Source organism: Alligator mississippiensis, chromosome 1 (genome assembly GCF_030867095.1).
Source record: "Alligator mississippiensis isolate rAllMis1 chromosome 1, rAllMis1, whole genome shotgun sequence".
NCBI classification, from domain to species: Eukaryota; Metazoa; Chordata; order Crocodylia; family Alligatoridae; genus Alligator; species Alligator mississippiensis.
Window position 1 is genome coordinate 18,490,146 of NC_081824.1, and position 72,089 is coordinate 18,562,234.

Sequence of the window (72,089 nt, forward strand, 5' to 3'; positions counted from 1 at the left end):
AAGAAGACAGAAAGGGAGATCAACTCTGTTTTACCCAAGACCCCAGTGGTTAGGACACTTATCTGGGAGGACAGAGATCCATTTTCAAATCCCTGCTCTATCTGATTTGCAGCAGATAGCTGAACCATGGTCTTCCTATACTGTAGCTTTCTGGGAAATTTATACAGCTTCATATGCTTTACTCTGAAAGTTATGTGCTCATCAGTGAAATCAGCCCCAAGCAGTGACTTTTCTCAAAAGTACCTTATCTGATGGCGTTTTAGTGACATGCATGATCATTACTCAGCAGTGGACTCAGCAGTGGCTTCTCATTATGTGTTCTAGTAGCTTGTGATCAGACAGCACATCCACCTTGTGGCCAGAAGTGAACTGGGGAAATCACTGCTCCAAAGAGCACAGCTAGTAGCTCCCTCTCTACCTGAACATATAACCTTTATCTGTCAGAGCTTTCCTAACAAATGTTATTGGTTTCTGGCATTGCATCAGTGATGCTCCTAGGCCTCCTTCTGAGGCCTCATGCTGTAGCTGTAGCTGCTCTGTAGAGTGATAATACTCTTGGCATGGGGTCTCAATTATGATTTTCTTTGCTGGTTGAAACATGTGTTCTATAGTCTCTGACCATTCCCTTGCTGTATTATTTTGTGTTAACTTCTAGAAGGAGTGCATGATGCACAGAATCTGGAAAAATAGTTCAGCAGCCCCCAGAATGCCGTGCTTTCTTCAAATCCTTTGCCTTGGGCATTTCCTTAATCTCTCTCATTTTCTTAGGGTCAGGTATGAGACCTCAGAGGTCAACATGCCTCAAATGTGGAGGACTTCTGACATCTTGATACTTCCCTTCTGTTCACTTCTACTAAAAATTATGCTCCCACCCCCATAACCCCATGGTTGCTGCAAGTGGCATACCAGACTTAATATATGTCACTATACTTTATTTTTACTTAAAATAATAGAAAAATATGGTTAGAAGGGACCTCAGGACCTACGTAAGGCAGGATTATCCCTATCAAAAACATCCTAGAAAAATTTGTTTAGCCTGTTCTTAAAAACTTCAGGGACAACCTTTATGCATAACTATGAGGCATAATGCTCCAAACATCCAAAATAACATTTAACTTCATAGATTCATAGATTCATAGATGTTAGGGTCGGAAGGGACCTCAATAGATCATCGAGTCCGACCCCCTGCATAAGCAGGAAAGAGTGCTGGGTCTAGATGACCCCAGCCAGATACCCGTCCAACCCCCTCTTGAAGACCCCCAGGGTAGGGGAGAGCACCACCTCCCTTGGGAGCCCGTTCCAGACCCTGGCCACTCGAACCGTGAAGAAGTTCTTCCTTATGTCCAGTCTAAATCTGCTCTCTGCTAGCTTGTGGCCATTCTTTCTTGTAACCCCCAGGGGCGCCTTGGTGAATAAATCCCCACCAATTCCCTTCTGTGCCCCCGTGATGAACTTATAGGCAGCTACAAGGTCGCCTCTCAACCTTCTCTTGCGGAGGCTGAAAAGGTCCAGTTTCTCTAGTCTCTCCTCGTAGGGCTTGGTCTGCAGGCCCTTGACCATACGAGTTGCCCTTCGCTGTACCCTCTCCAGGTTATCCGCATCCTTCTTGGAGTGTGGCGCCCAGAATTGCACGCAGTACTCCAACTGCAGTCTGACCAACGCCTGATAGAGGGGAAGTATCACCTCCCTGGACCTATTTGTCATGCATCTGCTGATGTACGATAAAGTGCCATTGGCTTTTCTGATGGCTTCGTCACACTGCCAGCTCATGTTCATCTTGAAGTCCACTAGGACTCCAAGATCCCTTTCCACCTCTGTGCCACCCAGCAGGTCATTCCCTAGGCTGTAGGTGTGCTGGACATTTTTCCTCCCTAGGTGCAGCACTTTGCATTTCTCCTTGTTGAACTGCATCCTGTTGTTTTCTGCCCACTTGTGCAACCTATCTAGGTCTGCCTGCAGCTGTTCCCTGCCCTCCGGCATGTCCACTTCTCCCCATAGCTTTGTGTCATCTGCAAACTTGGACAGAGTACATTTCACTCCCACGTCCAAGTCGCCGATGAAGACATTAAAGAGTATCGGTCCAAGGACCGAGCCCTGCGGGACCCCACTGCCCACACCCTTCCAGGTTGAGACCGACCCATCTACCACGACTCTTTGGGTGCGACCCTCCAGCCAATTCACCACCCACCGGACTGTGCAGTCATCCACATCACAGCCTCTTAATTTGTTCACCAGTATGGGGTGGGATACCGTATCGAAGGCCTTCCTGAAGTCTAAGTATACGACATCCACCCCTCCTCCTGTGTCCAGGCGTTTCGTAACCTGGTCATAGAAAGAGACTAGGTTGGTCAGGCACGATCTGCCCGCCACAAACCCATGCTGGTTTCCCCTCAGCATAATTTGTCCTGCCGGGCTCTCACAAATGTGAGCCTTGATAATTTTTTCAAACACTTTACCAAGGATGGAGGTGAGACTGACCGGCCTATAGTTGCCCGGGTCCTCCTTCCTCCCCTTTTTGAAAATGGGGACCACGTTAGCCCTTTTCCAGTCCTCCGGGACTTGGCCCGTGCGCCACGAGCATTCGAATATTCCCGCCAGTGGCTCTGCAATGACGTCGGCCAGTGCCTTCAGCACCCTTGGATGGAGCCCATCCGGGCCTGCCGACTTAAAGGCATCCAGTTCTTCCAAGTGACTCTGCACCACCTCAGGATCTACGCATGGAAGTCTGGCGCCTTGCTGCTGCCTCTCTACAACCCCAGTGAGAGACTTGTCGTGCCCCTCGCTTAGGAACACTGAGGCAAAGAACTCGTTGAGGAGTTCAGCCTTGTCCCCCCTATCTGTCACCAATTGTTTCTGCCCATTTAGCAGTGGTCCTATTCCTCCCTGGGCCTTCCTTTTACTCCCAATATATCTAAAAAACAATTTCTTGTTGTCCTTTACTTGGGTTGCCATCCTCAGCTCCATGGTAGGTTTGGCCCGCCTAACTGCCTCCCTACAAGCACGAGCAGAGGAGGTATATTCATCTTTAGTGATCTCACCCTGTTTCCACTTTTTATGTGCTCCCCTTTTGGCCCTTAGGCTGCCCTGGATTTCTCTGGTCAGCCATGGAAGCCTCCTGGCCCCTTTCCCTCTTTTGCCTCGCTCGGAGATCGTCTTGCCCCAGGTAAAGCAGAGAGACAAGAGCACTGTTAATGTCATACCACCACAAGGACAGGAAGTACTTCATTAAAAAATGCTCAATAAATTCAAGGAAAATGGTCATAACCTCTATACAGGGGAATGTAACAACCCCCCTGCTCCTCCCCCCTACCCCCCACAGTCCATATTTGTGACACATCGGCCAAACAGGTTGTCCCTTGTGGGACCAAATGATGTCTTGAGGTCCCCATAGGCCAGGGGGTGTAAAACTCACCTGCACGCCTGAGCTGGATCTTGAGTGTGGGACTCCTCACAGGCTGCATCTTGCCTGGAAGGAGATTCCTGGACCAGATCAAGACCTGATGGCATGTGTGGGGTTTAAACAGCAGTATTGGCAGAGTGGGGGTTAACACAGTCTTCACTCATCCCCCATGACTGCTGACATATCTGACCATCGGGGTTCCATCCTCTCCCCACCCATGAATTGTGACCTCTCAGAGCCACGCAGGCTGGGTGTAATGGCCTGTGACCCAGATTTTTGACACTGGCCTTAGATTTAAGTCTTAGATTTCTATAATCTCTAAAGGGAAAATGCTGAAAATCTGAGTTACTTGGGACATTCCCAACATAAGTCACCTGAGTCGCAGATACATCCAAAGGTGCATGTTAATTATAGAGAATGCTTTTTCCAGACAATTTCTCTAGATACGTGTCTTCATGTCCCTCACTGTATGTGGGACTCAAGGTTTATGAGCTGGGTGCAGCCAGTCCTGGTTCCCATTGCATTCCTTCTGACATGGTTCACTGATGGGAGAGGATCACTTCAGTGCTAGATCTACTGCTAAAGTCACTGGCTAATTGGATTACTGCTCAGCTTTTAGTTTTGAGGGATTTGCTTTAATCAGAAACCAAAAAAATTGTGACAAAAATGAAGAAGTCCAATTATAACATCAAATTTCCAGCATTTAGGCTCCTTCTAAAGAGAAAAGTGCAATTCTGCTGCACCTGTGTAGGTGCCTGGTTTTGGTGAGGAGGGTTATGGAAGATAAAGAACTCATTTCTGTAGCAGTTCTTTCCATATGAACTTTGAGGTGACAAGTAGATATTGTAGAAGTGGTAATAGTATCAAAAGTTTGAAAAAAAATGAGAAGGGAAGAACTAGCTGTCAAAGAATTTTTAGAAGTTTAGCATTCTATTTAAAATATTTTTGACAAAAAGTAATTCACATTTAACGCACCTGGGTTTCTGTTATAATTTTTAAATGCTGATTCCCCCCCCCCCCCAAAAGCATTTGTCGCAAGATACATTTTAAAACAATAGATTTAAAATTAATTTCAAGATGGTAGCTCTTTTATAAGTGTGTGGGTGACGTGGGCATTAGCAACACTGTAAGGCTGTTATAGCAACTTGCTTCATAGAAAGGCTTTAGGAGTGGATTGGAGTGACATCAAAATGGCATCAGTCAGTGGTTTCTGTCATGAGTTTGGTTTGAAGAGGAAAGGAGTGTTTTTGTTTGCATGAATATGTGATCATTTGTTGTCTAAAGCTCCTGAATACGTGCACAGTGCTGTATTCCTAACTGTTCCATTGCTGAGGCTGTTATAGCGTTATTTTGTTAGTCACAGCTTAGCCTTTCATCCTAGTCATTGTCTCTGTCAAGCAGTAAATTGAAACAAAATTGATAGTTCGGATTGTGACACCAAATTTCCATCATTCAGCTACCAGGCAAAGGAATCTATGTAGTCATGCTATATGTGAGTGGGAGGCGACATGAGGTGAGCAGGGAAAAGGAAGGAGTATGAAAGAGGTGTTCATTCTCCTCCCAATGAAAAGTTCACCTTTTAATTTCTGTATCAGGAATGTGTATGCTTATGTGCAGGTGATGTGTGGAGCAGTATAAATTACCCTAAAACAAACTTGATGGAGAAAGCCATATGCTTTCTAATGGAAGGGGATACTGATTCTGTTCCCTCTCTGAAATGGGAGAAGTGGAGCAGCTGCTACTCTTCACACTTTCCTTAGAGTGGTATTACCCCGGTCTGGAGAAGGTATAAAGAGAAGTTGGAGAAGGGTTGCTGCAGACTGAATGTCTGTACTAATCCTTCTCCCAGAAGGATTTCTAGTGGTGGACATTTTCTACTGCTAGAAATGAACATCTATACACAGTCCCCGTTATCCTAGAAATTATATTGTTATTTCAGAGGCACAGGCCCTGTTCAGTTAGTTACATCCAAGTCCCAGCTTCCCTCATCAATGGTGTGAGCAGGATATTGGATGCCCCATCTTGTTTTACAATATCAACCACAATGTCTATATGGTGTTTAAGATTGTACAGATACTGATGTCCCTCAACTTTCAGATCCTATATATCAGCTTTTTTTCAGAGTGTGTGTACGTGGGTGGGTGAGAAAGGGAGAACCTTCATAAATGTTAGCTTTAGGTGATAAAAGAAAAACCTTTTAAAATGCATTACAATCTGAGAAATCATGTTTTTAACGGTGAAATATTCTCAATCTTTCTGAAAGAAAAGCCTCTTTTTTATAGAGATTTAACTCATATCTGATAAACTTAGCTTTTCTGTTGACTTTTTTTTCCTGACACTTGGTGAGAGAGTTTTCAAAAAAATGTATTGCAAGCAAGACGCACGTTAGCCTAGGCAGCTCATGGTTAACTTCAAGATGATGGCACATCTCTAAATTCTTGTGGGACATATGGACTTTAGTAACAGTGTTGGGTTGGATAGCATAGGCAACATATGATGACTTCATGAGGACAGCAGAATGACATCAGAATGGCAGTTTGGGAGCAGCTACATCTGTTTGAGAATGTGGTATACTGAGATGACATTTTTTTGGGTGACAGAAATTGGCACTGAAGTCTATTTTCTGACATTTCTCCAGCTCGTTCCTTATTTGTCTGGCTATCCTGCTGGCTAAGAAACAGGAATTGTAACTTGAGGGTGAGGTGAGAGGGAATTCCTAGTCATAACTTCATCTGTTAAACTGGCAACTTTCCTAGTAAATCTCTCATGTTACTAAGGCAAGAGTTTTGACATAGGCAAAATAACAGTTGTAGATAATGGTGACATGGGATCATTAGGACATGATGTTTTTGCCTTGTACTCTCTTGTTGATGAGTGTTGCTCTCAGTCTCAGGAGGGAACAAGTAGAGTTGACATCTTTTAAGGTTTTAAGGGTTTTTTTGTTCAACATTGGAACTAAATCAAAACCTTCTACATACTTTTGTCAAAGCATAATTGGGTTGCACTGCGTGTTTGCGGGTGCAACAGCCTGGTAACCTGTCCTGTGAGAGACCCCAGCTCATATACCTATGCTACCTCATTGCAATACAGAGATTTCCCCCCTGTGTAACTCCAATTGAATGGATTAAGTCCTGGAACCTACTACTTACAGCATATGTATCTGGCATCTGGCATCCAAGCAGCTGGCTGTGGGCCTCTTTGACCTCAAACTGTTCCAAGTAAAAGTGTTATGGACAACTGTGCTTCTATGAAATATTTCATTGAAACACCAAGTTTCACCTAAAAGGTCTAAGTAACTCCAGGAAAAAACAGTGGTATTTTCAAAAATTCCCCCAATGCCAAGTGGGAAGTAGTAGTATTCTAAGAGGAAGCAATTCATGCCTTTGCCTGTGGGGTCTGTACCATATTTCATCTATTTTTGTAAAATACAGGGTGAATGGACTAGGAATGGGAATATACCCTACTCAAGATGATATGACAGGGGCTAGATCACACTACCCCATTCCTTATACTCACCCTGTAAATTAATGTAAATTAACAATAATGTGCCACTGTCGGAGACAGGATGCTGCACTAGATGGAGCTTTGATCTGATCCACTATGTCCATTTTATGTTCTTAAGGGAAGAAGTGTGGACTAGGAAGGAAAAAGTATAATGACGCCATTCACATCTCATCTTGCAGAGGAAGAGTCTGTACAAAAGGAAATTCAGGGGTGAGGGAAAGAAATGATCAGACCCCTTAACCTACCCCACAGAAAAGAAGGGTCTCTCCCCTGAGTTCTGACAATTGCCTGGCAAGTGTCTGGCATTTTCATAAAATACCCTTTCATAAAATGTCCATCAGTGTAGTTCTAATGGATACGAGCAGTGTTGGGATGAGTGAACCTCTGGGATGGTTCAGAATGAGACAAGATGTTTCAAAACCATAAAATTTAAACCCCAACACATTTATTCACTAAATTTGCTCTTCTATCCTGCCCCCCCCCCCCAAATGTCATTATGAAAGTCCTCTTAGAGCCAGAAAATAGCTATGGCACAAAGTAACAGCTCCAAGAAACCTCAGAAGAACAGATGATATAACAGCATAGACCTTTGAAACACTGGGTAATTAGGAATTGCAAGAGATACTTTCAAATTCAGGAGTTAGTGCAGTGAAAAATGTAAACATTCACAAAGTAGAATTGATGGCCCAATATAAAACATTACTTCTTTTTTCCCAAAAAAATGTTGCTTAGTAGGATGAAGATCTATAAGTGATAAATAGGAATCCCCCATTCTCTCTGTGCTTTTTCCTTGGCATCATCTAGTTCACAAAGTGTCACATTCATGCTATATATATTGGTAGGATTTTTAGAAGTCCAAGCCATGGTACAGATTCTAAAATTTGGAGCCTAATTTTCTTAAAATGTGGACTGGAAAATTGTCATAATTAGAGGAAGAAATGATTTTCCCAGCCACAGATTAGGTCACATGAAAACACACAAAAAAACCCCACACCACACCAGAATGTTGGAGCATATTTACAGACTGTGAAAAGATGAGGTAAACAGGAGTAAAGCAAGATATGCCAGTGGCAACAACAGTTTACCTAAGCAAATTCATAAATAGCAGAATGGTGCAGCCCAGTTATAACATATTTTTATTCTATTTCTCTCCCAAACGTCATTCTGTAGCTCCCTCGATAGGCTTCAGTGTGGAAGGATATAAGTAATGTGTTTGAAACACCACCTATTTCCCAATTCATTTCATATGTGCTATCTCTGAAAATGTCACCACCACACTGTGTCTACTAATAGGATTATTAGCTCATCCAATCGGGGCTCAGATTCTAAAACTGAGAAATGGGGCATACTCACAAAATACTGCTGAAAATAAATAATTAGTTGGAAAGTGACATGGTCTGTGCTCCAAGAAAGGTCAAACTAAAAGATAGACTCACTTGCTAGAATACTGAGACCCAAGGATACTCTTTTAAAATAGCAAACAGGTATGAGATTTGAAATCCACAGCCTATAGCCAGTTCAAATCCAAACTCATATGCAGTAGAAAAGCAGAATGTTGGGAAACAGTTAGTGAGCATGATTAGGGCTTTTTCTCCAAAAAAGAATATTGTGTAGTGTAACATACCTAAAGAAGGACTTCTGATTGTCCTTGACTCCCTTGGCTAACTTTAACTCAGTTGCCGCCTTAGCTTTCCTAATCATTCCTACAAGTGTGGACCACTGTTGCACAGTCCTCCTTCAAGACTATCCCTAGCTTCCACTGAGTGTACGCCTCTTTTTCTCTTTTTCAAGAGGACCACAGTGTCCCTATTCAGCCAGGAGGGCTTGTCAGCCCTTCTGCTACCTTTCCCCTTCATGGGAAAGGTTTTCTTTTGTGCTTCAAGGATCCTGTCCTTAAGGAATGACCACTCTTCGTGCACCACATTTGCCTTCCATCCCTGGTCCCACATTTCCTCCCCTACTAATGCCCTCAGCCTGTTGAAATAGGCATTTTTGAAGTCCAGGACTTCAATCCTGCTGCTTGATTTGTCAACCTTGTGGCAGACAGTGAACCTGATGAGCTTATGGTCACTGTTGCCTGGGCTACCCTTAATGTTCAAGCCACACACCAGATCATCTCCTTTGGCCAAGACCAAGTCTAGGAGAGCAGTACTTCTGGTTCGCCCTTGTACTTCCTGGGTCGGAAAGAGCACCTCAATTACATTTAAGAAGCTACATGACATAGCCAAGTGTTCCTCACAATCTATGTCCAGGTAATTGAACTCACCCATGACAACAAAGTCCCTTGCATGCACGGCCTCTGTCAGTTCTTGAAAGAACTCCAGATTAAGTTCCTCCCCTTGGTTTGGTGGCATGTAGTTAGGTCTCTCTCACCTTGCCCCCTACACCCCCCCCCCCCCAAAGCTTGATCCAGAGGGTTTCAAGCTGCTTATATTTGGAGCCAGTATCAGTCTCCAGAGAGGTATACTGCTCCCTCACACCTTTTCTCCCTGCTCAGTCCCTTTTGTGCAGGGTGTAGCTCTCTATGGCTATGCTCCAATCATACGAGGAGTCCCACCAGGTCTCCATGATCCCTACCAGGTCATATTGCCCACTGGTGAGCAGAAGGGCTAGCTCCTCATACTTTTTCCCCATGCTCCTGGCATTGGTGTGCAGGCAGCTGAGGACCACAACTGACACCCTTGATTTCCTGAGATGCTGTGGGAGAACCATCCCATGAGCATTTTCAAAAACAGTTATTTTAGTGTCCTCCACATGGGAGCTTTCCTGTGTGCCAGTCCCCAGGCATGCTCCACTTGGAGTTTTCCCATCCCCCAGCAAAGTCAGTTTAAAGCCCTATCTGGTAAATCAGCTATCCTGGCTGAGAACAGGGACTTACCTCTCCACATGAGGTAGATGCCATCTAGTCCCAGGAGTCCTCTCTCCCTGAAGACCTTGCAGTAACACCACTGTCAGAGGCCTCTGTTTACTTCTTCCATGTAACCTTCCCTCTTGGGTCCATGGCCTGCAACAGAAAGCACAGAAATAAAAACAACTTGAGCCCTGAGTCCCTTGATCCCAGCCCCCAGAGCCCAGTAGTTACTCAGGACCCAGTTCAGATTACTCCTGGCCATGTCGTTCATGCCCACATGGATGAGGAGCATGAGGTAGTAGTTTAGAGGGATGGACAAGCCTGGGGATCTTCACCGCAGCGTTTCATATTTGGGCCCCAGGAAGGCAGCAGCCCTCTCAGGCCAAAGGTTCCAGTGGCAGATAGGTCCCACTGGGCCCCTCAGGAGGAAGTTCCCGCCCCCTCCCCCACCACCCGGCGTCTCCTCGTAGGGGTGGGAGTACTTACCGCCTGAGTACTTACCTCCTCTTCTGGTGTCTCTGTAGGAGTCTCCTCATGCATGATGAGGGGAGCGTGTCTGTTATGCAGCATCAGGGAAGGAGTAGTCCTAGCTCTGCATGCTCTGGATCTGGAGACTACTGTCTTCCACGTTGCTCTGGGAGGGTCTTTGTGGCCAGTCTTCTTCATGGCCAACTTCTTCTCCACCTTCTTCTTCTCTACTTTTTTTTTTTCCTGGAGTAGGGCCTGGCAGTAGCTGTTGATATAATCTTTGTGGGCCCTGATGGTGCACAGCTGACATACCTCCCCCTCGAGCTCCCACACCCAGCCCTCCAGAGACTCCACCAGGGAGTATACCTCACAAGTGGAAGTGCCCCTATGTGCAGTTGCCAGCAACTATGCCAAGCAGCCCCCACAGTACAGGGCCATGGGCTCCATCTGGGTGGAGGTCTCAGCAATTCCAGGGTTTCTGCGGGAACAACAAGTTGACACCATGCCTGAGAGTGATCGTGTGAACATGAAAGATTTAGTTGGGGATGGTCCTGCTTTGAGCAGGGGGTTGGACTAGATGACCTGAAGTTTCTTCCAACCTTAATCTTCTATGATTCTAAGCACCTTTGAAACACTGAATAGATGGGAATAAGAGAAGACATTTAAATCCTGTAATCTGTCATATTGATACATTTCGATGACATTTCTTATTACTTTTTAAACAAAAATATCCAGGAGGAGATTCCTTCATAATGACTAGATGCATGAAAGGGGCTTTTGTGTGTTTGTTTGTCTTAATGAAACACCACTTTTTCAAAAAACCTTTATCATCTGTACTATTCCCAGAACGTAACTCCATGCCAAGTGCACCTCTTGGATCCTTCACTGTTCAAATCACAGTAAAAAAATAAAAAATAGCAACTGACTTTCCTCATAAAATAAATGCAGGAAAAATTGGGCTGATTGGGTGTATTAAATGAGTTCTTCTCCAACCCTAAAACTCAGTCAAATCAAAACAGCCTCAGTTAAATCAAAACAAGTATGAAAACACATGTCAAAAGGTAGAGGCCTAGTCTATACAAGTTGGGAAATTAGAATAGTTAAAAAATGAGCAAGGAGCTTCTAACCGCTAAGAAAGTTTAGCTCCGCTGTCTTACATTTTAGCATAACTGGCAAAATAATACATTGCTGAAACAGAGATAATCTTCTTCCCATAATCTTCTTCCCATAGCAAAAAACAGCTAGCCACAACAACAAGAATTAGCCATCCTACAATATTTTTTCCAAAGACTGTATTTGTATAGCTCCTATTTGGAGTTATAGCTCCTATTCAGAGTTGAAACACAAAAATCATCCAAGGAGGCAGCGCTGTCTCTTCTCCCACCATTGCTGTCACAGTCCATTACCAAGGGCTTCAAGCTGGTGTTTCAAGCTACTGCTACCATGCTCAGTTTCAATTCTCAGTTGGGCTTGGTTCAACTAAGGATATGATATATCCCACGAATTATGAGTAAGGTATATACAATGGAGAGGCTGCTGCTGAAACCCTGGAAACCTTAACTGAAGAAACAGGAAAGAATAATGAGAAGTCAAAGCAGAAAACAGCTAAAGCTCACTTATCTGAGCCCGATAATGAAAGATTGAAAGAAGCTCCACTCTACCAGGTTTTTCACAAACCAAGCATGGCTGTGCAGCCTTTGCAAATAGCTGCACAGGGCTGTGTGCATCCCTGCACACTTTCTCAGTTACGTGAAGAAATGAGAAGAGACAAGATCATTGTGGGTATAAAAGGGACAGAAAGTGCCAGAATCCTTCCAATTCAATCCCACACTGACATTAGCAAAAAGCAGCAAACACAAGTAGACAGTATAACAACCAGTTTATGATTACACCTCTGTTACAGCAGCTGGCAACACAGGCACTGCAGTTAGTAGGGAAGTTGGAAAAAAGCCAAGGACTGAAAGAGACACACGCACAGTCCTCAAAGGCTGTCACACAACAGGAAAACCACTGGTAGAGACAAAAACAAGCTGCAAGTAAAAGGTGAAATCTGCAGGGATATGGAGGACAAGAGCGTTACCTCACCAATAGAAGTAGTCGTGGATAGGTTTGGTGGGCTGGTAGCAGTCACCAAGGCAAGGGCAATACCCGCACAAATGTGACTAGCATTCTCCTGAATAAAAAGTGGATTTAAGATGGCATAGTGCACAGTGGAAAATGTAGCTTAATAATATCAAAGTGATTCCACTAGAGATCATTGTGATTACTCATTACATTAAACATGCATGGGACAAAATGCATAAATGGCCCTGTGAGCAGAGACCAGAGCCAAGGGTGCTTGTACACATAATGAAGGTTTAGTCCTCAGGGTTTTATTCTATGCCCCTAAATTGAAACGGCAGGTTTTTAACTGAAATACACTGTTTCAATTTTTCCATCACATTATGGTAAGGGGCCTGATCCCTTTTTTTTTATTTTTTGGCAGAGCCAGACCCTGCCTGTGGCCAGGGGGCAAGCTGCTGGCAGGCCAAGCAGCCCCTGAGCTGTGGTGGGGGCCAGTCCTTCCCTCCATGGTGGTGGTGCCCTCCCAGAGCTGCCTGGAGGTGCTGCTAGAGGGCCTGGTCCTGCCCCAGTTTGAAGGCAGCACCTGACCCAATCCAACTATTCCTCAAGGCCACCCAGGGAGTAGCACCTGGTAGGTTGCCAGCAGGTGGGCTTGGGGAACAGTTGGATCATGCCAGGTGCTGCCTCCAAGCTGAGGCAGCAACAGCCCGCTAGCAACCTACCCGGGCAGCCCAGGGGATGCCACTGCCACAAAGGGAAGGGCTAGAGCCCCCCCACAGCTCAAGGGTTGCTAAGCCTACCAGCAGCTCACCTCCCCATCCATGGGAGAAGTAGGCAGACTTCACCAAAAAAGAAAAGTATAGGGCCCCTTGATGCTAGGGCCCCACCAATCTTTTTTTTTTTTTTTTTTTTTTTCTGTGAGGCCTGCCTGCCTCTCCTGCAGCTGAGGGATAAGCTGCTGGCGGGTGAGTTGACAGCGGCATCATTACAATTTGCAATGTTGTAAACCAAACTGCAAATGGATGTAGTATTCGTAGTTTGCAATGATGCAAATGCATTGAAAATCCCCCAAACTGGCGTGCGTGTAAGGTGTGACACCATTAAGTCACGCAAATGACATTTTCATCATGTGTACATCATGATAATCATCATATGTACAAGCACCTTAAGTTCCTTTCCCTGCTCCCACAGTGAGGCCTACAAATGCCTATGAGTGCCTCACTACTGGCATACAGAGTGAAGCTACCAATCGGTTCCAATAAATGTTGAATTATTTGTTTACCACTGTACAGTCTTCAGGTGGAGAGTACCAGCTCCACTCCTCCCTCATGTAACAGGTAGTCTGGTCATTAGAAACACTCATGAGATGTTCAGGCATGGAATATAGTTCTCTCACTACCTTTAACCACCATATTCTACATACATGTCAGGCAGGAAGGAGCACTATTCCTTTGAGATGCATTCCTAAAAGGAAAGAGAGAGTCCTGGTTCACTGTTTGGAAGAAAAGATAGAAGAGGAAGTTGCAAGACTATGAACAGAGGTGGCTTGTTGTAACCCTGAGTCAAATGCCTATGTTCTGGATAGAGACAGTTTTTGAGACATACTTGTATGCTTGATGTTGGCTCTTGTCCTGCTCAGTGTGTGGAATGAGTCTCCCCATAGGGTTCTGGATGCCACTGCAGGGGCCAGATTCCTACAAATCATTAGGTTATGCAACATCTAATTTTAGATGCCAAAGTCCTTTGCTGGATCTGATCCCCAGTACTTGAGTTAAAGGAAAATGTTTGCAAATGAAATGGTAACACTTGTGGCATGATCTTTCAATACTATAGGGCACCCTGTAATGCAAGAAAGAGATGAGATCATTGATCCTCTATTATACAAAGAAACTACAGGAGTAAAAGGATTACCAGTTCTGGTGTAAATCTGAACCCAGCATGTAAAGTGTGATAGAGACATGTGGCTTGGGGCAGCTTTGATGAACTTCCAAGAAAGGCAACCAGCTGACTTCATTTGCTGAGATATAACATATAGCATGGGTAGACTGGGTAAAGAAAGCACTTGCAACAGCACAGGTGTGCTAATGCTTTTGCAATTGTTTGAAGAAGAGTGAGTTCACTAAAACCAGGCAATAAGTCCTGTTGATGGAATAAATGGATGATCTTCCACCAGAATGCAAAAAATTCACCTCAAATGTACCTCTATAAACATATGACATGAGTCAAGAAGAGGGTAACAACAACAGTTACCCTTTCTAGGACGTCGCCTAAGCAATCAATATCAGAGAAGTATTAAGAGTTCAAGAAATAACTCCAACTGCCTGCAGACTCTGACAGAGATCATAGCCAAATACAACATCCAATCATAACAGATGCTGACAGTATGAAAAATACCCAGCATTGACTTGTGACTCAAACCTCATAAAACAGTCTGGGGATATAAGACAGATCTGTCTATACATCTGAATTTCCATTGGGTGGAATGAAACCATGTTTGAAGTGCGATGATTATCCAGCACCATAGATTAAAATCACAGTCTTTACTTGCAAAGTTGGGACTGAAAATTCATAGGGAAAACTAATGCATAAAGATGACCAATGCGTGGGTCCTTTAGTCATTCTGGTATATTGCTGTCATCTGGCAATTAAAATGAATTGCAAAACTGTAATAGATGATGAAAATTAAAAAATCCTCAGACCACTGATGTGAAGAGAGGCCTTGGCAGCCTGTTGTTTTAGAAGGAGGACATACACCTTTGTATGACATTTCTACATATATTTAAAATAACCTTTTTGGAGAAAGCAAATTATTTCTGCATTCAGAAATGTAGTTCCTTCCTCCATCACTGAACATCACAATAAATAATTATTACTAGATAATGATCCAATATTGTCTACATCAGACCCTCCTCATTTTGACCAAAGATTTTGAGTTTAAGACCAACACCAGCCATCCAGATTTCTCCTCAAAATACAGCAAAGGTAAAAAAAAATGGTCAGAAGACAAAATATAAAAAATACTTCTGAGAAAACTAAAGAGCTCTCTAGGAGGTTCTAGTAAGACTATATCTACATTGCATCCTTTTTAGGTCCTGGGCTGGATGTTTCTGAGTATGCCACACCAGTGTACTCCCATCTGCACATGCTATACTAAAAACGCTTTTTTTTTAAATTAAAAAAACCCAAACCCTCTGGGTAGCTGCTCTGGGGGTGTCTCCATAGCAGAAGTTGCCTATGCTGTGCTGCGTGAGGTGCCAAGTCCCACCTGCTCCCACCAGGGGCAGTGGCCCCATCAGAGGGCCCCAGCCCCAGCCAGCGGGCACAGCTTCTGGGCAGGGCTGCTGCTTCCACTGCTGCAGCTGCCCAGGGAACCGGTGGGCTGCCCCAGCCTCCAGTGACTCCTCCTATCCTTTCTGCAGCACTCCAGGCAGCAGGTAAGGAGGGGAAGCTGCAGCATCGAGGGAGGTGGGGAGCAGAGTGCAGAGTGGGGCTGGGGGGCAGGTTCTGCCTGCAGATCACTTTGGTCCTGCTCATGAATGGCCGGGCAGGGCAGTGTGTGGATGGGGGGAGGTTGGTGGTGAGGTGGGGGCATGAAGGAGCTCAGCTGTTCACAAAGCCCCATCAGACAGGCACAGGACAAGCAGGTGGGGTGAAGCAGCAGCAGCTGCCAGCAGGATCTAGCACGGGCTTGATGCAGCCTTGCCGGACAGGCACAGAACAAGCAAGTGGGGTGGAAGCAGCAGCAGCAGCAGCAGCAGGAGCCAGAGCAGGCTAGTCTGCAGCCCTGCTGGGCAGAAGTGGGAGATAGACCAAAACAGCCGGAGGTGCCAGGATTGGCTCCCTGCCCCACCATCCCTCTCCTAGGGCCTTCTCTTGCTGCCTGCTGATGGCAGATGTTTTCCTGCCCCTTTGTAATGGGCTGCAAGCCAGGCAGGCAGCACCAATCCCCCTTCCCCTCCCCCTGCCTGTGGAAGGGCTGGGCTCAGCCACATCACAAAGAGCAGGCAGGTGGGAAGAAGAAGCCCCTCACACATGCAAATCCAACCCACCCACACCTCACATACTCACCCTCCCACCCCCCACCATACCCACACACATCCCATGCCCACACATATCCACACATAAACACCCCCCACATACACTGAACCATACCCACACATGCACCCAGCACTGTCCCACATACTGTACACTTCAACCACACAGCCCACCATACTCACACACATCCACATATGTACACCCCCCCCACACACACCCACACCCCAACACACCCCACCCAACATACCCCACACACACACCCCCCCAACATACCCATACCACAGCCCTACACACACACCCCACACCCACACACATACACACATACACTCACACCCCACAGGCCAATCCCACAACCCCTCCCACACATACCCGCACCCCCACCATACCCCATCACACACACGTTCCCCAACCACATACTCCCCCAACCACTCCCCCATACACACCCCTACCCACCCCAACACAATATACAAGCAACCCTCACCGTCCCAAAAGGAGTACTTCCTGGGCAAAGGAAAACACTTCTGGTGGCAATGGTCAGGGGTTAGGGGGTGCGACTTCCTGTCCCAAGATGGCAACCAGGCAGTGAGCACCTGTCAAGGGGTGGGGCTACCCTTGTGGCCCATGACACCTCACCAAAACTTGTTAAGTAGTTCTCCAGTCAAAATAATTGCTCACCCATGCTCTAAAGTATACCAGATGCCTAGGCTATGGAAGAAATACTCTAAAAGTGGCTTCACCACATCATTTTTAGGTTTGGCATAAAGCAGGAGCAGGTGGGATGTGACATACTCATAGCATCCCTCCTGAAACATCCTGAGAACATGGTGTTGATGACATCATCCAACTCTGCTAGTACATGCCAGCCTAGATATGGGAACATGACACATGCAGAGCTTGATGCAAGAAGATGACAGTCTGGCCCCAATACAGCTCCACTTTTAGATGGATAAGTTAGACACATAAATGGAATTTAGGCTATTTTCTTGGACTTTAGATTCTACTTCTCCTGGGAAGGCATGTAACTCCATGTCAGTCAAGAAAGAATGGTAATCTTCTTCCAACTTCTAGCTCAACCCCCTAGTGGTCAAGGTATTTGCCCAGGAAGTTGGAGCCTCTTCATCCTGAAAGGTTTGAGACTGCACCTCACACTTCCTAGCACAAAGCCTTAACCACAAGGCCATGATATAGGCATTGCCAAAAGCACCCTTGTGCCCTCCAGGTAAGGCTACCCACTAGGCAATGGGTAAGAGGGGAAGATATGTGAAGTGAGAAAGAAAGGAAGCCATATGGAGTCTGTTTCAGTAAGTTGCATACTAACCTAGGAGGTGGGTCTGAATCCTGCTCCCAATGATGATTCTTCAACTTGTGTAATAGACATTGGATAAAATATATAACAGTAGTAGGATAGCTCCTGCCCATTCATGGCAAAAGCTAAAGCCCAGAGCCTCCACCTTTCCAGGACAATGCCCAGCTCACACAGCTACTCTCAGCAGCTTGCTCTTCTTCTGGCCCACACATCTTCCTTTTATGGCTGTCCAGTGGGCAGAGATGTAGATTCAACACCCTACCCCCAAAGGAGGGGTGCTTAGAACCTGGATCTCACATTTTGTTAATTCCATCCCTAATTTGCATGGGGTAAGGTACTTTAATACTTCATGGACAGGTACCCTAAATAATACTGAATTAAAAAGATAAGATGTCCTCTAGTCAGTGTCAATCCCATGACTAATATTTCTATATTTTGGTAGGGTTGAAGCAACGTTGTAGCTGTGATGGTCCAAGAATTATGGAACAAACAAGGATCTTTGTGAGTGAGATCTTCTATTGGACCAACTGCACTGCTGGGATAAAATTAGGTTTTTGAAGGCAAGGCATTCTTCATCAGAACTGAGGAAAGAAGCAGTCACAACAATGATTAAAAACAGTGTCTGTGAATTTGGAGAGGGGAGAAATTCCCACAGGTAACTGTCAAGCAGTCAGCAGAAGAAAAACATTTCCATTAACATTAATTCTTAAGTAAACAGAAAGCTATTAGTCAAAGAATGGCTGAGTCAAAATCATTGCTCATCCCTATAAAGCTAAAGGATATAAAACTTGGATTTGATTTCTACTACTGGATTTTAGGGGAAAACTCATTTGGCCAAACATGAACACATATATGAAACCTCATTAACCACTTGGGAGGCAGTATTTCATCAGGATCCCTGAATGCATTTGATTGTTACCAATGCCACATGGTGGAGAAATACTGCAATAAACTCTCTACAATAGTATTGATATGCCAATGTGCCAGACTGTAGGAAAGCCTGCAAGGGATATGCTGACTTTCAGACTCTTAGAGTAACCTGGCTTCATCCTGAATAAAAAGGTCAAAAATTAACAAATTATTTTATTTTTGCAAGGACTATAAAAAAAATCTATGAATCTATAAATGAATAATAAACATCAGCATAATGTGTGTACTCTCGATATGCAAATACATTTATTTACTTAATACCATATGAAAAATTATATACATTTCAACTGTATATTCTTGCCCTATGCATACCTGGGGTGGAATTAACAAAATGTGCGATTCATTAATCTGAGCATATTGTTCATACTCTAGTTACTAATTCTTTGTCTGCTTGTCCTTTAGAAGTTATGTTCTTTTAGGGCAGGGACTCCTTTAAGGCTTTTTATAATTCTGGAACAACCACAACACAAATCCCTAGAAGAAATAAGAATGATGGGACTGACCCTACCTTATACAAAATAAATTATAGATTTTGCAGCAAACACAGATTTTTCAAGGGTAATAAGAAGACTCCAGGGAATAAACATGATCAATACCCAGTTTTTTTACTAGTTATATCATTCAGAGAGCTACGGAGTCCAATCTTTGTGGAAGAATAAGCTTCCAAGGTGCAAGTGACAGCAATAGCAGATGTCTCATCATATGGCCTCAGGAAAGTTCTCATGCAATTTGAATAAACGGAAAAGGCAACCAGTTGCTTTCATAACCAAATAGAAGCAGAACAACAGTATTTGCCGACTGGAAAAAGTGAAACCTGCTGTAAAGTAATGTGAATGTAATGTGCGTGACAGCAGCAGGCAGCCTGTAGAGCTGTTCTGACTGTAATTTGGACTACCACCCCCAGAAGCTGCCAAGGGGCTGGAGACAAAGCAAAAAGAAAAGAGGAAGAGAGAGCAGAGAGTGGCACGTGTGCTCGCTGGACATTGGGGAGTAGCATCAGCACTGGAGATCTTGCTGGCAGGGGTTGGCCAGACTGTGGACTCATACTTGGGATCAAGTGTAGGCTGCATTTGAGCACCCTCATGACTAAAAGCTGGTTTGCGTACATCTCCAGAATTATGGGGGGAACTTAAGGTTCTGAGTGCATGTTACCACAGTGCTAATGTCTATTTACTTGTTACCTGTTCCCTCCCTTTGGCCCATTGGCTTGTGGCCCTAACCCAGGGGTGGGCCATTATTTCATCTGGAGGGTCACTTAATGAGTTTTGGGGACCTGTTGAGGGCCACATCCATCCATTTGTCTCTCTGTCTTTCCCCTTCCCTTCCCCTCCCTTCCCTTTTCTCTGTTTCTTTTCTAATCACTATCTTTCTCTTCTCTTCTCTTCTCTTCTCTCCAAAACCCAGCTGAAGCTTCAGTTCACCAGGAGCCCAGATGCTCAGCTGTAGACTTAAAAGCAAGTTCCCATCTCGGGGTAGAGGGAAGGAGGGAAGAAGGAGGAGAAAGAGACGGAGAGAAAGAGAGAGAGAGAGACAGAGAGAGAGATTGCTGCCCCCCATCACAGCAGCAACTCCTGCCTGGGTCTATGGTTGATGCTGCTGGCAGGTTCTGGGTTTGGGCTCTAGGTGGGAGCTTCCACTGTGCCAGGAGGGCAGCAGGTCAGCTGTAGATGTTGTTGGCAGGTTCTGTGTTTGGGCTTCTGAACCTGCCCACAGTGGCCACAGCTATTGCCCCCACCCGCCTGCTGCAGTGGAAGGCCCAGATGGGTCCACAGCTGATGCCTGATGCTGGACAGAAGCAATCCTGCCCACCTGCCCAGCACTACATGGTGTCCAGAGCTGCTGGCCACCCGTAGCCCAGATCCAGTGAGTTGGTAGCTGGCCAACCATGGGCCGGATCAAATCTGTTGGTGGGCTGTGGGCCATATTTTGCCCACCCCTGCCCTAGCACCTAGAATATTCTATATAAAAGTGGGAACTACCCCCTTGCTTCTTGTGCCAGTTTCTTGAGCTGCAGGGCTGGCACACATTGGTGTTAGCCATGGGATCCTGAAAGGGAGCTATCCTTGAAGTGCAGCAAATGGGGATTGGTGGTAACAGGCCATAAGGCACTGGGAAAACTGCTGCAGTGAGTGTATAGCTTTTGTTTGTTGTGTTGGTCTGGGAAGATGAGTGCCCCAGTGGATGGAGTACACCAAGGGAGGGGAAAATGCCCCTCCTCCATCAAGTGTCTCAATGCTTATATTCAATACAGCACCCTTGGGCCATGATAGACATTACACTTTTCAACGCAATAATATGTTACAACTCATAACATGATACACAAGCATGGGGTTTTATCTCATTTAGGGGCCCAATCATTGTGTGATAATTAAAGTTCAATGGACATAGTTTAGCTGAACCAGATGTAGTTGAACCAGGCTCAGCGACTGGTTTTGTAATGTCTATCATGTTAGGATCTGTCTCCATTGAGAGTTATATAGTTCATCCACCAGGTGTAGCTCCAGAGCCTGTAATTTCTTATCTCCACACTTCCTTGATGTGGAGTGAGGTTAAATAGATAAAACAGGTTCTCCTGGTTTTGCTGGAAATGCAAAGTAGTCAGTCATCACCATTTGAGCTATTTGGTTTCAGCAGTGGGACCATGGACAGTCCTAAAGCTCTACACTTGCAGCTCTGTGCCCTGGTCTGGAGTGAACTATGCTGTGTTGTGTCTAAATGCTCCCAGGACAGAGAAATGACAGGATTATAAACCATCAAATTCTTGCTCGCTTGTCACTGCTGAGATGCCTGTGCCTCAGGAAGTCAGAAGCACACATACAGATTCACTTTCCATTTACATGCTTCCAAATACACAGGCACACAATAAATCTGTATTTGCTCTTCCAAGGTGCACACATTTGCACAGATACCAGCAGGGGATGAAAGAGGAAGAAAGAAGAAAAACTGGGGAAAAAAAAGTCACAAAAACTTCCAGGGTCAAAAAAAAAGCCGGGCAGCACACATGACGACAGCGTGCCCCACCCAAAACTGAAGCCTGGCAAGTCGGAGCCACACTTCAGCGTCTGGCCGGGCTTCCTGCTGCAGGAGTGCCACGGCTGCAGATCCTGGAGGCCCCCAGAACCCCAGGTAAGGCTGCTGGGGCCAACCTCCCCTACCCCACCTGGAGTAATCTGCTGAACACCAGAGCACATGTGGCACAGGGTTTCCCCGAGGACAAGTAGCAGTGGCACAAGGTGTACTACTGCTGCTTGTCCCCGGGGAAACAAATGTTCCTGCTCATCTCCACTGGCCCTAAATATTTACTGACTAACGAACAGACCCCCCCCAGAAACAAACCTATTCACAGCTGGCCAGAGGCATAACTGGACAGTGTTGCACCCTAGGCAGCACTCATGACTCCTAAACACACCCTGTACCTTCCTTGCTTCCACTTCAACTTTGGCTCTGACCTATTTGAAAGCATTCATTAAAACCCTCTCCCATTCTCTATCCCTTTTAAGTCAGTGTCAAGCTCAGATATGATCAACATTTATCCTGAAGGAGCATGTAGCAGCCCCAGCCATGGGGTGAGATTCCATTGTGCAAGGTGCTGTACGCACACACAACAAAAAGGCAGTCAGTCCTCCAGGGAAAACAGAACAAGAAGAGAAGAGGAGCTGGGTCAGGCTCAGTGATGGGTGTGAGGCAGTTTTTACCAAAGAACTGAGTGAGTCTCCTCAATTGCTGCCTGATGTGGTTGGGGGAAATTCCACCATACTCTCTGCACAACTCCCCTGCTGCTGCCCACATCTCTGGACATAGTTAGTGGCAGACTGCTGCCACTAACTATGTCCAGAGATATGTCCTAACCAGCTGGATCTGCCTGCTCCTCTTGTCTGCAGGGCACTGGGATTGCATGATGGTCCCATAGAGTGGCAGTTGCCCAGCATTTGTGCTGCCAAGAACCAGAATAGATGTCTGATGGATTGTAATACATGTTGTATGGGAGAATGTCCTGCTGCGTCTGCCTCTCATGCCATCTCCTAGTACCAAAAAGTTGCTGAATTTACCCCTGTTGTTGGGAAGGGCTCCCCACAGCAGTGAAGCCCTAATCACCGGTTCTGCATCTGACTGGTGACCATAGAATTGGTGCTGAGTTACAGCCATGTGAGGGAGTGGAGCATGTGGTTCCCTCCATGTAGTAAAACTCAGGATGAATTTGGGCTCGTGAACTCACTCAGGACTTGTGGGAGGGCTGTGAATACTGTCTGTAAGGGAGGATCCTTGCAATGCCCCTCTGCACATGTTGGTTCTGATCATCCTTTGAATGAAGGGCACTTTCACTGGGATGGTCAATACATTATTCTAATCAAGGAGGTTTCCTTCTCCTACAAGCAATCACCCTTGGGCAGGGAGGCGGGGGTGAGGGTGTTAGGGGTTGGTTTGCTTCAAGGCAAAGCTTAAGCTTGAGTGTGACATGTATTGAAACCACTAGTTCTTTGCCAGCAATCATGGCAAGTTCTGCTAACTCAGATCCTCCAAATATAGATGGTTCTGTTATGGCCTGTTAAATTTACCCTTTTGCTAACCCATAATAATTTTACCTGTATGATAACTATAAATCCAGGCTTCTATAGCCAGAATAAGAATCCCCACACAGTCTTTACATTTCACAAGCAAATGGATAGAAACTTGAAGGCTAACACATAGGAGCAATTAGTGAGCAATCAACTTGGTAATTGCGACCCTTGTGAAGTCAAGCAGCCCCTTGACCACAAACAATGGTGGGATGGCCATCTCTTCCCTACCTCCCCCCCAAAGAAGCCAAACTCAGAATGGCAAGTAAGTAAATGTTATTCTTTACAGAGAGAAAAGCCACAATTTACTTTATACACACACACACACACACACACGTAATTATTATTAATTACAGTTAAATAAAAGCTAAGCTATTAAAGCTATTTAAAGCTTAAATATTTAAGCTTTTAATATTCATTTATTTATTTAAGTTTAAATATTTACACTTTGGAGTATTGAAATTAAAGCTATGTCATTCAAACAAAATTTAAATTCAATTGATATATAGAACAGCACCACCCAGAACATGAGAATTCAAAGTACATGAATTGACTCTGTAACAAACACCATGACGTGTAAGCACCATCCAGTGGCACTACCAGGTGCATAACTTAATATATATACATTTGAACATGTGTGCCACCCCTCTAAATAGCGAGTGCAATTAAACTGGATGTACTTGAATCCACATTTAGATAAATCACTTGTACGTGCATCAAAGCCCTAGTGGGGAGCAAAAAGAATGAGAGGACTGGCATTTGAAATGGCAGTTGAGTAAATTAGATCCTACCTTGGGTAAATTCAAAAAGAGGTTGCAAATGGTGATGGAGACATTGAGAGAAATCTGAGGTGAACTAGACCAACTCAAGAAGGATATGGAAACCCAGTCCCAAAGCAGACATGCCAGTAGATCCAGCCTCCCAGATCCTGGTGGCTCAGGTGTCATCTGGAGAAGGCTGATGGATGCTGGCACTGTGGCAGCTGTGATCACTTCCAGAGGGAATTCCCAGAGGGAAGGTAGACAAGGTTCCTTTGGTGAATCTGATATCTTTTATTAGACCAACTTAAATAGTTGGAAAAAAAAATTAGCAAGCTTTTGGGTTTAAAAGCCCTTTGTCAGGTTGAAGAAGTTTCAGCAGTTGGTGTGTGCTCTTCCTGGATGGAATGACAAGTAAAGAAGCCAGAGGCTGGGCTGGTCTGCATACGAGACAGGCAGTCAGTGAAGATGGAAATTGAGGAGTCAGTGGGTGAGAGATGGGCTGAGGGGTGGGGAAGAGAAAAGGGGGATGAATGTAGCAGTTAAATAGAGGAGAAGTACCTGGGGAGTCAGATGTCAGGCAGGTTATAATGTGTCATAAATCCAATGTCTATATTTAGTCCATGATTTTTTGTATCCAGGAGGTGATGAAGTGAAGTTCATAGGCTCGTCTCTGAGAAGTGTTTTGTAAGGTCTCTTCAAGGGTTAGAACTGAAAGATTGGAGAGAGAGTGGTTTTCTTGTGAGAAATGTGCCCCCACAGGTCATTGGGTATTCTTGTCTTCAATAGATTTCCGATGTGTGTTCATTCTGGTGCACAGTTTTTGTTTGGTCTCTCCTATGTATTTTCCATCAAGGCATTTGGTGCATTGGATGAGGGAAGATGGCATTCTGGGCAGGGAAACTGATATGGGTGGTGGTGAGGGGTCCATCCACTGCTAGCCGACACCGAGCCCCTCAGAATTGGGTGGTAATTGTTGGTACTGCCGGGCTGGGATACTACCTGGAAGGACAGCTAGGAGAAGTTCCTTGCCAATTCCTCCTAGATTCAGGTGCCCAGGTATCCATTGTACAGCCAGGTATGGAAGCAAGCTACAACAGAGACAGAAAAAGGGTTTTGGCCCTGTGGACTAGTGGTCAAGAAGAAGCACATCTAATTCTGGTACAACCATCAACTTCCAAGGCCTGCAGCTGCCTTGTAAATTCCTCATAGCAAAAGATGCCAGTCAAGATGCCTTGTTAGATACCAATTTCCTAAAAATATGATCAGGTCACTTTGAGTTTTTCAGGTTGTTCATGTTTCTTTCTGAGTAGGGGTTTCCCCTTGAATACCATAGATGGCCAAGCAAGGGTATGTGAAATGTTAGTGGAAAAGAATCTAACACTACCAATGTGCTTGGCCTTCATACCTGGTCTTGAGTTCAATGTGAATGCCAGATGCAAGCTTTGGTTGGTCCTCTTGATAAGAAAAGCCTGGATGAACTTACAATTAGAAACAAAATGGGTGATAAAAATGACACTCTCATAATAAAATATTATAATATAATCTTACAACAAAAATTATAATAAATATTAATAAAACATTTATTATAACAACATAAATATAATAAAATATTATAATAAAAGTTAGACTGCTCTAAGTTTTATCAGAAACTAATTGGCACAAAATGAACTTTTCCAACCAGAAGATCTTACAACACCTCCAACTCTCCTGTGAAACATAAATTATCATTCCCACTTAAGAGAAATTTTACAATCTTTCCATTTACCTATGTCTGAAGAAGGGTGAGTGTGCCTGAAAACTTACAAATAAAGCTTTTTTTGCTTTTTTTTTTTTTGCAAAAATCTAGTTGGTTTAATAAAAGATATCACCTCTACCACAAGTTCTGATACTATTTCCCGCTGTGTTTAGTGACAGCTTTTTAGCTGCTAGTGCTAATTACATCAGGTGGTGATTCTACTACAAAAATACAGGCAGCCAGACACCCATAAGTAGCAGGTGTTAAATGGGTGTGCCCAGCATTTATTCTCAATAGCTGACACCCAATTGCCACTTATCCCCTGGGCAGCAGAGAGAAGGAGATATGGGGAAAAAAGGAACAAGCTAGAGGGTGTGCAGTGCAATGAGATAGTTACTGATCAAGAAAGGCACAGGCCCTTGGTTCTAACTTAGACCCTTGATCCCACTGCAGCTGAAACTTACCTGCTACACTATCTTCCATTCATACTATGAAATGCAAAAGGCAGTGGAACAGCTTCAGAAGGGATATCAGAGTGGTCTCTAGAAGATATCTGGCCTGTGGTATGATGGTTAGACAACTGTCCAGGGAAGTCAGATCCACCAATTTGAATCTCTTCTGAGTCTGGTGAGCCTGGAGCCTCAATGGCAAACTTTGTGGGTGAGTGTATGTATGCAAGCTTACACATGCAGAGCATAAAATGAAGGTCAAAATGGTCTTAGAAACACAAATGGACACTGAATTGCATCAAAGGGAGCTACTGTTGGGGCTCTTAGAATATTTCTCCCTCTTTCCCACCCATCCCAAAATCACCCTGAGGAAAAAAGATCAGAAGAACACACACTCACTGCTTTCAAAACTTGCAAGGATTCTCCAACTAATGTTGGATAGGTTGAAAACCTTCGGTAGTACAGATGATAATTTATTCACAAGGGGATGAGGTTAGGTCCTAGGAGTAATACGTACTAAATGGGGAGATCTAAGCAGTGGCTGAGACTTCAGTTAGTCTATAGAAAATGTTAGGCCCAGGGGTTCTTCTAACTTTCTGCTCTTTCTTGCAGCTTAAGCATCTGACTCAAGCCTTCAAGTAAAGTGCTTCCGTGATCTCACAATCCAGTGCACCCAGGCGAGAGTCCTAACTGACACTGCTACTGAGTTCAGTGTAAAGCATGGCATACAGAAGTAGGCCTGCTTCCAGGGTCATTTTTGTTTTCTAACCAGTGGCTATCTAATGTAAAATGCATACGCAATCCTGGAAGGAAGGACTAGAGCCAAAAGACTCCAAAACTACTCCTTTCTGGGGATGTATCCCTTGCAAGTCGTATAACCTTTTGTTAGTTTTCCTTCTGGCCCTATGGGTCATGCATTTTTGGCTGCCCAAGCCATCTAGCTTCAACAGAAAGACCAGAGAGTACTCTACCCATCTTATCCTATCACTCGATAGTTAAGGCGCTGTCCAGGGAAGGAGGAGATTATACTTCCAATCTTTTGAAGGCCTAGAATATACATTCCACCTTCAGGGCAAGTGTTGCTAATAGACTGCCATCTTGATGGTGTAGAGAGACTTGCATGCACCAATGACCCTAAAAGCAACACCATTAGGAGTCTTGTACTCCTGGTAAGGTCACCCATGGTGGTGAGGTCAAAGGTGAGGTATCAGATGAAGAACAGTCCAATGTAACATAAAGACCTCAATATGGAGAAGGCAAGAAAGGATGAAGAAGGCCTACTTCGCAATGATTGCGAAGGCAGATGAAGACTACAGTGGAAGAATAACCCCAGTCATTTTGGATCTCCTTGCCACTGAGACAGGTTTCTCCTCCAGCAAGAGCCAAGTGTTTGCTGATGTGCAATGGCCTCCTCACATAAAACAAGTCACGCACAGGCTTCTCCCACTGGATCCAACCTCTACCACAATAGCCAATAACCAGTGACTGATAAATCTGTAGTCTGACCCTCCCTTTAACCACCATTTGTGGCATTTGCCAGACAGTCTGTGGCTCTAGGATCAGTCATCAATGGATGCATTTACAACCTTTCACTTGACCCGTGGGAGTGATCATCCTCGACTGTGAGGGATTGCTGCCGATGGGGAAGTACCTAAGTATTTTTGCAGCTACTGGAGTGAGGTCAATCTAGATCACTTTCTGTACTTATGTGCCTAAATTCCACCAAAATAGTATTTAGATGTGTATACGGTTGATTTGGATCTGGCCTTATATTTAAAAAATGGCACAAGCAAGAGCAACCAAACTGAGAAAAAAAGAGAGACTCAGTACCTTTCCTTGCAGAGCCCCAAAAGAGGCAGAATGATGGTATATGAATAACAAGGAAAATGTCATTTGATTGCATGGCAGCAAAATCAACCTTAGTGCATAAATACAGAGTTCACTATCAAAATGAAACACAAAACTTATTTGGACATGCTTATACCAGGAAGGAAAGAAAAAATCACCTTAAAACTATACTCTAAAAACAAACAAACAAACAAAAACACCTTGTGGCAAGAAAGCTGGTGACACCTGTAACTGTCTTTCCAGAAAAGGATTTTAAGAAATGTATTTTAAGTGCCCATTGACTCCTGAATTACATAATCTGCCACACTATTTTACAGTTTGTGAAATGTCATGCAAGTTTTCTTGAATTTGATGATGATATGACATATAAGGTCTCCACAGTTAAATAGCATTAAGCTATGTTTAGCCTTATCATTCTTATGCCCGTATGAACTATGGCATTTATCTTTATATTTCATATTTTGACCCATATTGATTTATAGGACAATGATTAAATGTTTCAACTCTATTCATGCTTCAGAAAAGTAACCACTAAGAATCAGATAAGCCTGCCAGGTGATCCAGTAGCTACGTACTCCAGATCCATCTTCACAGGCAATGATAGCTTCCATTTCAAAGAGAAGCATTAATTGAGGAACAATCTAGCCAAAGACTTTTTGGAGGGACAATTGCCCACCAGGATAAATGATATGCAAGGATACAAGATTTATCTGAGCAGGAAGTTATATGCATAGTGTAGGCTCCCAAAGAATTCAGTGGAAGAAACATGTAATTGGCCAGATAGGTTCAAGTGCTTAAGCCTAGTCAGGAGAGCAAGATTTTGTCTTCAGTTTTTTTCCAGGCACACGAAGGAGTTTAAGCCCTCAGCTAACAGGTTGAGTGAAATAGGCTGACAGGACAATTTGCAGGAAGCCCTGAGAGGAAGGTCAGAGGCAGCAGCTGGTTTCTAACCTATAGAGTTGAGTGGGATTTGCCATCTTGCAGTCTTAGAACTTAGGGTTAAGACGGTAGCCCTAAGGTCAAATCATTGTTCCGATATTTCCTTTTGTTTGTTTTATTTCCCTGTCTGTATCTCAATCTATAGTACTGATTTCATACGATTGCCCTTGTTTTTATAATAAATCTCTTTATCTTTTATAACTGATTGTCAGTGATAGGTATGATTTCATTGCATTTGACCAAACAAGCAGATCTCTTCTCTGGTAGGAGGAATCTAATTCCTCAGCACATGATCACACAAGGTTGTGGTCCTTCTATCTGGCAAATCCCATTTGGAAAGAGTGAGGTGTTAAAAGCTAAGGTACCTTGGGCCAAGAATTTGATGCCTCAGCACATTTCAATCCATTCTCAGTGATCAAATAGCAGACTGCAGAGAGGGGTTACCCCTAAAGGTGTAAGGCCATCCAGGAGTCCATCTCAAAGGAACATCTGGCTGAATCAGGGTCAGGATGTGCCACATGATCATAACTGATAATGGAAGTTCAAAAGATAACATAAACTTTTGACTTCCCAAACAGTACGAAACAGGATAGTAACATAAGCCTATCTGTGGATTTAAACTGGTATTGGAAGGAATATAATTGTAAAAGATCTTGTGTTATGTAAGAAGAGAGAACAATATCACTATCTTAATAGAAAAGTTGCTACTGGAAGTCTGCAAGAGACTCTGGTACTTATAAAATGTGATATCTCAGGATTGATGAGACTTATGCAACTTCAACAAGGCAGAGAAAGAGGTAGCTTTCATCCCCTGAGTCCTAGCAGTAATATGTGCAAATTGGGAGGCAAATGTATTTATATGCATGCCAATATGTTTAGCCTTACTGCCAAGGCATGGAGTTCATAATTCAAGCAGAGTAGAAGCCCTGCTGGGCCTGTCTTAAACAAAAGTGCTTGGATAAAATTTTACCTAAAAAAAACTATGATTTTGTCTTTATTCTTTGCAGTTATTTTAAAAATACAACATGCTAAAATTCCAATAACAGACTTGGCCTTTTCAGGGATTTTTAAGGCCTAAGTCAGGTACATGATGAGACTGTGATGGAGAATATAACCAAATGCACTACACAAGCACAGCAAATAATAGCAATGTGAGAGAAAAAACAACAATTTGAATTTGATCAGTCCTTGAGAAAAAGGCTGATAGTACAAAACAGGGCTGATTATAGAGGTGACTGTGTCACCGAAGTAAAAGGTCTGCTAGCGATGCAACACCACCATACAATGCTACAACCTTTGTTAAAAAGCTGCCCTTGAAATTTCAGGAAGGAATCCAGGGACTAAAGAAATGTAATACATGACATTTTCATCTGATACCGAATAAAATTTTAATTAAAAAAAAAAATTCTGTTATTTCTCAGATCTTTTCAGCATAAATACTGAGCTTGAATCAGATCTAACTTCTTTATTTTAAGTCCATCACAGATTTTTGAGCAAAGACACTTCAGGACTGATAAAAGAAGCCAGAGGTTGAGTATATTTCTGAAAAGCCCAAAGATAACCATGTAAATGTAACACAGCTGTTCACAGAGCTAATGACTCCATCTGCTCTGTTGTTAAAACTTGCAAAGGCTTAAGGCATGGCAACAGTGTATGGCCTGGGCACAGTGCTTTTGTATCTTCAACTGTATGAAGAAACATCACATTGCCTTTATTTCCTGATGCCTAAAAGCAACAAAACCCTGATATTTGTATATCAGGGAAGGGAGGTGATTTCTTGTGAGTATATGTGCAGTATATTTAGCTTTACTGCCTTTGTACAAAATATATTATCACAGCCTTAATTATCACTTCTTCGATACAAACATATGGATGAACTTCCACTTAGAATCAAAAAGGATTTTGTCCCTCTCACTTGCACTATACCTACAAAAATGCTACAGGTACTAGAATGCAAAGAACAAAGGAAGAAAAGGACTCTGAGAGCTGAAAATCTTTAAAGGCATTGACAGTTATGCAGCCCCTGCCTTAACTCGTGGCACTTTACAGAAAGCACATTGGGCTACAGCACCCTCCCCTGACCCAACAGACATGTTAGGGGATGAGGATTGAGCTCCACTTTGAGCTGATGAAACCTAAGTAGCCTGCCTGCAGTCTCTCTCCCCTAGTCCTGCCCTTTCTCCATCTCAGCTCCAGTACAGTCTGCAGGAAGGGAAGGGGGGAAAGGGGAGAGGGGAGGGGACCTGAGCTGTGGGTAAGGGTTTACCTGGCCTGATCAGGGGGGAGGGGGGTGGGTGGGGAGCTGGGCCTCAAGGCAGGGTTGACCTGCAAGCCACCTACCTCCCTTCCCATCTGAGGTGCCACACACCACACACAGAGATTCCAAGGCCAAAAAAAAAAAACCACCCCACGACAAAAAAAAGCAGGGTGGCATACATGAAAGCAATATGCACCACCCAAAAATGGAGCCTGGCAAGCTGGAGCCACACTCCAGCTTCTGACCAGGCTTCTTGCTGCATGTGTGCCATCACTGCAACTCCTGGAGGCCTCCAGAACCCCAGATAAGGCTGCCGGGGCCAGAACAGTTGCTGGCCCCAGCCTTTCCTACCCCACCTGGGGTAACCTTCTGCATACCAGAGCGCTTGTGGCATGGGCATTCCCCAGGGACAAGTAGCAGCGGCACGAGGTGTGCCGCTGCTACTTGTCCCTGGGAAAACAAACATTCCTGCTCATCTGCACTTGCCCTAATTTTTTACTGACTGAGGAAGATTCCCCCAGAAATAAACCCATTCACAGCTGGCCAGAGGCATAACTGGACAGTATTGCACCCTGGGCAGCAATGATGACTCCCAAACACACCCTATACCTTCCCTGCTTCCACTCCAACTTTTGCTCTGACTCTGTCTCCAGCAGCAAGGAGGGCGAAGAAGTGGTGGTGGGACTTTGTAGAGGAGTGGTTGGAGGTTTGCTGCTGCAAGTGGGAGATTTCACTCCCTTTTTTTGGCCACTGCCATATATGTCAAGCAGCCAAAAAAACACTAGTGGCAGAAAAGGTGGTGACATCCTCCTCTCCCCACCCCTGCCCTTGTAGCAGCAAACCCAGAGCTTCTCCTACACAGTACATCACTGCCATTTCTCTGTCTTCCCTACTATCAGAGCTGCAGCAGGGAAGGTTTAGCGGGAAAGAAAGGCGGGAAAAGGAGAAAAGGAGGGGAAGGCATCTCCCCCTGGATCCATTTTGGTGCCCCCTCTTAGGCAGCACCTGGTTCTTTTGTCCTGCTCACCCACCATTTGTTACACTACTGCAGCAGGTAGTATTTATTCAACAACTGGAAAAAAATCCATTGGCAATTCACCAGGTCTTTTGAAAGAACCTGGAAAATACAAGAAAAATGCCTCTGGATTTGCTTGTTGGTGAAAATATCAGCTAGATAGGCCTCCTGCTGAAAGTCACAGCACCATCTCTGCTAGCAAAGTTGCTCTTAAAAGTTGAGAAGGTGCTCAAGGATATACTGCTCACATAAAATTCCAAGTCACATGAACAGAAAATGTAACTACACAAGAGAAATCATGGCTTAGAAAGACATCCCCAGTATGAGTCATAGGTATTTCAGCAGACAAAGATATTGCAGAAGTAATTAAGGACTGCAGGGTATGAGCATATATCAGAGAAAAGTCATACATTTTACCTTGGACAAGTTACATAGCCACTCAATGAACAAATCACTCCAGGTGTTCCAGCATGATATGGTATGGAAGTCTAGAAGACCTTGAGGTGACCAATGCCTCATTGAAAGGTTTATGTATAATGCTTAATAAGACATTCATTCAACAAGAAATAAAAGAAAACCAGTCAGCTGCCTTCATCTCTTGGTAGCTAAGAGAAGCTGAGGTATAGTACTAGTATATGGATAATGGTGGGAAAATAGCACCTTTATGTGGCTGGAAGCCCCATGAGCTGACAGGGTTTCCACCTGCAGGACTGTACATTGCCCATCATGAAACCTCCGTTACCTGGGGATCATGGCTGCTGCAATCCCTAGGGCTCAGGTGTGTGAAACTCAGGGGGCTCCCAGCTGCAGGAGCTTCTCTCTTACCAGTTCAGGGGGAGCCCGGGATTAGGCTTTCCCTGCATTGGCAATAAAATGCAATAGTATTTAATGTATGATCCCACAATCATGTCTCATGCATGTGTGGCATGACAGGAGGTGTATTTATGTGGATCGTAAATTAGATCCCATCACACCTTTACCTGCATGTGTAGAGTGGGGCTTAGATACATCAGAGCTAAACCACTTTTTGCCATTGTCAGATCAAAATTCTGGGATGAGCTCACAACTTTGAATAAAAATCTTCAAGTCTTAATTTTACTTCAAAAATAGTATTTGTGGTGATGTTGTTTGTAGTTCCTTCTTTTTAGAGTTCCCCTTAATATGCTCTTTAAGAAAGACATATAGAGGAGGCTGAGAACTATGTTCATGGAAATTTTGATTGTTTCAGAGACTACCTCACTAACCAAGATGAATTTGAAATAGTGTAACTTTCAAAAGGAAGGAGAGAGAGAGAGAGAAATGGGGTGCAGGGGGTGAGGAAAAAAAACTCTGAAACCAAGTTAAATATATTGAAAAGATCAAAAGATTTGCAGATGTCATGGAGTCCTGTTGTTGTTCCTGCTCTTCCTCCGCTTCTTCTTGTTATTGAAGTAGTAGTAGTATCTGGAGATCCCAACTGAAATCAAGCACCATGGTAAGAGAAATTGTGCAAATACCTAGTCATAGTCAATTTCTTTTCTAGATACCTATTATTCTTACAAGATGAGACTGGAAAAGCATAGGAGAGTAAATAAATGGAGAAAGAAAGGAGAAGGGCCAAATCCAAAAAAAAAATTAAAAATTTAGGTAGTAAGTATGAGACATGGGAAATATGACATAGGAAACACAGGAAACACATAGGAAATATGAGACAAAGGAAATACAGGCTAAATGAAAGTAATTTAAAATGGACACATAACTGGTTGGATTATCACATTCAATGAGTAGTCATCAATGGCTCAATGTCTAGCTACGAGGTGGCATCAAGTGGAACTCCCCAGGGGTTGTTCCTGGTTTAAAAATCTTGATTAATAATTTGGAAGTTGTGATTGAGTGAACACTTAGCAAATTTGTGGATGACATCAAATTGCAGATATTCTGGAAAGCAGGGCTAGGATCCAGAATGACCTGAATAGACTGGTAAAAAGTCCACAATTCAATGTGGACCTAGATGAGTTTCAACAAGGATAAGTGCTAAGTCCTGCATTTGGGACAAAATAATTGCATGCATAAATGGGGCATAAATCTTTGGTTGCTGGAGCATGACTGGCTAAGCTGCAGTACTGGAATGAAGGACCTGAGGGCTACAGCAGACCATAAGCTGAATATGAGCCAACAGTGTTGTAGAAAAAGCCAACAGCATATTCAGTTGTGCTAATAGAAGTATCACTTGCAATCAGAAAAATGATTCTTCCACTTGAATAATGTCTGGTCAGGAGTACTGTGTCCAGCTTTAGGCCCCATACTTAAAGAAAGATGTAGACAGTTCGGAAGGAGTCCAGTTCAGGGCAAGAAAAATATCAGGGACCTGGAGGGCAAGACTTATGAAAAAAGACCAAAAAAATTAGGGTTATTTATACCAAAGAAGAGAAGACTGAGCAGGGTTTTGATAATAGTCTTCAAATACCTAGAGAGTGAGTACAGAGAGGATAGAGATGGGCTTTTCTCTGTGAATGCAGGGGGCAGTATTAGGAACAACAACCTCAAGCTATAGGAGGGGAATTTAGTCTGGAGCTTAGGAGGAATGTTCTGACTACAAGGGTGGACAGGCATTGGAATAGGATACCTCGATAAGTTGTGGAATACACATCTTTGGAAGTTTTTAAGATCAGGTTAGACAGACACTTTCCTGGGATGATTTGATCCTGCCTTGAGCAGGGAACTGGATTCAATAACCTTGTGAGGTCCCTCTCATCGTCACTTTCCTATGATTCTAGAATTGGAAATTGAACCCAGGTCTCCCAACACCTAATTCAATGCCCTTTCTACTAGCTCTTGTTAAGTTGTTCAAATGTTTCCAAATGCGAATGACCAACAACAGTCATTATCATGCAGCATATATTTTGTTGTTTAATATCTTATTGCCTTTGTTGTTTGATATGCTGAAGTTATTATTACTATTTTAAGGGCTTTGTTTTTGACAAAGAAGTCAGTGTTATTATGACAAAAACAATAATTCAAGATTCTGTGCTCATTGAACCCCTCTTGTTATTAAGCCAGTCTGTAGGATATGCATGGGTTAAACAGTTCCACTGTGAGTAAAAAAAAATAAAGGATAATGGCCAGTATTATTTAGATTCAGCTTCAACAGCATGTGACTACTCTTTACAATATACAGCTATTTTAGGGTGTAAGCTCTAAGCAGGATGAGGAACGTTTGAGAATGGTACAAGGGAGTAGAAATAGGAAGCATGCGGCAGTATCAAGCTAGAGAAAATTTAAGCTGAATATCAGGAAAATATTTCTCTCATGGAGACTATTCTTCCCTCTAATAGATCTCATAAGGAGAGCCCTGGTGCTTTAGTCATTAAAATTCAGACTAGGCAAAAATTCATTAGAAATGCATTGAAGGCTTTAGTCTGTACCTGGCCACAGGGGGATGCAGTAGGTGACTTAATAAGTCCTTTGAAATGCTACAGCTCTATGAGGAAAAGTTATTTTTACTGTGGATATTTTTTCTTTCCTTTGGGTTTCTGCATTAAACTATGAGGGCTATGTGAGCATTTAATGATAAGATGGGCTGCAATAATAAACTTACATATAGGCAGGATTTTCTTGCCATAGAATCCTTAACATTTTAACAGCTATTTGCAAACTTCACCTCTCTGCTGGCAAAGTGGAAGCAGGAATACAGACTCCACAGAGCATGCTTCATAAGACTGTGTGGAAAGATATTTGGACCAATGACACGGGCAAATGCCTACAGATAATGTGGCTGTGGGAGAAGAGAGAAGTTGGACAGTCTTCGTGAGACAGGAGTCTGTAAGAGGATGTCTAAAGTAGCAATTCTCAACCATGGTTCTGCAGCACCTTGAGGTGCCTTAAGGTCCTTTCAAGGGTGCTGCAGAGTGTCACACAATGTTAGCGTTTTTGGGTGTGGGAACATGATCCACCCAGAGATTTCAAACAGTAATCCATAGTGTCAAAGTCAATCTGACTTGTGGTTTTTCTGAGATCTTTGTAACCATAGAATTGCTCTATTATTTTTCCACAGTCAAAACACAAGTGAAAACTAAGAGCCAGCATTTCCCAAGGGGTGACTCAAGCCTGTCAAGGGGTTCCTCAAGTCCAAAAAGGTTAAAAAACCACTGCTGTAGGGAAAGGGTCATTTGCTAACTACTAGAATCCACACCATTGTCATTTGAAGGTAGAAAATTTGCCTGGTCTGCAGAACTGTATAGAGTGACGTGATGTTTGATCTCCCTTGCCCACAGGGTGTGTATGTGTTACAGTTATAGTATTAAAACTCTCTGAAAGACATAGAGCAGAGTGATTTTACTCCATGGTGGTTGCCTGATAGTACAAAACTTCCTAATTCTCCTTCAGTCCCAACATCTAATTAATCCCATCTCTTTCCCCACTCCAGGCTGACATTTGCCTCTCTTCCAGCCCATGATTTAATTAGGCATCCCAAAATCTGTATCCTTTCTGCTTCTCTCCTTAGACCACATCTGGCCCTTAGCACTTAGTGTGTCCATGGTCCCCCTGGAGCTCCAAGGTTCTCAACCTCTTCTTCTATAACTCGGGCAGCTCCACAATTTGTGTATCTCCCTCTCCACTGCCATTTAAGCTCTTTGTGCCCATGCTCCCCATGCCCTGTCTTCCTGTGATATGCCAAGATCCTTTTCATTCCTTCCCTACTTAAAAATCCCTTAGGACTCCTGATTGGCAGGTGGAGGAGAGTATTGTCTGTTTTATGCTGAAGCCTGATTGGATTTTTTCAGGAGCAGGAGAGCAGAGAAAACAGAAATCAGATGTAGCTTTCCTCAGGTAGGGTTGAACTAGGCATTGCTTGGAGGTTTTGAGATCATCATGAGCTTTGTCCCCACAGGAGCTCAAATCTTCAGATTTGTGATCCAAGGGGTGTGGAAACAGTATGCATAGTAAGGTTCCTGCAACTTGTGAGTTCATAGATACTAAGCGTGTGCGAAGCTGTGGTCCACAATTTGATTCAGAGAAGATTTGACCTGATTTGGAGGCTGAATCACTGAATCCAAATTGAATTGGGAGAAGACAAAAAAACTCTGAATTGATTCGGAGGTTCCAAATAGATTTGGAAAAAAATTGGAGATTCGGAGATTTGGAAGAGACAGTCTTTCAGGGGAAAAGAAACTGAGAAAAGAAAGTGGGAGAGGATGGGGAAAGACTGATATCTCTAGCCAGCCAGTGACTGTGATCTTTCCCTGAGCCCCTTTCCAATCACAGTGCTCTGGAGGAGGGATGTAGAAACAGCATATAAGCTTCTGTCTGCAGGCCTTCTGTGCCTTTTGAGAGCTGTTTCTGCCTAAGCAACAATGTCTGAAAGGTAATGGACAGGCTTGGCTTCCTACCTAGTCAGTCTTCTGCTACTTTCTGTTCTTGGAAAGGATTGGATATAGCTTACTAACTAGAATAGTAACTACTTATCCCTATCCATTCCATTTCTTTCAATTTATATTTGTTCTTCCCCCCCCCCCCCAACAATTTTTAAAAAGAAAGCTGTATTTTCCTTGGCAGTGTGATCCATCACTGTGCAGGACAGCACATACATTACACACGATCACATGCATACATCATAGAAGAAGAAGCCAGATATTATTACAACACAGAAGTCAGACATTCATAGAAGAAGTAGAAAAGATGACATATAATTATTAATATTATTAGTTATAGTTACATACAGACTAAAAACAACACAGAAAAAGTCAGATAGAGATTCAGATTAACACAACACAGAAGTCAGACAGTCATAGAAGAAGAAGAAGAAGAAGAAGAAGAAGAAGAAGAAGAGATTATTTTACTTACACACAACAGTAAGCACAACATAGAAGAAGTCAGACATTCAGATTAACACAACACAGGAGTCAGAGGAGAAGAAGAAGAGATATTATTTTATGTACACACACAACAGTAAACACAACACAGAAGAACAAGTCAGACACAGTCATACATCAGAGAAGAAGACATATTATTAGTTACACACACAGACACATTTTCCAGCACAGGAAAGATTAATATGAAGTGTGCTGGAAAGGCAGGTGCCAGGTCTTTTGGCAGGGGAGGGAGAGAGGCTAGAAGGGGTAGGGGGAGAGCTAGAGCTGCAAGTTCCCTCCCCCCACCCCCCAAACATAAACATATTCTCTTTTCTGGAAGCCATGAGTCTTCTGCTGCCAGTGGAAGCAGTGGGAGCAGTGCCTGTACCTGCACCTGCACCACCTCCCCTAACTCCAGAAATAGGCATCAGCAGCAGAATGACAGTCTCCTCTATACCATTTTCAGTTCCCAGCATGAGCCTCCCACTGCCAGAGGAGGAGCTGGATCTGGAACCAGGGGACCTGAGCACCCTAGCTAAAGAAATTCTGGGGACCAAGGGGGAATCTGAGTTTGTGCTCCATACCGCTCAAAGTTCCCCTAGACTCAGGAATCCTTGTCAGGAAGGCACTTTAAAGGAGGTTGTTGAGGAAAGTGCTCAGCTGAGTCAGCTCCTCCTGTTGTAGTGCCTCTGCCTGCTGAGGAGGGGGATAAGGCAGGATCCCCACCCTCAACCCAGAAGCAGAGAAGGGCACTGGTGTGATCAGTCAGGCCATCAGTAGGCTCTCCTTCAAGGTGAGGTGAGGGATGAGTCCCACATGACAAGGGAGATCATGGTGGCTATGAACTGCATGGTACAGGGGTGGCTCGTTGGTCAGGGTGAGCTCACCCATGGGTTTGTGGTCATCAATATTGTCAAGGGGACCAATACTGGGGACCAATATTGTCAAGGCCATCCATGATGCTAACTTTGTTGGCATCCACTGTGTGGCAAACAAGCTGCACCTCATAATCAGGGGAGTGGGACAGAGTTGCCGGTGATGACACCATCACTACCACCCAGCTGATTGCAAAATGCAGGAAGGTGGCGGGCTACTTCCACTGCAGCATCAAGGTGGACAAAATGCTGCAGGAGAAACAGGCAGAGCTGAGCATCCCACAGCACAAAATCATTCAGGGTGTGAAGACTCAATGGAACTGCACACCAGAATCAAGCTGCACACCAGAATCTATCAAAGGCAAGAGTACCCAGCTACTAGCGCTATGTGAAACAGCATTGTTCTGCTTCAACTTCTGTTTCCACATTTTGACCAAACAGTGTTTTGTTTCCAGTTTTGTTTCACTGTTCCATTTCATTTTGTCAAAACTGTTTTGCTGTAAAGATGCTGTTTTGATGTTTCGCCCATCCAGTGCCAGGAAGATCAGTGCTACCGCTGGCCCCAGCCAGCTGCACCAGCCTTCTGTCATTTGGCAGGCAGATTGGGGGCTGTGCTGGACTGCTTCCTGGGGTACAGGCCCCCAATTTGCCTGCTGGATGACCGATCTTCCCGGTGCTGGGTGCAGGCTGCACCCAACACTGCTGCCAGCTGGCAGCAGCAGCCTCCTGTCATCTGGCAGGCAGAGTGGGTGCCCACACCCCTGGAGGAGTCGGGTACAGCCCCCACAGCCCTCCCAGGGGTACAGGCAGGCCCTTATCTGCCTGCCATATGACAGGAGGCTGCTGCTGCTGGCTGGGACCGGTGCTGAAGCCAGTAAGCCTGACTTCAAAACTCAAAGCATTTTGAAACTTTTGAAACTTTTTGAGTGTCCTTGTTTTGTTTTGAAGCTGTTTCAAAAGTTTTTGTTTCATTTCAGTTTCACTGTTGTGAGCTTGAAATTCATTGAAACAGCTTAGAAATGAAACATCAGGTGAAATTTCACACAACCTTACCAACTACCTGTGGGGGCACATTTCTCACAAAAAGACCACTCTGTCTCCAGTCTCTCAGGCCTGATCCTGAAATGGAATTTACAAACCACTTTTCACAGCCGGGCTGTGAAACTTCACTTCATCAGCCTCCTAGGTACAGAAACTCATGGATTCAATATAGACATTAGATTTATGATGCACTACAACCTGCTGGATCTCCCCACACAGCCTGGATCTGGCTGGGAGCTGTCCCAGAAGGGACCCTTCCTGCCCACCCCTGGGCTGCTCAGAGGAATCCCCACCTAGCCTGGAGCTGGCTGGAAGCTGCCCCAGAAGTGGAACAACTCCCAACCAGCCGAAAGCTGCATGGGGAAGCCCCTATGGGCATAGGGCTTAGCCCCATGTGCATGGGGCAGGAGTGCTCTGCAGCAGCCCCATACACAGTTGTATCCCAGCCCTGTGCACATAAGGATCCCTCCTGATGTATATAGGGCAGGAGACAGCTTTTGCTGCAGCTTTTAGATCTCTTCTGGCCCTGTGCACATGGGGACCAGCCTTGTGCTCCCTGCCAACCTCTGGGAGCCTGGAACTCCCTCTGGCTGCTGCAGGGGGCCAGAGCATGGTAAGAGCAGCCCTGTAGCGGGCTACTCTTACTGGGAGCAGTTTTGCTCACAACAGGGAGCATGTATAGATGTACTCCCAGGGAAGGCTCCATGCACAGTATTTTACTGTAAAATGCTGTGTAGTAAGACTTTAGTGTATTAATAGCACATGTAGACATGCCTATTGATCAGGAAACTTTATAGATGCTGTTAGTCAAACATCAGGGAAAATTCCATAAACATGTTTAAGACCTATCCTTCACAGCAACTTTTAGGCACTTGGGGTGATTTATTGTACTTGGTCCCTGTGGATCTGATTATGTATGTGTATGAGAGCCAAGAGCAGAAACTGTTCCTCTAAGGTTCCTCCTTCTCTAAATAGTTCCCAGTCTAAGTTATATTGCTTTATTAAAGTGAAAAATAAACTTTAGTCCATAGCATCCCCAGGTGAATTAGAAATGGAATTGGTTACACGCAATCTTTCATGCAAAATTTTTCTGCTTCAGGGAAGAATTTTAACATTTAAATGAATGATAATCTATTCTCAATAACATGAAAATGACACTGAAAACTTGGAAAGACCTTGAGCAACTAGAATAGTTAAACACTTACAGATTAGAAGAGGTAGGAACATATACGTTAGTTAGTTAGAGTTTGCATTGGGTGCTACAAGTTCTTTTCTACTTACTTAGATCTCTTGAACATTTTTTAACAACCTTTGCAGCAGTAGAAGAGTGATTGCCGTGGTCCTCCTGCTTTACCTATAGCAGGTTATGATACAATGCCTTGTTGTTGTGTGACAGGGTTGACTGTATTGTATATTTTTAGTAATATTTTTAGTAATAAGTTAGACAAGTATTTGTATGGGATGATTTGTATAGGAATAATCCTTCCTCAACTAGGGGGCTAGAATAGATGATTTCCAAAGGTGCCTTCCGCCATATTTTTTTTATTCTGTATATCTAACTAATTAGGCATCGCATCTTCAGATATTAGTACTCTATACCAATTGAGAAACCCCTATGCAAAATGTATTTTTTTTTTCAAAGGGATTCCTTTGCTGGAATAAGGAACTGAAAACTGATTTTGTTATTATATCTGCTGCAGAGGACGAAGTTTAAGTAGGTGTTTACAGCCTTGACTGTACAGAAAAGAAACTCTGAACCAATCTAGAAGAATTTGCCACTATAAATAACTTGTAAAAATATATGAAGTTGGTTTACAGAAAAGTGGTGTCTGTTTTTCTGGATAACAGCATATATGCTAGCTGGAAAAAATGTGAGAATTAAAAATAAATCTAGAATCTGACTACGATTATGTATTACCATATTATATTTCTGACCACCGTATCATTTCTATACTTAGATGAGATAAATGTTGCTTTGAAATTAATTGTGGAAATGGCCATATTATTAGTTTTAATATTGGAAGGGAAGTGTATCCATCATTGGACATAATGTACCTTTAGAATGTTATGCTCAAAAAAAGAGAACATATATAAGTGGATCTCCAAACTATTGATAAATGCTGATAACTTTTGCCTTAATGTTTCAGAAGCTATTAGGAAGCATGTTCTAGAAGAGAAAAGGAAGAAAGCTGTCTTCTTGAATATCAGCTCTGCATGTATTCTGATGCACTGAAGATAGGCATCTTAAATGAGGGATTCTCATTTTACAATTCAGCAACGATAATGCTGAAGATTCCCTGCTTCCCAGTACAAAGCCGGCCTTATTCTTAGCCTTTGTTTTTGATTGATATTGCTCGTTCTTCTCCATTTGTGCCTGTGGCCTAAAAACCTTGAAAGGTTGGAAGCACAGTCTTTATGTGGAAATTGATATCCCTTTATCAGCATTTTTCATAAGAAATTGCACAGAAATGTCCTTGTCCCATCAGAGTATTAATGCCACATAGACCAGTAATCACACTCTTGCATTTAACCTCCTTTGGCTTGCTAATGTACAGCAAAAGCTGTGTTAATCAGCACTTTATTAGCCAGAAAACTCTATTAACTGGCATCCAAGGGATGTGGCAAAAACAAAACCGGAAATACCACTTCCGGGTTTTGCTACCGCAAGCAGAGCTCTTCTTTGTCACTTATTTGGCCCACAGCCCAAGGAAAAGCAGCCTGTGCAGGGCCCCCTTCACTGTCCCCCGGCACACTGATGCCAAGGAGTGCACCAGATGATGCACATTTGATTAACTGGAATACTTTATTAACTGGCATCCCCCATTCCAGCTATTACATGGTGCGTGTGATTGAACAACATAAATTTTGCTCCCATGTATTAGAACTTACAGGCCACCTATCTCTCTGTGGGTGCATCTGCATGAGACATTTACTGTGGAGTTGCTTAATTAGCTCCACGGTAAACATCTAAGTGTCTGCACCTGCAGTGCTGTTAGGGTGAAGTAAACTAATTAATTCCACTATAGGTTAGTACTTTTAAACACAAGTGCTATCCTACATGGAGTTTTTCACTCTGCAGCAGTATATAAATAGATGCTGATGGGGCTGGCTGGGGCATAATGGTGCTTCTGTGCAGGGGCTGCCTGCTGGCCATCCATACACTAAAGCACCCTTGTACCCCAGACAACCCCTCCACAACATGTTGAGCCACAGAGGAGTAGCCCTGTGCTAGTAGGCTGACCACCTGGACCTCCTGCTAGCCAGGGCTGCTCCAACCTGGCTCAATGTGCCCTTCCTGGATGCATGTTCAAACACGGTGCCCAGGAGCAACAAACTCCAGCACAATATGCACTAAAGTTGATTGCTGAACATTAATTGCATGTATAGATGTGCCCTGTGGGAAGGCATGATGGCTCATAGTTCCCTATTCTAAATGTATTGTACATTAACTATTGCAATCTGGTATCTTGAATGTGTATTTCTTTATTTTTATTCCTTTGTATCTCATATTTTAGGTCATCATGGTAAAAGCATATTGTTACATTTGTGTGATATACACTGTCATGCCTTGACTTATATTGTCATGTTTCTTGGTGACATTTATGTATTTTTACTGACTTCGCTCTTTCCTTGAATTTGGAACCTAACTTTGTTTGAAGCCTGAGTCTTGCTACATCCACATTAAACCTAAAAAGAATTGATTCCCAATACCCTACTTAAAGTACAATTATAATGAAGAATTCCATTTCATATATAGCTTGTAGATTTCATATACGTTGCAGTATTTCCTTACTTTATCAACTGACTCTCTTCCTTAAAACTGAAGACTGTCATGTATCTTTCTTGTGATTCTATAGTTTTCATCGGATATGGAGCCAGACCTTCTATTGAGTTGTCACTTGGCGTGCAGACAGAAGTGACAAATTTCACCTAATATGGCCACAGAAAGCAGCTTATAGCCATGACCAAGCACAAGTCCATGGCTGTGGACAGCTTTAAAAATGGTTGATCAGGTAAAAATTTGACCCCTCGTTGTATGAGGGATCAGTGGTTCCTTTGGAGAATAGATATGGAACCCTAGCAACACAGGGTGAGGATCATGTTCCATTGGTGGCGGAGGACAAGTCAGGCCTCCCTAAGGTGGGATGGATTGAGACAACTGCCACCAAGAACAAGTGATTTGTGTTGGTGGTTGGACACTCCCTTCTGTGGTAGACAGAGGGAGCCATTTGCCAACCTGACCTGTTGTCTTAGGAAGTCTGTTGCTTGCTCAGATCTCAGATGCCACAGAGGAATTACCAAGACTCATCCAGCCCCAGGCTGATCATCCATGTGGGCATCAATGGTACTGCCAGGGGAGACCCTGAGCAGATCAAAAGTGACTACAGGGCTCTCAGTGCAAGGATGAAGTAGTCTGGGACTTAAGCCATGCTCTGTTCGATCCTTCCAGTCAAGAGAAAGGGCCTGGGTAGGAACATGTGCATCCTGCAGATCAATAACTGACTGCACAGCTGGTGTCATAAACAGGGCTTTGGCTACCTCAACCATGGGATATTGTTCCAAGAATGAATGCTGGAAAAAGATGAGATCCACCTGATTAAGAGAGGGAAGAGCATCTTCACAGATAGGCTTGCTAACCTAGTGAGGAGGGCTTTAATCTAGGTTCACCAGGGGATGCAGACCAAAGTCCTGAGGTAAGTGGGGAAGCAGAAGACCGGGGGGAACACCAAGCATGAGCAGGCAACAAGGCAGGTGTTCTCATACTTCCTGAGAAATCAGGGAAATCAACTAGTTACGTCAGGTGCCTCTACATTGTAACCTGGGCAGTACTCCAAGACGTACCCCCTCTTCAATTGAAGGGATCAGAGCAGGTGCACAAGCACTGTGGGAGGTGTAGGGACCCTCCCTCCCCTATAGATCAGAGCCAGACCACCATTTTGGACTTAACCATATACCTTTTAATGAGGAAAACAGTAGTGAGAACATAACATGTATAAACCAGGGGGTATAGGGAGCACTACAACAGGCCGAGGGGGCGGGATTCAATAAAGGTTAGGCATTTACATTTGTAGACATATTCATCCAGTTGACAAAAGACTGGTTTAACAAAGTATAAAACACAAACATCACAACAAATAATACAGGATGGTGAAATATAAAATGCACAAAATACAAAATGTCAAATAACAAGAGATATACAGTATAGGTACCTGGAGTGGGGGAAACACAATGACCCCTTTTCTACTGCAACAAGGATTTCTCCCTGTTATTTCACTCACACCTGCTTGGCCCAGCTCAAACTTGAACTCAGATCTCTCATGTGGTAGGCACAAATGCTACCACACAGCTACCAGTGGTGCTACTACTCCAAGCTGCTAGGGGTTTTGACCTTCTAGGAGTCTCTGCCTCATGTCCCGCTGCCCTGCCTCTTGCTGGAGGAGCTGGAAGCAGAGCTGTGAACCTCTTGGGTCTCTGCTCAGCTTCTTTCTAGAGCTGGAGAACCTCTCCTGCTGGCTGCAGCCTCTCATAGGGAGATCCTGGAGCCCACTGGGGAGCCTGTCCTGCTGGCCGCATGCTGTACTGCTGAGGGTCCAACTGCTGCCTGCAGGTCCTATAACTTCAGGCTTTTTTGGGGCAACTGCTCCCACCCTGCTGGCCCAGCTCTTGCCAGCTCTTTGAAACTACTTCCTTGTGATCCCTTGCTGGTCTGCTCTGAATCAGCTGTGCTGCCCCTTTTATCCCCCTCTGGGTGACCCGAGGGGCCAATCAGGGGACATGGAGGGTGAGTTTCTGAGGCCTGATTAGTGAGGAAATGGAATCCCAAGCCCTCCAATCATTTCTTACCCTTTCAAAACCCCTGGGCCAAATCATTACCTGATTGGTGAGAAAAGGGAATCCCAAGCCCTCCAAACGTCTTTTATCCTTTCAAAACCCCCGGGCCAAATCACCACCAGCTAGCCCATCACAACATAGATTCATAGATGTTAGGGTCAGAAGGGACCGCAATAAATCATTGAGTCTGACCCCCTGCGTAGGCAGGAAAGAGTGCTGGGTTTAGATGACCCCAGCTAGATGCCTATCTAACCTCCTCTTGAAGACCCCCAGGGTAGGGGAGAGCACCACCTTCCTTGGGAGCCTCTTCCAGATCACATCCATGCAGAGAGCCTGGGAAACAAGCAGGAAGAATTGGAAGCATTGTACATTCACAGAACTATGACGGGATTGGAATAACAGAGACTTGGTGGGAGCTCGCATGACTGGAGCACTGTCATAGATGGGTACAAACTGTTCAGGAAGGACAGGCAGAGGAGAAGAGGAGCAGGAAAAAGTTACACTTTATTTTAAAGAGCCACATGGTTGCTCAGAACTCCAATATGAAACTAAGATAGACCTATCGAAAATCTCTAGGTTAAGGTTAGAGGAGAGAGCGACAAGGGTGATGTTGTAGTAGGAGTCTGCTATAGACCACCAGACCAGGAGGAAGTGGTGGATGAGGCTTTCTTCAAACAGCTAGCAGAAGTTTCCTAATCACAAGCCCTTGTCCTCATGGGAGACTTCAATCACCGTGACATCTGCCAGAAAGGCAATACAGCAGTGCGCAGGCATTCCAGGATCTTCTTGGAGAGTGTTGGGGACAATGTCCTGGTGCAAGTGCTGGAGCAGCTAACTAGGGGTCATGCTCTTCTTGACCTGCTGCTCAAAAGCAGAGAAGCGCTGGTTGGGAATGTAGAAGTAGATGGCAACTTGGGCAACAGTGACCATGCAATGATTGAGTTCAAGATCCTGGGGAAAGGAAGAATGAAGTGCAGCAGAGTAAGGACCCTGGACTTCAGAAAAGCAGACATTAACTCGCTCACAGAACTTAGAGGTGGGATCCCTTGGGAAGCCAGTCTGAGGGGGAAAGCAGTCCAGGAGAGCTGGCTGTACTTTAAAAAAGCCTTACTGAGAGTGCAGGAACAAACCCTTCCACTATGAAAAAAGACTAGCAAGTATGGCAGAAGACGAGCTTGGCCTAGCAGCAAATTCTTCAGTAAATTAAGTCACAAAAAGGGAACATATAAGAAGTGGAAACTTGGAAAAATAAATAGGGAGAAGTATAAGAACGCTTCTTGGGCATGCAAGGATGAAGTCAGGAAATCAAAAGCACAATTGGAGTTGCAGCTAGCAAGGGACGTAAAAGAAAAGGCTGAAGTATTCATTGCCTTCTTTGCCTCAGTTTTCACAGGCAAGGCCAGACTACACCACCAGGCAGCAGTTTGGGGAGGAAGTGAACAGCCAATAGTGGCAAAAATGGTTAGGGATTATTTAAAAAAGCTGGACATATATAAGTCCATAGGGCCAGATGGGACACACCTGATTGTGCTGAGGGACTTGACTGATGAGATTGCACTGGCTATCATCTTTGAGAGTTCCCAGAAGATTGGGAAAGGGCAAACATATTACCTGTACTTAAGAAAGGAAAAAAGGAGGATCCAGGGAACTACAGACCAGTCAGCCTCACCTCAGTCCCTGGAAAAAGCATGGAGCCAATCCTCAAAGAATCAATTTCTAAGCACTTGGAGGAGGAAGTGATTAGGAACAGTCAGCATGGATTCACCAAGGGCAAGTCATGCCTGACCAACCTGATTGCCTTCTATGATGAGATGATTGGCTCTGTGGATGTAAGGAGACCAGTGGATGTGGTATATCTTGACTTTAGCAAGGCTTTTGATACAGTCTCCCACAACATTCTTGGAGGCAAGCTAAAGAAGTACAGGCTGGATGAATGCAGTGTAAGGTAGATAGAAAACTGTCTGGAGCACTGGGCTCAGAGGATAGCAACCAATGGCTTGAGATCTGGTCAGCAGCCAGTATCAAGTGCATTGACCCAGGGGTCAGTCCTGGAGCTGGTTTTGTTCAATGTCTTCATCAACAACCTGGAAGGTAACATAGAGTGCACCATAAGAAAGTTTGCAGATGACACCAAGCTGGGGGGAGCAGTACATACGTTAGAGGGTAGGGATAGGATCCAGAGTAATGTAGACAAATTGGAGAATTGGGGCAATAGAAATCTCATGAGGCTTAATGAGGACAAGTGCAAGGTTCTGCACTTAGGATGGAACAATCCTATGCATTGGTACAGGTTGGGGACTGCCTGGTTGGACAGCAGCTCTTCAGAAAAGGACCTGGGGGCTAGAGTGGACAGTAAGCTGAATATGAGCCAGCAATGTGCCCTTGCTGCAAAGAAGGCTAATGGCATCCTGGGTTGCATCAGTAGGAGTGTTGCCAGTGGGTCAAGGGAAGTGATGATTCCCTTCTTTCTATTCAGCACTGGTGAGGCCACATCTGGAGTCCTGTGTTCAGTTTTGGGCCCCCCACTATAGAAAGGACGCAGTCAAATTGGAGAGAGCCCAGTGGATGGCAACAGAAATGGTGAAAAGGCTGGGGGACATGACTTATGAGGAAAGACTGAGGGAACTGGGCTTATTTGGTCTAGAGAATGGGATACTGAGAGGGGATTTAATAGCAACCTTCAACTACCTGATGGGGGGTTTAAAAGAGGATGGAGCTTGACTATTCCTAGTGGTGGGAGATAACAAACATGGAGCAGTGGTCTCAAGTTGCAGCAAGGGAAGTTTAGGTTAGATATTAGCAATAATTTTCTCACTAGAAGGGTAGTAAAACACTGGACCAGGTTACCCAGAGAGGTGGAGGAATCTCCATCCTTGGAGGTTTTTATGACCTGGCTAGACAAAGCTTTGTTTGGGATGATCTAGTTGGAGATGGCCCTGCCTTGAGCAGGTGTCTGGACTAGATGACTTCCTGACGTCCCTTCCAAACCTAACTTTCTATGATTCTATGATTCTATTGTAGTCCCCCCTTCCTCCCAAGGTTGTGGAGGGGGCTCCAATTCACCCACCCACCCTCCAGCGCTGGCTGGGGAACCTCTAGAACAAAATCCCTCTGCTCCCTTCCCTTCCGCCCCCCCCCCCATTCTGAAAACTTTGCAGCCTCGCAGGCAGGAGTGGCTGTTCCTCAGGAAAACCAGCTACAGGCTCCCAGCAAGGAGCTACATTCCCCTTCCCCCTGCAACCAACAGAAAACTTTGGTTTGTTCCAGTGGATTGTGGTAACTCAGAACTCTTCCTGCAAAGTGTCTGCAGTTGCAGTGGGGAGCTGCACTTCTGTCTGCACCCCAGGTGCAGCAGACACAGGGAGCTTTCAGGGAATCAAGTACAACTGACCAATTCCCACCTTAGCCTCAGCCCTGGTGCATGTTAAACTGGCTTGGAGGCAATGGCCCACAAGGAACATTCCTTCAGCTAAGGATAGGTAAAGTGTGACTCATTCCCTGGCCCCACTTTTTTTTTTAATTAATTTGAACTATAGCAGCTTATCCTTTTAGCTTCAGATCTGGAGGCCTCTGATTCAACTTCCAAAAAGATCTATTAGCAGTGAAGACATGAAGGTAACCCTCTGGCTGGAGCTTTGACACACCCAGTGCATGATTTACATGTTAAAGGGGACTTCACACCCACTGATCAATGTATTAAATGCAGATTCTGAGAGAGGGAGCCAGGAGTCAAATGATACCCATTGAGTGTGTCTACACATTGCTGTATGGCGACGTTGCTATGGCGCTTTGCTTTAGTACTTCCTTTTGGAAGTACTAAAGCACGGTACAGTAATTGCCTCTACTGCACCATGCACACAGCGCACAGTTAGATTTTGCCGCTATGTCTATGAAGCTGCCAATCATGTGTAAACCCATGTGATTACTATGTCACCATAGGGTGATGTGTAGACATGCCCTTTGTGCCCCTCGTGCAGCTTAAGAGTGACAAAGTGGAGTGCAGATTGTGGCATGTACTTTCTGAGTGAAGAGAAAAGTAATATATTTTTAATAAATCATGTTCAATTTTTGCAATAGAGAAAAACTATTTGTACAACAACAATATCACCTTAAAAATAGCGCCTCAAAAGACTTTTTCATCTCTAGTTCTTCTTTTATTAGAGTCAAATTGATTTAATTTTGCTGACTATAACTTTACTCAAAATACAAATTTACGTTACAGTTACCTTGGTTACCGTATATCTTTGTTATTATCTTTAAAGTTAAATATGCATGTTTTTGCTCACTAATTTTAATCTTTTTACTCTTACCATAGTGTACTGTACACCTTGACAAAATAAGAGTGCCAGGCTACTTTTCATCTTATCCTTGGTATTGTTAATATATTTTGAAAAATAGTGTGCATGTAATTACCTTTTTACCTCCTTTTTTAAAGTATTTGCTTAATGCTAAAAACCTAATAAAAATGTTGTGAATTGCAAAAGAGAAAAAGAGACCAGTTTAAATGAAATTTATAAATTAGATCTCTAATCCTGATAGATTCACAGTTCTTCAATAGGAAACTTGGCAAAGGAAGTAGTAAGACAGTAAAACATGCAAATATTATTTTTGTCTAAGCTATATTTCATGGCATAATAGTTCTTTCCCTTCTGCTCGCACTAGGTATTTTGGGGAAGGTGGGGGGGAAGGGTTAAGTACAATTCAGTTAATTTATTCTGTATGAAACAGTATTCAATTCATTTGACTATTTAATCCTATAAAGTTGAAATGATTTCTCTCATAGATTTTCAAGAGAATATAACATTTACTATATATACCAATGCTTTGCACTTCTATTAAGCCTCCCATTTCAGGATCTCAAGGCACTAAGACAGCAGCTAATTAAACCTTAGAGAGTCCTTCCGAAGTAGACTAACATTGTTCTCTCCATTTGATATATGGGGAAGCTCAGAACCTAAACATTAAAGTCAAAAGACAAGTATTGGGCACACAGAGATTAAACACATGGCTGCACCAGTGGCATACTGACGGGATCGGGATGGTGGGAGGCCATGCCCCTGGGTGCCGGCCTGTGGGGCAGGCAGGAGGTCACCAGCTGGGCCCTTCAGGGGGTACCTGGTCCCCCAGCAGCACTTCCAGTTTCTCCGCCAGCACTTCTGGTTCTGCTGCCGGCATTTCCAGGCTTGGCGATCAGTCACCAGGGACCCCCACTCCACACCTGCTCAGCGATCGGCCGTGAATGGTGGGGCATAAATGCAAGTATTGGTCCCTGGGCGCTGGAGACCCATGGTATGCTACTGGGCTGAACCCAAAACACAATTCATAATGCATGCCTGCATCCCAGTGAAGAGTCAGCACTTCAAACATATGACTGTTTACAAGATACAAGTGCTAATTACAGAATTAAAATTCCACCAAGGAGCCTGATGATATCATTAACTACCAAAGCAGGAGATGAGGCAACCAACAACCCTGCAAAGCAGATGACTGCTTTCAGTTTGCTTCCAGGTCCTGTTCCCCCCATCCTCCCCCCACAACATTCATGTCCCTCTTAAATAACCACTTCTGCCATCCTGTTTAAATGGTGTGGAGTTCTTCACTCCCAGACTGCCTAATTACTGCTTACTTTCTTGTCTACCTACACAGTGACCTTGCCAAACCTCCTTGAGTGTTCACAAAGTACTGAACACATATTGGGGCGGGACCATATATGAAATAAATCAGTAGTGGAAGTAGTGGTTGTTATTGCAGTCCCTTGAATATGTGAGACGCAAAGATGAGGTGATAATTACTCCTAGTTCTCCAGGGTGCTCTCACATCCATGAAGTTTCCTGATTTTCCTGAAGTATGAAGCCTCTGTCACATCCAGGAATTAGGATTTGTGTTTCATGGGCTGGGGTACTGCTGGCAGCTAGGATGGATATGAATCAAATGGCTGATCAAATTGCCTCAATATTTTGCAGGAGTTCGATATGGGCCTGGATCTGAATGCAATTATTCCACCCCCAGTCTTGCCTACAAGTGCAGCCTTTGTAGCATGTTTAACCATGCATTCAGCAAAGCATTCTTTTCATTCTCCAGTGTAAAAGTTTCATTTATTTAAGCAGGAAGCAGAACAAATATCATGCAGTTTAGATGACCTAACCAGAGGAGTAACAGCCAGGGGCTGTGCCCTGAGAAGCAGTGGCAGCAGGGACCAGGCTGGCAGTGGCTGTTTTGGCTGCACCACATCTGCCATTCATGTGCCCCTCTAATGGGATCCCAGGGCCTGGGCCTGGTTGCCCACCACTAGTTACACTAGTGGACCTAACTATGCACCTTGAAACATGAGTGGATGAAGCAAACAAGTTACAAATAGTCCAGGGTCTAAAAATTATTTGTCCAACTGTTTTATGGATACTTAGATCCAAGGAAGTAAAAATCAGTGAATATGTCACATACCTGAAAAGGGTGCACATTACTGAATAAGATCAGGAAGAAAGAGCTCAGCATCTCCTCACCTATGATTTGCCATCTAATTTATTTTTTCAAAGGAGTAATGTTTATTTAACACATTAACATTTTACTATATGCAGTGCTAATGGAGGTTAAGTAAAAGACACAAGGGCAGCAAAATCCCTCACTTATTCCTAACACAAGGACAGAACTGTTATGTGAGCAAAATACAGACTAATTTCTCAATCCTCACAGCACTTAGTGACACCATCGGCTATGGATTGCCTCTTAAGTATTTGAAGATTTTAGTAGGGCTGACTGATTTGGATTTGGATAGGTTTAAATCATACTTGTCAGTGTGCTATTAATTTTTAACCACAGTCATTTTTTTCCTAGACCTGTTAATATGCTAGGCAGTCCCAGGAAGCATCACACTTTGACCCATGCTCTTCAGTATTTGCATACAGCACTTTCTCTAGGTGCTTTATTCAGGAATCAGAATTCTAACTATCTTCTCAACAGCATAAAGGTGTAGATTTCCACAAACCCAGATAAAGGGGCAGCAACCTGGTCATATGATTATCAGACATGCACTCCTTGATGTTTGCTGTCCTTTTCATATTCAATTCAGAGAAAAAAGTAATTAACTTTGGTTGACCATTTAACACAGAGAGCAGTGTTCCTTCTCTGGTGGCACAGTTTGGTGGAATACAAGTTTGTCTTGCAATCTGCCAATTACTTCAGTGTCTTTCCTTGACCTTGAGATTGCCTTTGAAAACTACATCAGTCAGAGACATACAGGAAGGCTGAGACTACTGCTGTCTCAGCAGGATGCAAAACTTTTGATTTACGCTTTTATGACATGGAGTTTGGGGACTGGTACAAATTCCATCTTTTTAGCCCCCCAAGATAGATGGCTGCCTAACTCCGGATTGTCTGGCATTCTCAAGCAGGCAGAACTTTGTTGAAACAAAATTGACCTAGCACCAAAAGTATTTCATTAGTTTTTGGTCTTATATTGAATTGATTTTAAAATGCTTGCTCCAATACACTTGCAGACTTTAAATTGGCAAAGATCTTTAAAAAAAAACAACCCTCTTTTTTTTCTTTCCACCTCCTCCACATGCCTGCAGAAGCAAATGCATCTTAGAGATCAACTTGTAGATGCACAGATGGTGTCACCAGCAGGGCTTTGACTTCTTTGACCCTGGGGTGGTGTTTCCAAAAGAACTGATACACAGAGATAGGGTCCACCTGACAAAGCAGGGGAAAGCATCTTCACAAACAGACTGGCTAGCCTAGTGAGGAGGTCTTCAAACTAGGGGAAAAAAATCTCATAGATAAGTAAAAAGCAAGATGACCTAGCTAAAGGCCAATAAAGAGGAGGCAATAAGGGAAATAACTGAAGGGTGGTTATGAAGCGGACGGTGATAGACTATTCTCTGTACCTACAGGGGAGAGGACAAGAAATATCAGTCTAAAATTGCCAAAAAATGAGATTTAGATTGGATTTTAGGACTAAATTTGTCATCATGAGAGTAGTTAAGCACTGGAACAGATGACCATAAGAAGTTGTAGAATCATCATCCTTGGTAATTTTCAAGAGCAGGTTAGACAAACAGATGACTGGACTGTCTTAGATGGGATATTCCTGCCTTGAGTATGGGGTTGGACTATATGACCTCTTGATGCCCCTTCCAGGTGCATGTTTCTATGATTCTATGAAATTTAAAACATATCCGGCTAAAATCTATTAAACAAATAGCAACTAAATCAATACATAAACAGTTACTATTACTTTGCTTAGTCTTCCTAAGCAACAACAGAGACAAAACAATCAACCTTCCCATGTTGATGTATTGTTAAAGTACGAACGTCACAGTCACGATCAATCTAAAAACCTCCTGGGAGTGAACTTGTGAACCATTGACCCACTTAGAAGTGGTGAGCATGCACCGATGCATTTGTAAAATTGGCAGGAAAACAGAGAGAAAGCCCTGCATTAAAAGTGAGAGACAGCTTTGAGTGACAGGAGGGTATCCAAGTGATAATGATAGTGTTTGGTAATGTGTGTGATGGACAGGCAGTGATTCAGGAGGATTGGTTAAGCAAAGGTAGTATGATGATGAGAGAGACTGAAGGTGTAACAGCACACTGCAGAGGTGTCTCTGCACATACCTGGATGTTATGTAAGAGTGGCTAGACCACTCCAGAACTGAGTTTGTGTCTGACGAAGAAAGCTTGGGTCCATGTGAAAGCTGCATGCAGAGACCTTCTTGTTTGTGACTGTGATTTCACCTCTGGAGAGTGGTGATCTGCTGCTTGGTGTGTATGGTTGCGTTCACCTCTGGAGAGTGCTGGTCTCCTAGTTGGTATGTGAGGTCTCCACTCACCTCTGAAGAGTAATGATTTCCCGGTTGGTGTGTGGCTTCAACTTTCACCTTGAATCCTGAGCTAGTGGAGAGAAGAGCTTCTATCTCCTTTATCCTGCTTAAGCCTGCTGGACCCTTGGCAGGTGGGGGAGCTCCATATTATTTTGGAGAAGTCTGATCTAGCACAAAAGCTGGAGTATGGGAATGTGTTGGTGCAGGTGAGAGTCATGTGAGCATTGCTTTGATGTGGACCAGCCCGTCGGTTGCATGGTAATGTAATGATTATATTGTCCCAGCATTGTCCTTGTTCATCTCTGACTGTGTTGAAACTTGCTGTTATTGTTATTGGCTTTTCCTTTCCTTTCTTTTATTGTTAACAAATTCCTGTTTGTTTTAACATCTTTAATCTCATTATTGTTTTACCTAATACACTGGGGAAAACAAGTTGGGCATCCTAATTAGCAATACTGGTTGACTTGGCTAACCTCACCCTTCTGGCCACCCCTTTCCACAGCCCAAATGAATGGGGATCCCTCCTTGAATTTGGCCCTCAACAGACCTATCGCATTTCAACCAAAGAAGGATGTCTAGAATATGTGGTAATGAAAGATGTTTGTTGGTCTGACTCTATAGGACAAAGGGATACTCACACAAATAACCAAGTCATTGAGAAGATGACTATGCTAAAAATACACAACACCTAATACCCTACAGATTTGGGGACAAATATTTAAACAGGATCTTGAACTTCAGACTATTAAACAAGATCTTTGCTATTACATTTATAAATTACTGGGGGAAATAAAGTCAATCTCCCACCCTGAAAATTTTTTGTTTTCACCAAGATTGGTGAAGTGCTTTGTCAGCCTTTAGCCCAGTTTAAAGCTTTAGATATTTTTTAAAATGCTGACATGTTCTTCCTTCTTCTCAAGCCAACCTGAAGAATCTCTTCTCCCCTTCTCGCCCCACCTCCAGACACTTGCTGTCAATGCAGACAGCCTCTCTCCTGATTTCAGGGCTCCCTTTTGCACTAGATAAATGCAATAATAAACTCATAGAATAATAGAAATGTAGGACTAGAAGGCATCATTACCTGCAGGTTGCTGCAGGCTGGAACACAGATTGTAGTAGGGGTGATTTGGAGGGTGACACCTGGAAGTTCAATGTGACTGGAGAATTTTGCAATACCTCCAAACACACACTGCGCCTCTTGGCTGCACACAGCAGCACTGAGCACACAACACTTCAAATAAAGATCTGATTTCCTTCAGTCCAAACCGAGTTCCTTTATTATTGCACAGAGCTCCACGCATGAAACAAAAAGTAACCTCAAAAGATCCAGTTCTCTATATATTGAAACAGAATTAAGCCTATGTAGGGCATTCCTGACCAATGTTTGTCTAACCTGTCTTTAAGACTTGCTGATGAAGGAGATTCCACAGCATCCCGGGTAGCCTGGGATGGACCATTGTCTAGTCAACCTAGCAGTTAGAAAATCTCCCTGTCCCCTTTTACCCCAAATATCCAACTTGAAGCTATTTTGCTGTGAATTAAGACTTTCCCACTTTGACCTCCCTCCAACAGGCTTGGACAACAACAGATCAGCATTTTCTTCATAACGGCGTGTTGCATTCTGTAATTATGTCCGTTTCTGCTCTTGTAAACTAACCAAACCCAAGTCCTTTTCCCTCCTTATAGATACTGTTTTCTAAATCTCTAAACCATTTTATCTTTCCCTTCTTTGTCTGTAACTTATATTCTTTTATACTCTCCTCAATATACATTTCCATCTGCCTCTATCCATTCTGTCATGCTTCTTGCTAAAGAAAACCAGCCCTCAGCTCTAGCTGCCTATCATGCTCGTAGTCCCAGCGCTTGCACACAACCTTTGATTTGCTTCTGGAAACTTGCCCTCTCCTCTCTCCCTCTCTATAACCAATCCCATTGACCTTCTCAAAGAGACCAGTTTCTTTCTATGTGTTCTTTGAAGTGCCATGCATATCAATGGAATTATTTAATACATCATAAGGATAATTAATAGTAAAATGTGAGTTTTGGAATCAGTTATGAATACTTTAAATAGTCATCCCTGAATGTTTGTTCCCAGGAATATATGAACTATCTTGCAACATGAATAACAATATACGAAATGTATTGGTGTGCTCCTAGCCAAGATTTAGGATTGCTTCTTATATGTGTAAACATTAATACTATCACTAGTGTTACTGCTATTTGACGGGGAAGGGTTCTAATTTTTTAGTTCCCCACTCATACATGAGGACCAAATGGCTTCTTTTCTACCTTCCTTTGTCTGTCTTAGGTTTTTAGGCTCTCAGCACTCTGAAATGGACTGACTTCTGCTATATGTTGGTGAAATACTACGAGAAACCCATCTCACTCTCTTATTATTATTACGTAATCATGGCAATATGTGTCATGTTGCTCTAATATTTCAGATGATGTCAAAATACTATTATTACTTCTGTTAACAATATAGTATTAAATAAAAAAAATGAAAACTTTCCATTCTAACATGTTATCTTAGTGGTCAAAATTCTGGTATAATCTGGTAGAAGACAAATGATTTAAAGAGTTTGGGGAGATTGTAAAAGCTTGAGAAAAATAGCACAAAATCTGTTCCGTGAATGACCAGAGAGGACATGAAGTTCTGTAAGTGGGGAAGGAGGTGCTTTCTGTGCCACTAGGGTTTGATTAGACAGCATAACAGATTAAATAAGAGAAAATTAGAATCTGACAAGAGGCAATTAAATCATGGTTTTTGACAGTCATTTTGTTGGGCACCTTACCATATGTATCCTTTAAACCCCCTAGATGACACATAAGGGCTTTCTTCTGGCGGATAATTACTATAAGTGCATAATGAAATATTAATTTTTGCAGAGATGTTTTGGTTAACTCAGGGGTGCACAATTTAATGCAGGATCTGTTTTGAGCCCCAATCCTGAAAGCTGTGCTGTTCAGTACCTATTATTTGCAATGGGACTCTACATAAGTACAAGGTTTTGACATCCATGATGCAACAGGCAAAACAGATTGCAGAAGCCTTTGACTAGTATATGGGCTTAGGCTTTCTAATTTGGTTTGAACAGTATAGAGAAACTCATCAGAATAAGAAGGGCAATAGCATAACTAAGGTGGGGGAGGAGGAGGCGGCATGAATAGGGACCAGCTACCACTGCTGCTCTCCACTGACACCCAACTTCAGCTGCTTCCCTAGGCATTACCACCACCAAAGGCACAGAACTTCCTTGTTATACCTCTGAAAGATGAAATTTCCCTGGTGCAATAGTATGCCTAAAGCTAGACTGAGATCTACCCTTGTGTGGTCACTGCATTGCTCTCTTGCACAATGACCCATTCTCTTCCCTTCTCCCCTCTCCCTTATTTTATATGCAGATATCAGCACGCAACTTCTATAGAAATGCATGGCGCTCATGCATGTCCACCTGAAAACAAAACCAAGCCCATTAAAATAGTCATTAATAGCATAAATACCATTTACTTCCAGCTCTGCTGGTTATAATTTTAACTCACTTCAATAGGATCTGAAAATACAGAACTAAATTATATTCACTGTTACACCTGTGCAGCAGGAAGCAGAAAGGATTACAAGTTCTGTATTGGTCTCATTTTATATTCAAATATGAATATATATATCACATAACTAGTAATCTATTTTTTTGCCCTCCAGTTCTGCCCTTCTTCATTAGTATGGCTGCAGAAAAGTACCAAAACTTGAAACAACAAGCAGGGGTGAATTTAGATTATTATGACAAGTGGCCATACCATTGCATTTTCTGACTGAAGTATTCAAAAATGCCAGTTCAGATGCATGGTCTACATCCCCAATTTCTGCTCTTACTGGCCAAGCGCAGACATTACACTTTTTTCAGTTTAGGTGGTTGAAAACCAGTCTCTACCTGTAACAAAACAGAAGTTTGGGGAACATGGACTGATTTCAAAGTGGTGGATCCTGGTCTAACTAAGATAGACCTGTAATGATGTCCTATCGGACTTACTCTATCTAGGTTGGACCAGTCTATCAAATGTCAGTACAAGGTCCACTCTCAGATCAAGGTAGGTCACTAATTGCTGGTATCCCAGGGGACTTTGTGAGGCCTCCTAACCCCTCCTCTCAGAAAGTCATGGCTTAGCTGCCCCCCCCCCCCCCCCTTAAGCTTTTGGTCTGTCAGCAGTAAGCAGAACAGAGGTAAAGGGGGGGCAGGGTTCACTAGCTGCTGGGGTAAGCTGTGCCAGTGGCACACCTCACATTTCTGGGCAGGTTAGCCCAAAATGTCCCTCCCCTGTCCCAAACCCTGGGACCCTGCACTGGACCAGCTCCAGGAAGGGCTCACAGGATTCCTCCTCCACCACTGGGCCAGTGTTGAATTCCTGGATGAAGCCACTTCCCTAGGGGCATGTGGTTTGTGTGTGCAAGTAAGAAGCTGTGTGTGTGACCGTGCATGCATTTATGATTGCTTGTGTGTGTGACAGTTTGTGCATGTGTATATGGCATGTGATGTGTTTGTGGCAGTGGGGGTATAGGGCAGGTGATGCGTGTGTGATAGCGTGTATATGTGTATATATATCAAGGCATACACGTATCATGGTGTGCATGTGTGTGCCAACATGCATCTGACGGGCTGTGAGGATGGTGCATTGCCAGGAGGGCAGGATCAGGCCCCACTCTTGCTGCCCCCACTGATACAGCTGGCAGCAGCTGGCCAAAAATGAACTGGGTTGGTGGGGGCTTTGCAGGGTTCCCTTCCCCGGGCAGGGGCTGTCTGCATAGGGACGGTCTCTGTAGTGCTGTCACAATCCCGCTAATTCAATTATCCCTAGCCTGCTGCACATGATGGTTGTGTTTTTTATCCAGTGCAGGAGTTGTTGCAGTGTCCAGATGCAGTCAACGCAGCAGAGCCCAACATGACCAGCACTCTGTGCATGTGAGGGGGGAGATGGAATGAGGCAAGCAGGGAGGGGGCAGAGGCAGCACTGACATGGCTGCCCCCTTGGCACCTGAGGGCCAGATTTAAGGAAGAAACCTATTCTGTCCTGCCTGCTGCTGACAAGCAGAGCACTCAAGGGAGTGGGGGGGGAGGGGGCAGCTAAGCCATGGCTGTCTGCATGGGAGAGTTAGGAGGCCCTGCAAAGTCCCTTGGGATACAGCAGATAGCGACCTACCTGGATCAATAAGTGGACCTTGCACTGACATTTGATAGCCTGGTCCAACCTAGATTAAGGGTCCTACCCACACCCTGCTTCCCCAGCTGCGCCTGGGTGGGGGGGAGGTGGTTTTTTCAGCCTCCATAGTGCTGCAGCACCATCCCCACCCCATCTCTTTTCTGCCCCTGTCTGTTGTTCAGCCTTGGAGAAGCAACAGCCCTTGCTGTGCACTTGCCTTGCCCTGGGGAAGAAGTAGTTGCAATGGCCCCCGTTCCCCCCGCCTGACCCAGCTCAGCTAGGGAGCAGCAGCCAGCAGCTCCTGGGCCAGTCTGGGCAAAGGACAGAGCCACTGAGGCTGAGCAGTCCCTCGTCCCCCATCTCCAAGCCTGATGAGTAGGCTCCAGGCTACCCTGTACCCAAGCCACCATCCTCCACCCTCCCACAGAAGCACAGCAGCCTCATCTACTGCCACTTAGCCCAGGTTACAGGAGCATCATGTGGACACATGATGCAGTTCTGATCCCCAACCCTCAACCCTGAAGTCATGGCCCAGGCTGGCCCCACACGGACTTCCCAGTAGCAAGACTAGGCCCTTGGGCAGAAGCGATGGCTTCAGCCTGGGCTGCTCTTGTTGATGCTAGCCTGTGCACCTGTGGGCCCTGAGGGAGGCAGCAGCACTCAGAGGCACTCTCAAACCACTCAGCCTCATGCTCTCTTCTTTCTGCAAAGGAAAAACAAGAGCAAAAAAGCATGAATCCAGCAGCAATCGAGGGCCCAACAGTGCAGACATGTGCCTGTGTGCATGTGCATGTGTGTGCATGTACATGTGTGTACATATGTGAGTATAGCCCAATATGTTTTATTTAGATCCCTTCCCTTCCCCCCTCCCCATCCTGCCCCATCTCCCCCAGTACCCCAATGTCCCTCCTCCCCATACTGCTTAATGCTCCAGATCCCCCGATAATCTTGTGCTCTCCTCCCCTCAATGGCCATGGCTTTGCACTAACTCTGGCTAATCATTAGCATGGAAATTCCTGCTGGAATTCACTCTCCAGCGCAGGGTGTCAAGGGCTTATAGCAAGACTAAATCCCTTGACTTCAGAAGGGCCAACTTCAATGAGCTTCAGGGATTAGTGGGGGAGGCACTGAGGGCCCAGAAGGTAGAGGAGATGGGAGTCCATGAGGGATGGTCATACCTTAAGGGGGCAATCCTCCAGGCCCAAAGGGTAACAGTCCCTGAGAGAAGCAAGGGGTGTAAGAGTGCTCAGAAACCCCCTTGGCTCAGCAAGGGCATTCAGGAATACCTGAGGACTAAAAAGGAGATGTACAACCAGTGGAAGGGAGGAGCTATCACCAAGGAGGAATACTCCTCCTCAGCCCGTGAGTGTAGGAGGGCTATTAGGAAGACCAAGGCAGAGATGGAACTCAGGCTAGCATCCAGGATTAAGGACAACAAAAAGTCCTTTTTCAAGTACATTGGGAGCAAGAAGAGGGCACCAGGCAATGTAGGGCCCCTGCAAGACTCAAATGGTAAACTTGTAGTTATGCCAGATGAGAAAGCTGATATTTTTAACAGTTTCTTTGCCTCTGTTTTCTTGAACAGGGACCGGAGGTAGAGACAATCTCGGGGATAGCTCTGTCAGGTCTTGGGTCAGCGCAGCTGTAGTTAGGGATCTTCTGGAAGGGCTGGGCATTTTTAAATCTGCAGGTCCAGATGCCCTCCACCCAAGGGTGTTGAGGGAGCTGGCAGGGGTTATCATGGGGCCCTTGGCCCAGCTGTATGATCATTCGTGGTCATCTGGCCAGGTGCTGGGGGATTGGAAACTAGCTAATGTGTTCCCCATTTTTAAGAAAGGGAGGAAGGAGGACTCAAGTAACTATAGGCCTATAAGCCTCACCTTGGTCCTTAGGAAGATCTTGGAGAAAATCATCAAGGAGCACATCTGTGGGAGGCCAGCATGAGAGATCATGCTCAGGGGCAACCAGCATGGGTTCATCAAAGGCAGGTCCTGCCTGACCAACCTGATTGCCTTTTATGACCAGGTAACTAAATCCTTGGATGATGGTGTCACCATGGACATAGTCTTTCTAGACTTTAAGGCGGCCTTTGACACTGTCTCTCACCCCGTTCTCATCAATAAATTAAGTGACTATGGCATTGGTGCCTATACAATTGGATGGGTAAAAAAATGGCTGATGGGGCGCACCCAGAGAGTAGTGGTGGACAGGTCATACTCAACCTGGCAAGATGGGAGCAGTGGGGACCCCCAGGGCTCAGTCCTTGGGCCTGCACTGTTTAACATCTTCATCTGAGACTTGGATGAGGGGGTTGAAAGCACATTGTCCAAGTTTGCTGATGACACTAAGATGTGGGGCGAGGTGGGCAAACTTAAAGGGAGAGAGAGGCTGCAACTAGATTTAGGCAGGCTACAAAAGTGGGCAAATGAGAATAGGATGGGGTTCAACATAGACAAATGCAGGGTGCTGCACCTTGGGAGAAGGAATCCACAACATACATACAGGCTGGGGAGCTCCCCTCTTGAAAGCACAGAGACAAAAGGGATCTTGGAGTCATTACTGACTCTAAGATGAACATGAGCTGCCAATGCCAGACCACAGCCAGCAAGGCCAGCCATACCTTGTCATGTATTCAAAGATGCATCTAAAGCCAGTCCAGAGAGGTGATGCTCCCCCTCTATGTGACTTTGGTCAGGCCGCAGTTGGAGTACTGAGTCCAGTACTGGGCACCACATTTTTAAAAGGATGTGGCCAACCTGGAGAGGGTTCAGAGGAGGGCCACCTGTTTGGTGACAGGGCAGCAGGACAGGCCCTACGAGGAGAGACTGAGGGACCTGAACCTGTTCAGCCTCAGCAAGAGGAGACTGAGGGGGGACCTGGTGGCTGCCTCCAAACTCATCAGGAGAGATCAACAGCAAATAGAAAGAGCCCTTTTCTCCCTAGCACCACCTGGGGTGATGAGGAACAATAGTAATTCGCTGATGGAGAATAGGTTTAGGTTAGAGATCAGGAGGCAATATTTTACAGTTAGGGTGGCTAGAATCTGGAACCAGCTTCCCAGGGAAGTGGTCCTCGCCCCTACCTTGGGCAAATTCAAAAAGAGGTTAGATGATCACCTGTCTGGGGTCTTGTGAACCCAGCATTCATTCCTGCCTGTGGCAGGGGGTCAGGCTAGATGATCTGTTCAGGTCCCTCCTGACCCTAGCTACTGTGAAACTATGAAACTATGAAATCTCTGATCATAGGACTGTGCAGGGCAAGGGGAGCAGGGCCAAGCTGTTGCAGAGGATGGAAGGGAAATACACAAGGTTCCACGTGGAAAATAAATGAGCTGCTGGCTGGGTGTGAGGGAGGGATGCCCAGCTGGCTGCATGCCCTGGGGCTGTGGACTGATTGCTCAGTCTAATCATTAGGGCATACTGACCAAGCCCCTTGATAAGGAGGCTTAGGGGGTGACGGCAGCCCCTGGGCTGGGCTGGGTTGGGTTGGTTCATTTGGTTACCCGCCAGTCCAGCAAGAAGCTGTGCCTCTCTGCCTGGAACCCGCAGGGGAGGGTGTGAATCTCCTTGTGCCCTGCTGATTTGACTGGGAATGTGGGGTCTGCCACAAGCACCACCACCCCCTAGCAGTTTGCAAGCTCAGCTCCCCCTGCCCCTGTCCTGCCTGGGGCAGAGCCCAGCACCTCCTGGACAAAGCCCAGGGACTCCCATGCCCCCCAGCAGGGGTGAGCTTGCCTCCCTCTGCTGGCTGCCTGCAGCTGAGAGCTGACAGATGACAAGATAGTGGGAGGAGGCATGTGCCTGACAGCCAATGAGGGATGGCTCAGCCACTCGGCTACATTCAGCTGCCCTTGGCAATGTCCAGCATGCTGGGAGGAGTGTGGCAGCACCCCCAGCCTCCTGATCTCAGCCAGTGCAGGCATCTGCCTGCCTTCCCTGACCGAAGACATGACTTCCATTCGGTAATAGCCCAATCTATGCCGCTTAGAGAAAACTGTGTAGATTGGATCGATTGCACTTCTGGCTTTTTGACTGTCTGTACTTGATTGATGCCATTGATGTCAGTAAAAAAATATACATTCTACTTATACCAGTATAATATGTAGACAAATCTCCCCACATGATAATAAAGTGTAGGTTTTTTTCAGGGATGAGTATAGCCAAATTTTGGGGTAGTGGGGGGAGGAGATTGCTTTTAGAACAACTCGTTAATTCATGGCCCTCCAACATACTCATTTGAGCAAACTATCTATGCACAAGTTGCAAGCCTGTGGTCTTAATTACTTGACTGCGTCCTCTAGGTACGTCCACAACAGCACAGCCAAAAGCATGCAGAACTTACCTAACCATTCAGTTTTAACGATTGAACTCCACAGTAAAATATGGCTCCATACCTCACTATTTATTTACTTTATACAGAAGCCTGTAATTACTATTATCTATTATTTGTACTATTCTAGTACCTTGGATTTCTAGTCATAGACAGGGACTGGATTGTGCTAGACATAATACAAAAAGAAAACAGAAAAACAGTTTAAGCAAACAGTTGGAAATGCAGAGCAGAGCACATAACTGACAAATGCAAATTAACATGTTCTATTACAGTGGCACCACACTGATTTACACTGCCTGGGAATCTGACCCACAACATCTACTTAATGTTCTGATTTTGCAAGTTAACATTACAGCTAGTCATCTACTATAAGCCAATATTTTAGACCGACATATTGGAGCGATGCATCATTTGTACTGTTATCTCTGTTGTCTCATACAGTTCTCTAGATCATTTTGTTTTAAGCATTAAAAAAGCTCAGCATCTGAAACCAACCATTTTGTGTTTTGTTAGTTTTGGAGTGCACCAAAGTTTTATCATTTAGTTTCCCCACTCACCATCACATGATTAAAATAAGTTAAATGCATTTGGCTCAACATTTTATGGGTGAGAGTAAGAATGGCATATGAAAATATTTTTTTCACAGCATGATGTGTGTGTGAAAACAGTGCTTTATAATGGAAGTCTCAAGTTAACCTTAACTATAGCTTTTGCTATAAATGAAAGCTACAATTATCTATATCACATTTGTGACAATCATTTCAAACATTTCAGTGACATAGCTGGAGTCACTCTATCTAGATGAATGTTGGGTATTCAGACCCAACATTTTTAAGTGAAGGGATCTAAGGAAGAGGTGAGCCATGACCAGAATCCCATATCTGATTCAGACTTACGTGGCTGGGACCAGAACTCAGGGTTACCTCTTCCCAGATGAGTGTTGTTCTTATTGAGTGGCAGGATGAAGTTTTCTTTTGCCCTCCTTCTGGCATAAATATTGTACTCTTGGCTGTGCAACAGCTCAGGTTCAAGAGAAAGCATTGAAGGGGACCCCTTATCCAGAAAAGCTTATAGTACAATAATTAGGACACTGCTTTGGGAAGTGGGAAATGTGGATGCCCAGGCTCAGGAGGCTGTGGAAGTCAGGCCCCTACACTTCTGGATGAGTGGTCTCATCATTATACTTTTGGACAAATGACCAGTAGGACCATCACCAACATGGCAGAAGTCAGTGTAGAGGTGTACCTTATTGACTAAATGAACACCCTGCCTTGTGTCTCACTTTAGCCTAACACAGTTTGCTCTCACTCTACATAGCTAGCTCTCACTCTACATGATGGGTTGTGGTCCACTGGCTGGCACATCATCTGAATGAGACCTGGGGTTATTGTCAACCAGAAGATGAACATGATCCAAAAGTGTGATGAGGTTGCCAGAAAGGCAAACAGAACTCTGGCATGCATCAGCCGATGTGTGGCCAATAGATCCAGGGAGGTGCTCCTCCCTTTCTACTTAGCACTGGTGAGACCTCAGCTGGAGTACTGTGTCCAGTTCTGGGTACCACACTTTAAGAAGGACATGGATATGCTTGAGAGTGTACAAAGAAGGGCTACCTGTATGGTCAAGGGCATGGAGGATAGGCCGTACTAGGAGAGACTCCGGGAACCGGACCTGTTCAGTCTGGGTAAGAGAAGGCTGAGAGGTGACTTGATAGCTGCCTACAAGTACATCGGGGTGAACACCAAGATCTAGGGGAGCACCTCCTCAGGAAGGCACCTCAAGGGAGGATGAGGACCAATGGCCATAAGCTTATAGAGGCTAAATTCAGGATAGATATAAGAAAGAACTTTTTCTCTGTTAGGGTCACCAGAATCTGGAACACACTCCCAGCAGAAGTGGTGCAGTCACCCTCCTTGGAGGTGTTCAGGATGAGGCTGGACAGACACTGAGCCCAGTAATTTCCTACCTGTGGCAGGGGACCGGACTTGGTGATCTAACAGGTCCCTTCCAGTTCTATGATTCTGTGGTTCTATAACCAACCTCCCTCTATATACCTCTCACTCTACATAACCAACATGTTATGTAATCGGGGCAGATCCTGAGTGGATGCAGTGGTGCAGATGCACGCCCTCTTCACTTGATGATGCTGCGGGGGAAGCAACAAGGGACCTTTTTTTTTTAAAAAAAGTCCCCAAATTAGATAAAAATTTCCCCTGTCCCTTCCCTTCCATGCCTTATGCCCCCTACCCACCACTTCCTCTGTCTCTGGCTGACCTAGTGGCAAGGGTGAGGGGAAGTCCTAGAGCTGCTCCTGGCCACTCCAACTGGGCTTTGTGGGGAGCTGGGTTCATTGGCAGGAGCAGGTAAGTTTCCCCTTCTTGCCCAGTGCCCCCAGAGAGCAGCCACAGGTTAAACCCTGCCCACTGCTGCCACTGCTACTGTCTCTGTGGTCAACAAAAGAAATTAAAGTACCTTTCAACACCAGTCTAGATTGCAATGGGATTTAGACTAGAATTAGGTACATACATGAGTTATCTAGGTTATTTCAAAGTATGCCCAATAAGTCTCCTGAGACTCTTGTCAAGCTAAAAATGGAGTAACCTTTTGATTCCAGGAGCCTAAGGAGATTTGCAGCTATGGGAGTTAGGCTGAGCTGCATCCCTTTTTTGGTTGTTTAGAGACTTCTGAGAATGTTTTGGAACTGGCCTGAAATGCAGTCCTAGCTCTAAACCATTGCAAAATGTCAGTCCTTGACAATGAACCAAAGGTTACATTTAATCTTGATCTAGTTGCAGATGCTGCCTGTTTGAATCATCTCTAGAAAAATATGCCTGTATGTTAATACATTAAAATAAGAAATAGAGACTGCTTCTAAATTTCATTCATTCCAAAAGATAAATGACTATCACACTAATATGTTTAGTGGATAATGGGCAAATAAACTCTGACTACTATAAAGTCTATCCAATAAAGGTGTCTTTAAATAAAATGAATGCTGCCATTGCTCCTAAATGATCAGAAAGGCTTTGACTCCAGCAATGGGTTGCTGCTTTGCTGGAAGAGAAATGAGTTTACACATGTACATGGACATTTAATCTAGTCCAACAGTTTTGCAGTCATTAAATTATTGCAGTGCATTTTTTAATGGAGATATGGGCTTGCAACCTATCAGTTGTGCTAGGTTCTTAAGATGAAGAAAACCAAACTCAAAAGAGATGTGTGTGCTTTTAGGTTGCACTTAAAACCTATTGCATAATTCTAGTTGCTACCCATTTCATGTATGGGCAAATTGAAGGACCCTGGACTAGATCATGAATACTGTGGTGGTCACCACAGCAGCCTCCATGAAGTACAGAAATAGTGTAGAAATCCTTGCCTTTGCATTACTTTACATGATCACTATACATATTGTTCAATATTATGTATACAGAGCAATAAGTCTATTGGTGAGGTAATAGGTGGAGCTGTGAAACAAAATAAATAAATAGCCCTGTAATTTTACAAGGTCAGAGTAACCTGATAACTATTAGAGGTGAATTCATTATTATTCATTTCACTTCAAAGCTAAATGTCAGTTCTCATGACCCAATAAATGGAGTGTAATTACTGGAAGTACATAAATGATATAACTGGAAAAAAATCCTACTCCACTCAATGTTCTTGAAGAAGTTTTTCATACATTTGGGTGATTAAAAAATTGAACTCCTGGACAATGAGATCAGTCAAATTACTTTCCCGTCTCCTGACAGAAAAAATATACATTGAGGAGGGCTTATTAAGCAATCTATCTCTATTGAGCTCATTAGGTTCTAGACAGCTAATAAGAATATAATGGAATCTTGGATGTCCTCTATAACATAATCTGACAAGTTGAAGCTCAAATCCAGCTTCATTTCAATGGGCAAACAATGAACCATATGCTCGTTTCAAATATAATTGTGCAGCTCTCATCTTGAGTTAGTGGTCCCATGTGCCCATAAAGAAAGGCAAAATATGGACCTGTCTTGCAAACTTGGGGTCATTCATATCCTCTTTCTGCTGCTCATGCACCCAGGCTGTCACATCATCTTCTTGTCTTTTGGCATATCACTATGCTGGTTCCACGTTGCTTTTGAGAGTGCCATGGAGGGCCCACCCTGCCCTGACCCACTCCTGCTCTGTATGTGCCCAAAGTCAAGTTCTGCTGCCTTTCTAACCTCTCTGTCTACTATGTACCTTACAGCAGTAGCAATGAAAAAGTTCTGAGAAATTTCACTGACCTATTTCTAGGTTTTGGGAGGTGAGCGCACTTCCCAGAAGAGCTCTAAAGGTAATGAAACATCTAACCATTCACCAAAGAGGGTTCTGTAAGTGGCTGTATGCAAAAAGCCCTTTGCATTGCCCAGCAAGTTTTCTTGGTCCTACAAAATCCAGGAACTATACTATCTATTCTTGAGCACCATTTCTTGGCACCTGATCTATTAGCCAACCTAGTGGATAATACTCTTACTAATGTAGCCCAGGATGCTGAAAACTGTGCTGCTGCTAGTGCTGTGCTAAGCTAGTGCTATGCTCCTGCTAGTCTATTAGTAAGAGGCCAGAAGTTGTTGGATAGTAGGTTTAGATTAGACATCCGTAAGAACTACTTTACAGTCAGGGCAGCTAGGATCTGGAACCAACTTCCAAGGGAAGTGGTGCTGGCTCCTACCCTGGGGGTCTTTAAGAAGCGACTTGATGCCTACCTGACTGGGGTCATTTGAGCCCAGTTTTCCTCCTGCCCAGGCAGGGGGTCGGACTTGAAGATCTACAAGGTCCCTTCCGACCCTATTTCTATGATTCTTTGATTCTATATAGAGCTAATGTCTCAGCGGGCACAACCACACATGTAATTAATGTGAAGCAATAAACTCCAGAGCTTATTGCTCCAGAGTTTATCACTCCAAGGCACACTGCTTGAACACGTGCCTGGAACCACAGCATGTTGAGCTGGGTCAGAGCAACCCTGGCTAGCAGAGGGCCCTGAGGCTCAGCCTGCCAGCCCAGGGTTGCTCTGACCCAGCTCAACATGGTGTGGAGGGGCTGATTAAGGCACGAGAGTGCTCCTGTGTGGGGCTAGCTGGAAGGCAGCCCCTGCACTGAAGCACCCTCATGGCCCAGCCAGCTGGTGCAGCATCTACATGAGTAAAAAACTCCACAGCAGGATAGTACTTGTGTTTAAAAGTAATTAACTTGCTGCAGAGTTAATAAGTTTACTCCACCCTAATAGGGGTACATGTGTACACGTGCAACATTTACTGCAGAACTAATTAGTCTACTCCACAGTAAATGTCTTCTGTAGATACACCCAATAGGTGCTGTTTTGTACAAGGCAGGCATTCTCTCAGGCCTTCCTTCACTGAAATCTTGGTCTGAACTGTAACTGGAATTTGGTCCAATGCCTAACTCCCTTCCACAGTCAGAAATCTCTAAATTAACTGGTGCTTTCAGTTCAAGCAAATTGGTCCATCCTTGGCCATGTGTTAAAGCTTGAATGCTGCTGATGCAGCAGCCTGTTACAACAACTCATCAGCTGCTAGTTCAATTACTTTACTGATCCAGTCACTTTATGCTGCCAATCAAATTATTCAAATGAATTAACTCAAGATCCTTTTGCAGCAAAGGCAAACTCCTAGCTTCTATAAGTCACAACAATCCAGATTGGCCTATGAAATAAAATTGTTTGTAAAAGTAAACAAGAGTTAAGACAAATAGATTGGTGTAAACTGCATTGTTTAAATTAGAACACTTATAAGACATCACTAATGGTGTATGTACCATGCCGCAGCAAACTAGTCAGTCTCCCTGTTGAAGCAGTAAATCCAACTCAGCTTTTCCTGATCTGAGCATGTCAGCCCCAAAAATGAAGCAGGGAAAATGGCCAGGGTTATATCTCTTACAAGACCTGGATTTCTGGTGTGCTTAAGAGTGGTAGTTTGAGCCATGTGCAGGGTATCCTTACCACCTCAGGTGCTTGTACATGTGACAGGGGGCTAGTCCTCAGGGTTTTATTCTATGCTCCCTAAATTGAAATTTTCTGTCATGTTACAATGAGGGGCCTGATCGTTCTTCATTTTTTTTTGTCAGAGCCAAATCCTGCCCGTGGCCAGGAAGTGGGGGGGTGGGGCAGGGGATTTGCTGCTGGTGGGCTGAGTGGTCCCTGAGCTGCGGGGGGCCCTGGCCATTCCCTCCACAGCAGCAGTGCTACCCAAGACCACCTGGGTGGGTGGCTAGTGAGATGAGTGCTGTCCCAGCTCAGAGGCAGCACAGCCTGATCCAACTCTTCCCTGAGCCCACCCAGGGAGCAGCGCCCAGTGGGCTTCTAGCAGGTGGGCTTGGGGAAGAGTTGCATTGGCCTGGGTGCTGCCTCTGAGTGGGGACAGCACCCGGCCAGCTAGAAGCCCACCTGGGTGGCCCCAGGAGGTATCACCACTGCAGAGTGAAGAACCAGGGCTCCCTGCAGCTCAGGGACCACTTGGCCTCCTGGAAGCTTGCCTCCTGGCTGCAGGAGAGGTGGGCAGGTTCTGAGGAAAAAAAAAAGAAGGATCAGACCCCCTCATTGCTTCTGCCTTCAGCAGACAACTGCTGAAGGCAGGAGCAACAAGGGGCCCAAACCTTTGTTTCTGCAGAGCCTGCCCACCTCTCCCATGGCTGGGGGGTGAGCTGACGGCTGTATTGTTGCAATTTGCAACATTGCAAACGAAACTACATTGAGATGTAGTTTAGTTTGCAAACATGCAAACTCATCTAAACGCCCCCAAACTGGAGCTCGTATAACGTGTAATACCATTAAGCCACACAAATGACATTTTCATCATGTGTACATCATGATGACCATCACACGTAAAAATGCCCCTCATTTTTGGGTGGCTGTGCATGGAATGGAAACAACAGGCAAGGCTTATTGCCTCAAAGGTGAGAATGAATATCATGCTACCACAGTGTAGATATACCCTAGAGTCACTGATAAGTTCGGTGGTTGACATATCAATCAGTCAAATGATTCTGAAATCAGAGAATCATAGAAAGATCATAGAAAATTAGGATTGGATGGGACCTCAGTAGGTCATCTAGTCTAACCCGCTGCTCAAAGCAGGACCATCTGCAACTAGACCTTCCCATCCAAATGTTTGTACCTAAACCCACTGAAATGCATTTTGACTTAATGTGATAATGTTGCAGTTGTCTCATGCACAATGCTTACTTGGTGGTTACTTAATGGAAGCAAATGAGATGGGTAGTATAAAAAAACAGCCCTTGTGCCACAATAAACTGGGCTGCTCTAGAACATTCCCTCCAAATACACACAAGCATCTCCCTATTCCTATAACAGAGGCCCTCAAGTGCCCGGCAGGAGTAATAGACTTACTCCTACACTTCAGTCCAGTAAATTAGAGTCTCACATTACAGTTTGGTCATTCACTAGGTAAAATAGAATTCTGCCCTTACCCTTTAGGGATGATAGGCAGAGGATCCTGCTCGTAAAAAGGTCTATGCAACTAAAATAAAAGAGTACATAAAATGTTAAAATTAAAGCCTCACATTTGTTATTATTTCCAAATGTTTTACCTCATCCTTCTTTTTTCTGCCTTTAATCAAATTAAAAATGTTTTTAATGGTGGTTATTACAATTGGAGTAAACCAGGGATAATCTGGCATGAAAACCCGGGCCACAGTTACCTGTTTAATGTTATAAGAGTTGAACAAAGGTTTCATTAGCACCTTACCCCTTGTGTGTTTGAGACATGGCTTTCATCACAGCAACCATCCTTTTCACTTGTGCAAGTGGCTCTTAAAATGGTATCAAATCTAAAGTATAATGTGAATATATCTTAAGTACATACACCATGCCTGGAGCACTGTACTTGGTGGGTTTTTTGTGGGTTTTTTTTTTTCTTTTTGGGTGGACAGGAGTGTTGTTTGTTTTTAGGTACTTAGATTATGTCTCATTTCATCGACGTTGCTGTAACAAAAATGCAATATGATGCTTCACATGTGAGTGTTCATTCTCATCAGTGACTTATACTAGCCTA